At 37.1% G+C, this 72089-nt stretch overlaps 1 protein-coding gene across 1 annotated transcript; it reads left to right on the top strand.

Annotated features, from left to right (window-relative positions):
- Positions 1-20089: 20089 nt before the first annotated feature.
- On the top strand, positions 20090-71648 carry si:ch211-216b21.2 (heparan sulfate glucosamine 3-O-sulfotransferase 3A1). The gene is made up of 2 exons (XM_059532726.1): positions 20090-21015; positions 70379-71648. Exons 1-2 carry the CDS (start codon positions 20441-20443, stop codon positions 70998-71000), a joined length of 1197 nt encoding a protein of 398 aa, XP_059388709.1. The 5' UTR covers positions 20090-20440; the 3' UTR covers positions 71001-71648.
- The last annotated feature ends 441 nt before the right edge of the window (positions 71649-72089 follow it).

The following is a 72089-nucleotide window of genomic DNA, read 5'->3' as shown; positions in this document are numbered from 1 at the left end:
CTACTATTCAAAAGTTAGGGTTTGGTTAAACAGTAATCTTGTGAAATATTGTGGCAAACTAAAATAACCTTTTTCTATTTTAATATATTTTAAAGGTCCCATTCTTCGTGATCCCATGTTTCAAACTTTAGTTAGTGTGTAATGTTGTTGTTAGAGTATAAATAATATAAATAATAATTATAAAGCTCAAAGTTCAATGCCAAGCGAGATATTTTATTTAACAGAATTCGCCTACATCGAACGACTAGTTTGGACTACATCCCTAGTTCCTGCAGTAATGATGTCACTAAAACAGTTTTTTGACTAACCTCCCCCCACATCAATACACAAAAAAGGGGGCGTGGTCTTGTTGCGCTCAGACGGAGAAGAGGAAGAGCTGTGTTTGTGTTTGTCGCCATGTCGTCAAAACGCTGTTATTTTCATCTCGGAGTCCAATCACCTTTGTTTGGGCTTCCCAGGGACGCTGTACTTGGAGATTAATGGTTACAATTTATGTTTAACTCGGTTCCCGAAAATTATAATCCACATAAAAACTATGAGCAGCATGTTTTGCTGAGGACAGCTTCCTCAATCTCAATCAGTTTAATGCCGAATTTGCACAAAGATTATTCTTGAAAGATGGAGCAGTTCCCTCTTTGTCTGGAGAAGGCGTTGTTTATGGACCACAACCGGTAAGGGTATTTTATTCTTTAAGTTGGTGCGTTTAACAGTTTCTGTAACTTATTACACAAAGGGCAACGCTGTTTAGCTTTGTTAAATAGATGTTAGGGCTCAACACAGGAACCGCTGGCACAATCAGAACTTGTTACATATTTCTGAAGGAGGGACTTTATAGAACAAGGAAGACATCAGCCCGACAGTGAAAACAGCGGTATACAGATAAGTAAATTGTGTGAAAAATACTGTGTTTTTTTACACGCGAAACATGAACACATGTTATATTGCACACTGTAAACACAATCAAAGCTTCAAAAAAAAAAAAAAAACACGAAAAACGGGACCTTTAAAACATCATTTATTCTTGCAGTGCCAAAGCTGAATTTTAAGCAGCCATTACTCTAGTCTTTAGCATCATGTGATTCTTCAGAAATCATTCTAATATGATAACTTGGTGCTCAAGAAAAATTCATCATTACCAGTTATAAAAAAGCTGTTAATTACTGAAAAAAGAAAAGAAAAAAAAACTTTTTGTTCAAAATAAAATGATTCTGATACAAGAATAATTATAAATAAATAATAAAGACTCAAGTACCATAAGTAAATTAAAAAGTGCAAACTATGGAAAGGTTATTTCTGCCAGAGAATAATAAATAAAATAAAAAATAAAAATATAAAAATATAAATAATAACTGTGACTTTATTTCAGAATTAAAACTTTTGTTTCTCTCAAAATTTCTATCAATTTATATCAAGCAATTCATTTTGTGAGATAAAAAGTTGCAAATTACTTTTATCTTATATACCAATTACTTTATTTTATATACCAAAGAATCATTCCATCTGAAATCTCTACCAACTGGATGTTTACACAATGTGCAGTTCAAGAGTTAAAATCATGTATTGTAATAAATGCAAATTTACAAAAAATACGACAAAAAATAATGTTCTGTAATGTTAGTAGTATGTAGTAGTTGGTAAGTAGTAATCATGTCGTATGTAGGACAGAAATCAAAAGCATAATTCTCATGGAAACAGTGCAGTGCAATCATTGGTGTTATACAACATACTTTTTATAGTATTCATCCAGAAGGGAATTATCAGTGATATTTAAAATGACCTCTACAACTACTGATGTTGCTTATAAAGTTTCTAGATGCAGCTGAAAGCACATAGACTAAACGGAGATTTAGAGTTCTAGTCTCCATGGACGAAAGCCATGCAGCCACTTGCTAGCCATCACAGCTTTGTGATTTAGGAACCTCATGGGTGGCATCCTTGGCTGCCCTGTAAACGCCCTCATCAGTCCTGCCTCTGTTCTCAGTCCTGTTGCTTTTATAAGCTGTCCTGATATTGGTTCACAGCCTTCAGGGATACTAAATTCTGCTGAGGTGCTAAGCAAAAGGAGGGGGGAAGGAAAAGAGAATGAAGGGGAAAAGGCTCTACTGCCCCACTGATTTACAGCTCGACTTTAATTGGGTTGTAAAATCAAATCCAGTGTTGTTTCAGGAATGCCAAAATGTGATTCCTGTGCTGTTTACAGGAGGAGCCAGACAGTCAAGGACATGGAAAGCGAGAGAAAGAGATGAAAAGAAATGAAAAAAAAGTAAATTAAAAGTTTTGCTGATATTAAAATGCTCTCTCACTACTGTATCATTACCAAACTAGCCAATATTGTTTCCTTTCTCAAGCCAAAATATTTTGTGCAAGACCTTATGTGCAGGGTAATTTACTTCGGTTACAATCATGATCATAAATGTTTGGTCCAACAGAATAATAATAGCAAGGGGAAAAAAAGTTATTTTATCAACCAGATTCATCTGAGCAATTACCAAATTACCTAATTTTAAAAACAATCTAATCTAAACGCACTTACGAAGCTCACTGCAACATTTTGCACATCGAAAGGAATAAAGTCCATAACATTTGCGGTGAACTACCGAATGCTCATTATGCCTGTAGAAAATCACATTCTCCATAAATGCTGCTCTCTCAGCAATAAATTACATCTGTGTCTGAGATACTGCAGCATTATCTCACTCATTATTCTGGAACGGTGGGTTAGGTTGAATTATTAAAGGCAGTTTATCTAATTGGATGCAGGGCTATGAGGGTAATCCCATCTACAGAGCGATATACGTATACTGTAAATGCATACTGCACTCAAATGAACCTCACTTGTAATTATGGGTATGTTCTCCATCTCATTTCAGCTCACTCTGTATCTCTGTATCTGAAAAAAGAGAGAGAGAAAAAAGAGAAAATGGAGAAGATCAAGAGATTGTAAGTGGAGTACATTTCAGACCAGTACTCCTACAAATAAAGCTTCTTTAATAGCTCTTAGAAATCCCTTAGGTTCAGCAAAGAATCCACTTCTTATTGCTTATATTCTTCCGTGTGCTAGCATTCACTAGTTGGCTATATGGCTCTTGGAGTAGAATAAACTGCAATATTTTGAATTTATTTGTTATATTATAGGTATTTTAAATTAAGCATTTTATGCTCACTGTGATGCACCGAGAGCTGTGGGAACCGGTCTCGAGTCCCACGGAGGAGCTCCGGAAGGATAAAAGGAGGAGTGTCACCAGTGTTAGACGAGAGAGGACCAGGCCTGAGTTTTATTTTGTGTTTTGGTTTTGTTTAAATGTTCGTCGGTTCCCGCCTCCTTTTTCTTGACCTACGAACGTTGTTTCACTCATTAATAATTTGAAATAAATATAAATATATATATATATATATATATATATATATATATATATATATATATATATATATATATATATATATATATATATATATATATATTATTCCTGTGATGGAAAAGTTGTTAGTTCACCCAAAAATTTTAATTCTGTCATTAATTACTCACCCTCATGTCATGCCAAACTCATAAAACCTTCATTCATCTTCAGAACACAAATTATTATATTTTTTAAGAAATCCAAGAATTTTTTTCAACCTGTCCTCCAACCAATATGCTCGTATAGGTCGTTTGTCCAAATCCCTGAAATAGGACCCATCAGAGCGTATACTAAAATTGCGACCCTATCGGCAAAAGGTCATTTTCATATTAATGTTTTGTACTCTTTTATTTGCACTCTGATTTGCGTTTCGTGTAGCTCAGTTGGTAGATTATTGCGTTATACCTTGATATGTAATCATGCTATCATGGGTTCGATCCCAGGGAACGGATGTGCATGAAAATGTATATGCTCAATAAATCATAATTTAGCATGATTTCTGTGAGGGTTAGGTTTAGGGGTGGTCATTCGAACGAATAAGCCACCTAGTAAAATATGTAGGAAATACTGTGAGATCGGTGTAAAAAGCCCACACATTCCATTTAAATAAACGTGCGTTTTGATTGCTAATGACGTTATACATCATTTCATGACGTCAGGCGCAACGCGATACTGTCATTATTTTTACGCCCGCTAGAGGGCGCTTAACTTAAAAACTTAAATATAGGATGTAATAAGGTGCTTGCACAAACGATCTACATAGTCGTTTTTTGTTGGAGGACAGGCTCATTTTTTTTTTACCCTACATAGACATTAAGGGAACTATCATGGTCAAGGCATAGAAACAAAGTACAGATATTGATTGAATAGTCTATGTGACATCAGGGGTTCCATCGTAATTTTATGAGGCTACAAGAATACTTTTTGTGTGCAAAGAAAACTAAAATAATGACTTTACTCAGGAATTTCTTCTCTTCTGGGTCAGTCCGCTGCCGTTCAAGAGAGTACCACAACACAAGGTGCAGCACATGCGTGTTCTGAATCAGCAGTGGCACATGAATAGAGCCGGACTGAACTGGAAGAGAAAAAAATAATTAAATAATGTCGTCATTTTTGTTTTCTTTGCACACAAAAAGTATTCTTGTTGAATCTCTGATGTATCAAAAATATCTTAATTTGTGTTTTGCAGATGAACGAGCGTCTTGAGGATTTGAAAGAACATGAGGGTGAGTAATTAATGACAGAATTTAGATTTTTGGGTGAACTATCCCTTAAGGCTATATTTGTATGCTAATTTGGTGCTCAAGAAACATTTCTTATTATCTATTGAAACATTTGCCCTTTTTATGTTATTTATATTCTTTATGTTTTTGTGAAAACTGTAATTTTTTTTGGTTTCTTTGATGACTAGAAAGTTTAATAAAAAATAAGTCATTTGAAACAGTAATGTAACTATGTAAAAGTCATTAGAGTTGTTTTTGATCAATTCAGTGAATCCTTGCTAAATAGAACAATTACTTAAAAAATAAATAAATAAATAAATAAAAATACTTGTTTTTCATTTTTGAAGGTTTTTTGAATGGAATATACATTATATAGGTAATATTCCAGCCTATCTAACTGGAAATTAGCATCCATATGCCTCATAATGAATTCATAATAATTGAGTTCTAGTGTGAGCTAAATGACTGCAAGTCGATCTGTGTTAACCTATCATTAATCTATTAAATTGAAATCCTAACTACTGTGACAATTCACATCACTTATGCATTAATACATACAGAAAATAAGTGGGTGAACATATATGTAATGGCATCTTTAACACAACAGGAAGGCTTAATTTAGTGTGCGGCTCTCTTTCCTTTTTCCATCACAACAGAGGATAACTCCTACTAAGATGAAGAAGCGGAGAGAAGGAAAGAAGAATAGAAGAAAAAAAGAGTGCCAGTGTGGCTAATTAGCCATGCAAATCCTCAAGCTGGCGGATTGAGTTTATGAAATGAAATTGCTCCTTTGGATCTGCGGTGCATATGTTAATCTCTAAGCATTTGCCTGGTTGAAGGTAGTTTGTCGTTCTGAACAGAGGGTTCAAGAGGTTTCATATTGCCGTCTCTGTCCTTCTGACTGAGCCACTGCTGAACATTTATCCTCCTAAGACAGGCCTTTCGTCCTCCTCCATATTCATCAGCCATTTATAAATTATTCTCATCTCCTCTATGACGACCAGATATGCCAGTGTGTGCCAAAGATTGCTGTGCTGAATTGCACCATGCATGATAAATAAGCCAGTTTATGGAAAGCTAAATAAGAAACTGTGCTGAAAATATTTGGGATATACAATATGCTGAATATATTGGATTTTTAATTATGTATGCTCATTTATTTTTACATTTAGATTAGTTTTTGCTTTCATTACAAATAATCACCAATATCAACGACTGCTGGTGTCTCCACCAGGCTACAAACTGTCTCAACTAGCAAGATTTTAGCTTAACCAAAGTAAACCAGGTTAATCAAAAAGACCATGGCAATCAACCAGGTTTACCGGCTGGGTTTTGCTTAATTAAGTACGCAGAGCAACCACCCAATGAAGCATTACACTAATCTAAACTTGAGGTCATGACGATTCTGAATTTTACAATGAGAGCATAGGTCATCAATTACATTTTTTAAGATGGAAAAATGCAGTTTTAAAAATGCTAGAAACATGGTTTTCAAAGGATAGACTGCTATCAAATAGCACACCTAGGTTCCAAACTGATTGCTGTAGCAGTGATCAGTTATTATGTGGAGGTTTTTGGTCCAATAAATAAAACCAGGAAATAACTAGTCATCCAGTTTTTGATTGACATATTTCATCAGGCCACAAAGAAATATAGAGCTGAGGATCATTAGAATAAAAATGAAAGCTAACACCATGTTTCCTGATGATCCTCTTAAGGGTAACATGTAAAAGTGAAAAGCAGCGGCCCAAGGACTGAGCCTAACCATGGTGGCTATCGTTCACTAGCTAAACCAGCAAAAACCAGGCTGGAGTATGGAAATTCATTATACAGACCTTTTCAGCAGGACATGTACTGCAAAAAAAAAAAAAAACATGTTATTTGGTCACCAACATTATTCTAAAAACAAAAGGCTCCCATACTGTACATACAAGATTGCCATGTGACACTAAGCTCCAACTGCTGTCCAAAAACAGCATCAGGACACTGTGAAATCACTCTGTAAGTTTCATGAGATCAGAAGATGAATGCGTGCAGTGATTTCCAGTTCAGTCCCTCCTTCATCCAGACGAATGTCCATTTTTTTCTTTGCCACTAATCCTTTTCACTTTTCCATTTTAACTCCTTGACAGCTTTTCAGACAAACCACATACTGTAGTGGAAGGACACCCTTAAAATGTTAAGCACTAATTGAAACACCATGTTGTTGCCCCTCATAAGGCCTCCAGATGTAACCAGAGAGTTGCTTGCATCCCGACTGGCCAGATCAAAAGGTCAGAGATACGTGTACTAATTCAAATGTAAGAGATTAGCTGGCTTGAACATGATGTAGGAATGTAATTTACAACACAAGAATGGATCAGTATGTAGACAGTCATCTCTGTTCTTCTTGGCCACTGTCTGGTTCAGAAGGATTTCATATAATTCACCTAAGGTCTTGGAGACATCAACCAAAGGCTCCACATGTCCTGGCCAAAGTTTCTTATTCCTAAAAGCAAATTTAGATGGATTAAAGCTTATTAGAGCTCTAAATATCTTATATGTAGTCAACTGACAAGATGTTTGGTGGGCCTACTTAAGGACTTGACAAAATGTACACCAATGCTTTTTGGTCACAATCTGGCATTATGTAATGGCAAACATGCACATCATTAGATAAAATGAATGCATGAAATGTCCATGAATTGTTATCCCATGTAAATACTGGGATAATGGGCTGATGAGCTAATGTTTATCCACTTAGGACCTTGGTTTAAGTTTTGTAAGTTTCCAACTGAAAAATATAATAATTGTAGTGCACAAAAAAAGGTTTCTAACACTTCAATGAACGAAATAGAAATGCCTTACAGTCTCTGAAGACAGATAATGCATCCCTATCACTGACAGTGATGGGGGAAAGCTGGACCCAACACAAAGCAGCTTTGATGGAAAAGCTTTTACGATTGTTTAGAGAGAGCTGACATCTTCGGAGCATTTCTGTGCCACAAGAGGTGGAGTGGTTTTTGCCTGAGTGCAATGCTTTTTGTGCATAAAGATTCTGCAGGGAGACTGGAGATAAGGATGGGCACAAAAACTTACCATTTTCTTCACAGGGCTTTACTAAAGTATACATTCAGGACACACAAGTACATCAGTGAGGACTTTCCATTGACTTTTTTTTTGCTTTTATAGTGAGCTACGTTTTTTTCCTATCCCCTACCCGCACCAAAAACTCTCAAAGAAACCTTTTTGCATTTTAAGATTTTCATTAAGACATTATGTTTACTATGCCATTTTCATCAAAATCATCTGTTGGTCTTTACCATGTAGGTGTTTGCAGGTTTTATCTTTCTGGGTGCATTTGGCCTCCACAATGTAGACAAAACCCAACCCACATAAGGAGCACACACCAACACAACTGAGTTCACAAGACGTCCAAATCTAAAACATACAATGTTCCAGCCCTTCTTACAAACACTAGGATAAAAGAGAACAAACAAGCTTAGTTCAAACACAAATACATCAATCTATGACCTCATTCATTCAAGTCATATCAACAGACACGTTGCAAATGTAAACATAGGTGTGGGTGTATTAAATAGGATGTCAAGAAATGTTCTAATGTTCAATGCATAGCCTAGTGGAAATCACCCAAAATGGCTGTTTAAGGCTAATTTAAGCCCTTCTCTCTGCAGCCTGCTTAACAATCGTAAGAAGCCCTTTACAGTAACCACATATGTCTTTAATATGCATGGTGATCATAACTTTCCCAAACCCACAGAACAAAGTGTCCCTGTCACTGTTTGTGCTTTAGTTGGCATTGTTAGGTATGGGTCTTTTAATTTCCTTTCATATCATGATTTATGCTCTGTTAAATTCACAATTCAGCATGGTTTTTGCTTTTCATTATTTCAAATGCCACGTTTCTCACATTTGCCAAAGGTTTCTTTAAAGAGTTATAAGACCAAAAACAAGTGCTGTACTGCAGATCAGGCAAGAAACACATGCCACTGGAGGGTTCTGCAAACCAAAAAGGTTTGGCTGTGGAACAAACAAGTTTTATTAGGAAAACTAAAAAAAAAAAAAAAAAAAAAATTACTGCCTTGTCACAGGGAACTAAATATGATGCTTTTGTGAACTGTTCTTTTACTTATTTTACTGTTTACACAGGTCGATACAACCGGCAGCAAGTAGAGTGTCAAGAAAAGTGCAAACCAAACAAAGTGTGAATGAGCCATTCCAACATAAACTCAACCCCATAAAAAAAGCATATGATATACTCAGACCTTAAAGGTGGCCCTGCAGACACTCCGGCCAATCCACAATCTAATCATCACTTACTTTATGGACAAGTCAAGCACGTTGCAGGTGACGGGCCCTAAGCCATCCTCGCCCCAGCCAGACCCCCAATATAACACCTCTTCTGTTCCACCATTTCAGAGCCAGGCATTGTGGCTGCCCGTATATCTCCAGACAAGGCATTAAATAAAGCTCAGGGCCTGTGACAGCTGGGATGTGGGTGTGATACAGAAGACTAGCTGGGCCATAACATTGTTGAATATGGCTGGACTGGTTATCGGAAAGTTTTGACACATAGTGTGAAAGAGTTTGCACGCTATGTACACTACTGTTTAAAGGTTTTGGGACGGTAATATTTCTTATGCTCACGAATGCTGCCTTTTTCTGACCAAAAATTAATTTCTTTTATTTCTGGCAAAGCTGAATGTTCAGAATCCGTTATCCCAGTCTTCAGTGTCACATTATCCTCCAGAAATTATGATATTATGATTTGGTGCTTAAGAAACTATTATCAAACTATTATTAATGTTGAAAACAGTTGTACTGCTTTATGTTTTTGTGGAAACTGTATTTTTTTCATGATTCAAATAATAGCATTTATTTTAAATATATTTTGTAACAATATAAATGTCTTCACTGTTGCTTCTGATCACTGTTGCTTTACTGCATCCTAGCTGAATTAAAGCATACATTTCTTTAAATAAATATTCTTACAGGCCCCAAACTTTTGAACTGTAGTGTATGTAAAAAAAAAATACATGGTTCATTTAATAGGTCATCGGGTTCATACAGTGGACATACGTTTATGTTTGTCTAACCACATGATGTCTGGTATTTATGGAATGCTCTCCATCGTGACTGCATTGTCAGTAAACAGGTATTTTACTTGGATACAGGGTGTTAAAACACACCCCTAGACACAAACACACATTCTTATCATGAGCCATGTAATGTCTGGTCTGAGCCATAACTGATCATGTGATCAATATGAATGATGCTTAACAATCAACTCTTAAAATGACAGACAACATCCATTATGCTAAGACAACATATCTCAGTCTGTAGGCAAGAGGATCAAACTCAATATCCCTGGTGAAAATTACTGGAGACACTATGTGTTAGCGTCCTGTCCACCTACTTAGCTCTAATTATAACTCTTTACAGTATAGCTTAAATTTACAGCTTTAGATGTGTGTTGTTTAATGAGAGAATGGGTGACTATAGTGGATAAGTTTCTTAGCTAATTATGCTAGTTGAATTCATCCCTGGTGTCAGGGAGTTTGAAGTTAACTCTGCATACTGACAGTTTAGATCTGTGCCAGTTTAGATCTATAGCCAAGATATTGTGGAGCTTAGAAAGAGAATTCACTGTTGGAACCTGGCATACATGTAGTGGTGTGTGGCGGAAAGTTTGGTTGCATGAAGCTAATGTTGTTCTAGTCCAACTGGAGCCTTTATAGACCAGCCTGACTGCCTCCAAATGGCAGGGGGTCTCTGACCCCGTCATGGCAACTATTAAAGCTGATCGACACAAGGACTCCCAAACACAATCTCGTCCAATGTGCTACAGCTGTTTGACATTGCTGTCAAAACTGGTAAGGTAAAAGCTGCCACATTTGGTGACTCTACAGGCACAAATTCAACAAAAATAATAGTATTAAAACAGATTACAAATGCCTTTTGCCTTAAATTGATAACATTTGTCAACGAAAGGCATTCTTGATGTAGTCTGAAAATCAGCAGAGCAATACTTATCAGTAGGCAGCCATACCAACCAGAACATGTAACCCTGGGTTCAGCAGGCAGGGACATTAATCAACTCGAACAAATAGGTCATCTCCTGCTATGCTGAGGGCTTTGAGCCAGCACACCTCTACACGTCTCATCTAAACACACTGTGACATGAGCTGCAGAGATTTCCAGGTGTTTACCACCCATGACATCACTGTTTAAACCACAAAAGGAACTTTGTGATGGCTGGAGAGAAAAGAAAGCAGGAAAAAAAGAACTTTGTCAAGAAAGATGGCAAAGACTAAGTAATTAAGAGATTGAGTAAATACGTCTACAGACAAAGAAGGGGGCAAGGCTTGTCTTAAAAATATGGGAACTTTGTCATGGTATTAATTAACCAATTTTAATTCAAGCATACTGTTTACAAAAATATATCACTGCTCAACGTGATCTCATGAGAATACGTATGTATTTTTACGTTAAATGTGGTTCTACCATACATACATTTCCTTACGTTTTCATGAACATAAAACGTACGGAACTTACGTAACTTACATAATGTTTTCTCCTATCCAATGACTGACAATACAACCATAGATACACAAAAGCACAGCATAAAACATCACATCCATTTTATTTGTTTGCTGTACTCCATATCTTTAGAATCCAGATGTTTGCAAGGAACATATCCAAATTCAGCTCTTTATCAATCGATCTTCATCTTCATTCTCAGCAACAGCGACCGTCACAGTCAAAGGCCGCGCTCGTTATGATTCGAATTTGAAAATAGCGCCAGTGCGCCACCCTCGAGAAACGTTGGTTCGAAATCTGATATCGGAATCTCATTGGTTCTAACCTAATTCGTCACAGATTGCGACATGCCATGTTTCAGTTGATAGACATTTGAAAGCCAGCGCGCCTACACGGAGAGAAGACAGATACATAATTTCACGGATTAATAAATTAAATTCTGCTCTGTACCCTATAAAAACTTACCTCCAGAAAGGACTGCGACTGGAACTCATTATCATTTGAACTACTTTTGGTACCACTTTTGATATTTTCGCAAAAAATAAAAGATTAACGTTACATTTGCTTGTCTGTTATTTGTTTATTTATAACAGTAACGTTATGTAGTTTTAAGAAATGGTTATGGGTAGGTTTAGGTGTAGGATTAAGGTTAGTGGCTCAAAATAACGTTTTAATGTTATATTTTTGCTAAAATTGTGTTTTATTATGTTTTATTCTTTTAACATTCTTTATAAAATGGGTAGGTTAAGGTTCGGGTGGGGTTTAGGGATCTTACATTTATAAAAATAATTATAAAAAGGGAAAATATACATAAATATAAAAAAAAAAATAATCAGATAGGCTACGCATTGAAAAGCAGCTTCATGAGCAAATTTCTATGGATAACTGACTGGTCAGAGAACACGTTCTATCTGTACGTATTTGAGGTTGTTTTTACGTAAATTTAGATACGTATCGAACCTGTAATTACGTCCAGATAATACGTAAACGACACTGTAAATACGTAAAGGCACATACGTATTGGACAGTTTTAATTTACATCTAAATATGAACGTTTTGATTATGAGATCAGGCTGCACTGCTAGATATTAACTATGCATTAACAATGAGGATGGAAAAAGTAGTAGTTTTTACCATGTTAAATATTGATGCATTTAAATTGATATACTCTATAATTCAAAAGTTTTGGGTCAGTAAGTTTAAAAAAAAAATACAAATTTTGAGAAAGAATCCATTAAGAATGTATCAAATGATTTCTATTTTAAATAAATATTCTGTTCTTTTAAACTTTATATTCATCAATAAAAATAAAAAGTAACAAACACAAATTTCAAACAGCACAAAAGATTTAAACATTGGTAAGATTTTTTGTTTGTTTGTTTTTTCTTGAGCACCACATAAGCTTATAAGAATGATTTCTGCAGGATCATGTGACACTGAAGACTGGAGTAATGGCTGCCAAAAATTCAGCTTTGCCATCACATTAATACATTACATTTTATAATATATTCAAATCACATCTGGTTTTGTATTTTGCACTCTTATTAAATAAAATGTTATTTTCATTGACTAAAATTAGATGCCTGTAGAATAAAAGTAAAATTGATGAATATAGAAGAGAAGGAAGGAGAAAGAACACAATCAGCCAACAAAGTGTTATGTGAACATGCAAGAAACAATGAAATTGCTCCCCAAAGCCACCCTGTGAATATACCCAAACTTTCCCAAAATCCAGTGCTTATTAAAGCAGAAGGCTTATTAAAATGTCACTGACCCTTAAACTGCATATTTATGCTGTGTTAACTGAGCTCATGCCAGAGAACTGCACACAGACTTATTGTCACTGAGCCTGGTTGAGTCAGACAGACTGTGGCAGTCAGAGATAAGCTTTATTGCACAATGTGTGCACAGGGTCCATTTGATTGATGCTTCTCCATTATTATTACACCAGTGCAAGGTAATACATTCTTGGGTGTCATAAAAGCCAGGGTCTAAATTAGTTGTGTCAAATTGTGGTGGGGGCCCCGTCTTCCCTATCGCGCCATCGAAATGAGGTGGCACTGACACGGCGATGATGGGGGGAACGAGGGCAGCGTCAAACAGTGCTCAAAACACAGCTCACAGGATTTTTCTCATTAAATACTAGATATTTTTCCTCTCTTTCTATCTGTCTGTCTTTGTAGATCGGTGAATGTTTGCTGCCCGTGCTGTCAAAAAAAGACAGCGAAAGCAATTTGGAATGGGGGGTTCGACAGAAAAAAGCTCACTACTGCTAATCTCTAAAGACAACCAAGTATTCAACAAGAGGCTCACACTGGTGCTCAAGCTATCCTCCCTTCAAATTCCCAAGCAAACAAATGTGTAAATCATCCTGGATAATTAGTGTGTTCAAAGGGAAGGAGTCCATTCCCTGTCCCAGCTCTCCCTTTCTATGCTCATTAGAAAAGATGCGGGAGGATGTGCCGGCTGGCCAGAGTCCTATTTTATCACCTGTTCGTCCCAGGGGTGGTAACACGAGCAGTCAGGTTACAGTACAGTTCAGTACAAGAGAGGGAGGCTCTTTCAACGGAAGCACAGAGAAAAAGGAATGCTTGCCATTTGAATCTTAAGGGAGGACAGGAGGGAAATAGAGGTGTGTGTATAGTTGTGTGTCGGAGTGAAAGACAGTGAGAGAAACAGATATACGAAAGTGTGGGACAGGTTTGGCTTTATTCCATATATTGTCATATTGATGTGTATGTCTGCTTGGTATGAGGAGGTTTTGGATATACATGGGGCCTGAAAAAGGCGCCATACATAATTATATGTCCAGATGCTCCATTAATTTAATTCTCTGATCCCGTGATTTGGACACTTTGGATGGCTCACCTACTGTATGTATTACACAGGAAAGACTGTAAGAGAGAAGAAGAAAGAGAAACACTACTAGTCAAAGCACTAGTCTGCACAGCATTAAACAATTAAACACACATGTTAAAGTTTTAACAGTCTTACGATGTATATATTGATATGATTAGGGCTTCTTCAACTTCAGTTCCATAGAAAATGGCAAGCTTAGTCATGTTCTTTTTCTATGAATTGTTTCCTTACGATACAAAAGTGCATAAAATTGTTGAATTTGTTTTATAACCAATTATAACCAATTGACAATAGCAACACATCTGAACTGTTTAGAGAAAAACAAACACTGCTTGATCTGTAAACACCTGTTAAAATCACTATATATTAATAAAGAAAAACACATACAAACATGAACAATCAGAGAACAAGAACAAAAAATTACCAAAAACAGAAACATCTGTTAAAAAATACAATAATAATAATAATAATAATAATAATAATAATAATAATAATGAAGCTTTAAATGTATATTTTCTTTCTGGCTAGAATTAAATAAACCAAATATTTATCTCTGCATACCTAAAGCATAATATTATGTAAATATTTTAACCCTGCCTAGCTGTTTTTAAAGGCCTATACATTGAATACACTGGTTAATAACTTAAGATTTGTTTTAATGAAGTAACGAACTATTTGTCTCCCATTACTATTTTTAAACACAGATATCTTATCAGTCAGACCACACTCAAACACACAACCTATACCTCCTTTCTTGTGTAATGTGTGCCTTCAAATGCTTTATCAACCACCCAGACCCCACCCAGAGTCACTAAGTAGAGTCTGACGCCTTTGAGTCTTTGCCAGACTGTAATTTCTCGCTTAAAAACAATGCTCAATGAGACCAACAGGTCAGCACAATTTTGCAGAGTATTAATTACACCGCTGCGTTAAAGCAAACCAAACAGAAAAAAAAAACGTCTCCATCAGCGCCTCCCTTAACATACCACTTTAGAGACTAATAGAGCTATTCAGGCACTTGTGAAAACCTTTAAACGTGCTGGAGGCGTCTGATGTTGCACTCAAGTGTATTTTTAAATGGAGTCGCTCCTTTTGCAGTTGGGAACTTTTCTTCAGTTACACTTTTTACTATAGGGGTTCTAATTAGGATACTTTACAGTCTTTTTAGTAAAAAGTTAGTCTTTTTAGAAAAATGAAAACTTCTAATACAATAAATGAGACAGACAAGCATAACCAACCATTTTAATTCAGTTTGGTTGCCCTTAAGAGACATTGAGCTTTCCGTTGAAAGGCAAGCAAGACAAAAGCCAAAAGAGCAGCAACAAGCACCATGTTGCTTACTCGTTCAACCTTTCCCCAGATGCAAAATCACTCTAATTTGTCATCACTCTTTGATTACGCAGTGTGGCTAATAAGGTAGGCTATCTGTCACGCTCTGGCAAATATTAACAAGTCATGGATGGCAAAAATGTAATTATACAGTTTGGACCTTGTAAAAAATGCTAACTGTTTAAATGAGAGCTCTGCTTATGTCCTGGTTAATAGCATTAGGCTAGAAGCTGACATTAACAAATAGTCTTCATTACATATTTTCCGTGTGACTGGGTCAGATCTTCCTGCATGTAAATATCAGTGGGAGAGGAAATTAAGGATGAAAAATGCTACAGTATTTGATTGCAAATGATAACTGATTATCTATCAAAAACTAGCATAAAAATATCCTTGTGCTCTCACTAAGGTAAAAATAAATAAATAAATATTTTATTACCTTCTGTATTTTAGTTTGATTGCTAGGAATCTGGTTTTCAGGCTTGATTAGAAAGCAGTATGAGCTCCATTTTTCTCCTTTTTGAGTTTTCCCACACTTTTCTTACCCTCTTTTTTGACATGTATGACATCTATTTGAGGTACTGTTACATCCAGCTGTCTTGACTGTCAAAGACTCATGCAAAAAGTCGAAGGCAGGGTTTCCACACTCTATCAAATTAAGGAAGATGAACTGTTTTTGGAATGGATGAAGGTAATGTGTACTCAGGTGGCTAAACTGAACGCCAACATTCTCTACAAAAGTTTAAGCACTAACTCAGAAATTTCAACATGATGGGATAAACTGGGTGCAAAACCAAAACTAATTTTATCATCTATCCCTTGAGTGCCTCAGATGGAACCTTGGACAGTCATACTGTAGAAGAGAAAAATGAATAAAAACCATTGTTACACACAATGCTCCCCACCTCATCAATAACCTCTTGTACACTTGGAAACAGGTACGAGTGCACATCACAAGAGGTTCCACCTACGCAGAAGCTTTCAGTGGCTTTCTCCAGCTCTTCTCTTTGGTGTTGTGGACAAGGCAAGAGAAGGGAGATCTCTCTAGCTTTTGCTTCAAGCTTTGCAGACCCTTTGAGAAAAATCAAAGAACCTGTCAATCAGGAGATTTTAGAATGGAGTGTTCCATCATTTGCGGTATTTTCATTTAACATTTACATTCCAACATACATTCCAACACAGAGAAGAATGACATCTGGCTCGGCTCAAAATAATTTGTGAGGAATGTAGTAAATCCAAGAGTTGGAATTCACTTTAAATTGCCACGCGATAAGCTTTTAAGAAAAATAATAATAATGATAATAATAAAAATAACAAAACTATATACAGCAAGCAATTAAAATTGAAGAATTCAAGTTGATTTGTATAGCGCTTTTTTAAAATACAAATCATTACAAAGCAAGAACAAGAAGAAATTCATATAATAATAATATAATAAAACAATCTCACTGACAACTACTATTTTTTTATCTTTTATTTAAATATATATTTTTATATTCCATCTAAACATGACTTTAAATTCATGAAGGTGAGTCACACGTTTGTATTGCTTTTTAATGAACGGTTACTCTTTGACCTTTAATGAGCTGCAAGAGTTTGTTTAGGTTTCTACACTTCTGATATCACATATGCTTCTGGTCCCACAGCAGAGTATAACAGGGAGGTCGGGAACACGGCTGACTTTTGTTTATGTAAGAAAGCAATCCATCTAATGACTGAGTCATCTTCTCAAAGGGCCTCTGGTAGAGGAGAGCTGAGATGAGAATCACACGGGGAGGTTGCGAGACTCATCTCCAAAGCCAGGCCCATTAGTGTGATCAATGTGAAAGAGAGAGAGAGAAAGAGACAGTCTGACCAGAGCATTGTATTAGAGTGATATACACAGGAAATTTAACAAGTTTCAGTATCATATCTATCGGCTGGAATCTCTATTTTGTGGACTGGATTTGTGGAAGTCATGTATCACGTTTCCAAAAGTCCATTTGAAGCGTTTAAGTATCTTCTCATATTTTTAATCTATATTATTTGTGTTATACATGCAATAGTCATTCTCTATGGATGACCTCCATGCAGCTCTTGTCTCTCTGACTTAGCACTGCCTCTCAAACCTTCTCCAAGTTGGGTTAAGTCTTGCTGCCTCTTAGAGGTAGGAATGTGTGACACACTAAATCACACACACAGTTGTCACATTTGCACTTAATTAGAAATTCAAAATCTGATTAATAAACGCTGTCACACTTTTTCTCTAAATCTATTTTACATTGAGGGTCTATTGTTGGCACTCACAAAGGTATAAAATTTGATGTAAATAAGCCTTGGGTGGTTCTTTGCAATCAATCTTGATCTAAACATTTAAGCAGCATTTCAATTCTGACTCTTAATTCGACTAAGAGCATGATTTATTTGCATTTCCGCGGTCGTGAATGAACATTCTTCCTCTTCAATACCGGAAAAACACTTTGCTTGCACGGCTGAACCACAGATGTGTTCATGTATCTAAATACATTTCCTAACCATTTGCTTAGACTTTGGATGTATAAATCCTCCCACCCAATCCTGTATTAAATGACAAGTAAAAGTTATATTCAAATATATCATATAGATAGATTTTTATGCTTTATATGTCCAACTATCTATCTGGACATCATGAAATCAGAGTTTTACTGGACAGTTACCTCACATGCCCTTCTGTTTCAGTGATTGAACTGCATTACCTGCCCTGTATTTTTCTGATAGCACTGGCTGTAAAGATGTCTCTCTCATGCTGAGATGTCCCAAATCCACACATAAAGCTGTCCAGAGAAAGCTACAGCAAGCTTTTCACTGCAGCAAACCATGGGGGCTCAGGATTCACATTTCCGATACATAGTCTTCTTGTCTTGAGGTTACGCTTTGCTTTGCTGACCATAAACACATTGAGATCCTATTAACAAAAACAAGGAAAAGAATGATAAAAGCTGTTCATCTAATAAAAAACAACTGCATTTTGATTTCAAAATGGATATATCTGAACTCTCTAAACAAATGACAGTGGATACTTGCAATTATTTGTTGTAGATTCTTGAGCCTGTTTTATATTTCAGTACACTGTAAGTATCCTGAGTAAATATAACAGAGATAAAAGAGGGTTATCTATTATTTGGATATATGCTCTTACATTTTTGATTCAAACCAAATGCACAGTATAATTACGCTCTGAGATTTCCTCTTCAGTGTTACTCAAGAGAACAAAAAAACCACATACTTCTACAAAAGTTGCAGTAACAAAACTGCAAGGACAAACCCAAAAATACATAAACACTGGCACGATATTGTGCAATGAAGTTCTCTCAGCCTGCGTTTTAAATTTCATTGGACTGGCCTTTCCACTCAGAAACAGCGTTTCCGCACATTCCTTTATCATGAAACTGATAATGGTGGTGCAAAAACATTTGACCCAGGGGCCATCACAGGGGGACGGCCCGGCTATGGTTGTTGCCTCTCCTTTCTCCCGGGATGGACAAAAAGGCCAGGGTGTGATTTGTTAAATGCGAGTCAGCCCTTGCATTGTGTCCTCATCATGGGGACATCTGGCACAAGCAAGCCGGTGTTTTGACTGAGGTCTCCATCTCTATTCTGAAGCAGTGGGCTGCACAGCATTGAAACACTCCTTTGGCTTTCTCATGGTAATGATGCAAACTACAGGAGCAGATGTGAAACATTTGGTTCTGTTCTTGTTCACTTGTAACGAAATAATGTGCTGCTTTTACTTTCATTTCACCACACTGTGTTCTTCTCCTTATTAAAAACGAAAGAGAATACGGTAACAACGGGGGGAAAAATGACAGTCGTCCTTGGTGGCCTGAAGTGCGCTGAGGTCCGAGTGTAATCGGAGGTGGAAGAATGATGCATTAAGGGAAAAGCAAAAGAACAGCCAAATTTTCTGTCAGTGATGTATATGTAAGGACATAAAAGATAAATAGTGGTGAAAACTGTGAGGGAATGAACACCAGCTTCTTTCTCACTCTCTTATCCATCCGAAAACAAATGATGAAGTGCACACACAGTGCAAAATGTAGATTTGGAGATAATGCTTATAGATTTAGTCATGCAGTAATGCATGTCTGAAATAATCTTATTAAACCATTACCGTGACTGTGTAAACACACACTTGCACAAGAGATCAAACAACGTATCAGTTTCATACTAAATTTTTCCTCAGTGGCTTATCATATGTTTAGAATTAGCTTAAAATTCTATATAATATTTCCAAACAAAACGGCCAAGCATTTTGGCCTGACTTAAGTAAGGGATTCACTGTAAAATAATGCTTACTATCTTAATAATAATATTATAGGGTTGACTGGAGAGCCATTTGAGTCTTAGCAGTGGATTTACTTTTTTCATTTATTTTGTGAATATGGTGATAATTATGAACCTACATACCATGTCTTGATTTCTCTAAAACCACCTTGCGTAAACTACAAACCTGCATTTGTTCGGTTGTGGCCACGGGCGTTCAATGTGACATTTGCTTTGAACACGAGCGTGACCGTTCCTCGGCCGAACTGACAGGTGGGCGGAGTCTGCTCAGCCCATCCTGCATCCTACCGGTTACTGGCATGCAAATTACATGCGCTAGGGAAAGGTTTGTGGAACATGATTGGACCGCGAAATGTCAGTCACTTCAGGTGACGTCATTCTGAAGTTAGATGCAAGGCACACACGTGTGAGCTACTAGTGCTATGAACTATCAGAATTTCACAAATCATTTGAAGCAAACGCTGGATTAAAAAAAATGAAAAACTAAAATTTTAAATTCTAATAATCTATATATTTGGATTGAAAACAAACTAAAGAAATAATTCAAATGGACTCCTCCAACATAGTAATTTAAAATTCGCAGAAAAATAATTCTCAGACTAGTAACTGTTTACATAACGACAAGGAGCTTTACATATGCGCAAGGATTTTTGGAGAGCGGCGCGTGCGAACACTAATCCACCTTTGATGCTCTCAAGCTCCAAACTCTGCCTTATTTTTTGATGGCAAGACGGAATAATGCCAGTATAGCATGGCTGTCTCTCCAACTCATGCCACCCGTGGACCGACATGGCATTTAGCCGCGTCTTTCTGGACCCTCCGTCCAAGAGCATCTTTAAGACCTTCGCGGTCATGTTGCTGTCTATAGTCACGTCTTTATACTTTCTCCACTGTCTCACGGAGCGATGCGGGACCTGTATACCCACAGAGAGAAGAGAAGCGGGTCCGGTGGAGGGATTTTATGCCTCGAAACTCGAAAAAGATTTTGAGTCGCTGAGGAGAAAGAGACTTTTTCAGAAATGGACCATGATGAGGCACCACAGCTTGATCCACCAGCTCGAAAGTGTCCGTGAAGAGGGTTTATCTGTTATTGATGCTGACAGACACGTTTTGCAGGCTCACGTAAAGATGTCAAACTCTCGGGATGTAGATTTGGAGACGGGAGAATCGTATTTTGATACAGGTAAACTAAGTGCGTTAGGTGAGGGCAGTAAGAAGCTGCCTCAGGCGATTATCATCGGCGTGAAGAAAGGGGGGACGCGCGCGCTGCTGGAGTTTCTGCGCGTGCATCCAGATATTCGCGCGGTCGGAGCCGAGCCGCACTTCTTCGACCGTAACTATGACAACGGAATGGACTGGTACAGGTAAGTTACATTTCATTATGATGATGTGCCTAATTTACACAAAAGCTTAAAAGACATTCGTCATTATTATTAGATATTTAATAAATAAATACTTTCGCTGGTGACCTTGGAGAAGAAATATATATAAAACACATAATCTATTATATCTTACCAGAGACAATTTATAAAAGGACTTTGATCTTACATATGAAGTAATGTAATAATGTATTGTAGCCTATAAATTAATATTATTAATAATAATTTATTTGTACTTGTATTATTATTTAATTTTGCTGTATGGAAGGTCAACAAGTAAAAAAAAAAAAAAAAAGAACAGTACACACAAACCAGATCTAAATGTTAGCCTACTCTTTAAAATATATATCTGATAAGATTAATAATAAAAAGAAAAAGAAAAAAATATTTGTGGAATTTACAGTTTTGTTCATTTAAACAAATGTACATTATATAAATAAAAACATGCAAAAAAAAATGCAAATAAACCATCCCTTTTGATTGAATAATACTGTACTATTAGCAGATCCCATGTTCTCATATTAAATAAAATTCTCATTTGGAAAGTATCTCTTGAACTTTTTGGTATTTTGAACTGCAGAAAATTAAAGGGTGAACACAAGCTAAAAAGTATCCTCACAATATTACATAATGCACATAAGGTCAGTCATTTTTTAATTAAATATAATTAAGAAAATTTTTTAAGTGCAAGAAGCTATTTTTTACTAGAAGATTAAGAAAAAAATCCTCTAGCAGGAAGATATGTAGTATTGCCATCAAACTTTTTTTTTTACTACTTCTTACAATTTTTTAAGATTTGATTAACTTTTTACCTAAGGAATGAAGATTTAATGATAAAATCTATGACACTGAGTCTATGGAAGTGTGAGACACACACACACACTAAAGAATATAAGAAAAACAGTCTTTAGTGTATTTTTGTTGTGCTTTTATGTGTATATTTTCTGCATCTATATGGTGTGTGTGTGTGTGTGTGTGTGTGGTTCATTCACACATCTTCAGGCTGCTGTTAAGAGTTTAACAGCACCTTGTCTTTTGCTGCTCAGGGTAATGGGGCATATCAGACATCACAGCTCTGTTATTAAGAGGGATTATGGCCATAATGAAAGGTTACCTGTCTGTCTCCGCAGGCATATTTCACCACCAGATTTATTTAACATACCGGGTCATGCAAAAGTGCAAAAGCAAACTTGTCCTGATGCTATCTGCCCCTCTCTTCTCTTCTGATAGATTTCCAGACTTTCTTTTGTTGAAAATATAGATAGAAAGAAACAAATAAATACAGAAATCCTTTAAAAACACTTACTCCCTTTATCATTGTGCAGTCTCTCTTTTCAGCATCACTCTTTCACACCATCCTATTCATGCTTTGTGCTTCGTTATATCCATGAGGATCCCATCCATCCAAAAGAGTTGCCAGGATTCTTGGGAATGTGACACAAGGCTCGAAAAACAGGCCTGGTAGTTGTAAACCCCCCCATCGTTAAGAAAGGAACGGCCCTTAATTTAAAATGGCTCAAAAAAACAATAACTGCAACATTAAAATGATTTGCTTGAATAACAGCATGTGCCAGATTACTCATCAATTTACAGTATGTCTGCATGTACTGTGTACTTTTTTTAAACACTGAAGTAAATGTGTTTAAAAGTGTGGCCCATCAGGAAAAAATGAACAAAAAGTGAGTGGAATAACTAAGCTAGCAGAAAATATGAAGAAGCGTGATTTACTAAAGCTAAAACACAACTGTGTTTCAACTTTCTACAAGACAGGAAAAAATAAAGAAATAAACTTAGCTGCCAATGTTTTTCTCTCACTCTCTTTTCTCAAACGAGCTGAAAGACATTTCCTGAAAATATGCACAAGGCGTGACAGTTTGATGGATCTGTGCAAATGTCTTAAAAATAAAGAAAACAAACATAAAATTACTTTTGCGGCATAAATTCTCACCCTTTGTGAAACCCTCTGGGAATAATTGCGTTCTCCCGGCCGCTGAAGTTATGAATGGGCTCTGTTTTTTTTTCCCTCCTTGCACTAATCACTGTGTCCAATTTGGTGGAATTATGTGACTCTTTTCAGGCTAGGCTGTGAATGTTTAAACACAGAGACTTCCATCTGCAGGGATGAAGGTCCTTTGTGTGTCGTAATGGCTGATACGGAGACTGTGAAGGAGTCACACAACTTTGCTTCTCTGTGGGAATGTGAGACATGTGTGTGTGTTTTGTCAATTAAGTTGCTCGTGTCCAGTTGGTCGTATTGGTGGCTCAAAATGTCTGAAGAAAAACCTGAAAATCAAAATGTGCTATGCATTTTCTATACTGTTTTCAGAAGTTTGTCAAAGAAATAAATGAAAAAGTAATTTTAATGATACCAGACTGCATCTGTGCTACTACAAATGTCAGTGTTGTGGTTTCTTGTCAAAACATTACTCACCCATCTGCAGTCAACATCGCAACAGTGAAATCAGACACACAGCCAGAACATCTGTGAGAGGTAAAACACGGAGTATAAGATTATATAATATTATGAAAAGCAGGCTTTTTCTTTGGGCTACCAAAGTTCACCGGCTTACTGTCAGCTAAAACAAAACGTTTCTCGGTCTTGTGCTGAGAAAATGCCACTTAAACCCCAATGCTTTTGTTATGGAAATCTGTTCTGCGAGTCCAAAAAGAGATCATTTAAAAGGCTTGATGTAATGGGAGGTCTTTGCTTAAATGTAAGCATGTTACAATCAAGGCTTCTAAAATGACCCTTCCTAAAACCTGTTGTGTCCAGGGGTGTGTGTGTAATTGATTAAATGGCTAGTTGTGCTACACATCAGAATTGGACCATCATCTGTCATAAAATCATGAGGCCTTTACCATTGGTCTCCAATACCTGACTTATCCAGTAGATACTGTATTCCATAATTCCCAGTTGTGGAAGAGGAGACACTTTAAAGAGTGTGTGTGTAATATAGTAAACTTTCCAGTCACATTTTACCTTAGTCTACCGTTCAAAAGTTTTAGGTTGGTAAGATTTTTTTCCAAGGCTGCATTTATTTGACCAAATATACTGTACAGTAAAACAGAAATAGTGTGAAATATATTATTAACATTTAAATTAAGTTTTCTATTTGAATATATTTTAATAAGTAATGTATTCATGTGATGGCACAACTGAATTTTTATAAATGTTGAAAACATTGTGCTATTTATTTGTATTTTTTGGTGGAAACTGGACTCTTTTTCTGAAACAAAGTAACATAAGGGTAACACAATGTAAAAGTCTTTTGATAAATTCAATGCATCCTTTCTAAATAAATCGATTAACTTTTTAAATTATTATTATTATTTGAACGGTTGTACATTTATTAAGATTTACAATGTATTGACAACTAATGCAGGGCCCAAAACCATATGAACAATTACACCACATTCAAAGTGTGGAACAAACACTGTAACATCACCAAATAAAGTTGCGATACAACATCTTTGAAATATTATTTTGTTTTTGGTATTGCACTAATAGTCATACAAACTTAATTAGTTTTGTTCATAAATTATTTGGGCCACTTTACTTGTGGTAAATTTTTCTACTTCCTTTTAATTATAGCATTGTTTCAAATACAACGGAATTAAGTAATTACACATCTGGAGAGCCTGTGCGCTTATGTTTCTTTGCACTCTTCCCCTTGGTAGCCCCTGCGGTGAGGGCTTCTCTCAAGTGGATTCAAGGAACGCATATCAAAGCATAGCCACTCAAACTACATTAAAACCTCTTTAAAATTCAAGCTGGAAAATGTGGAAAAATCCTAGTCCACGCATCTGAAGAAATTTTTTAAGGACTCCTAATTTTTCTCCTTAAACTATCCTAAGCTGAAGTTTGCATTGTGCAAATAAACTAGTTTGCAATAGCTCCAAATGTCTCTGAACATTAATAGTATTCAAAGCAACAGACTTTGACTTGTAAAGATGGTTTGTGATTAAGTGGGAAGTAGGCTCTAAAACTCACCTCTGTTTGGAGCTATAGACACATCTCTCAATACAGGTGTTGTGGAGAAGGTTTTGGAGGACCTGTGAAGAGGCTGGCTGGCCATTTGGCAGAGGGTAGTGTGAACTTTGTTGGAATAAGGGGAATGTTCTTGAGCGATGCATGGCACGGACCCCGTTTCTTGTAGACAGAACATGGTGTTCGCTTCACACTGGCAGACGCAGCCTGTGGTTTATAGTGCAGTGGCAAAGTTCCTGGGAAAATAAAACCCCTGTGTTAGTGGAAATACGGACAGATTCACATGAGTACAGTAAAAACTGACAGTCAGCAACATCTACATTTGCGTTCAACACACTATTTAACATTTGGGCTGGTGGAATATTTCAAAGAGTCGTCTGAGCCTATCATGATCGCATTAGCATTCAGATGTATGTAAAACTTTATTTAAAAAAATAAAGGTTCCTTTAAAAACCTTTAACATCCATGGCACCTTCCTATAAAAGGTTATTTATAATGGGAAATGGATCTTCAGATTATTAAAGTGTATTAAATAAAAAAGTTCATAAAAAAACTGTAATAATAATAATAATAATAATTAGTAATTCATAATATAGGTCAAATACCAGTATGCTACTACTAATATATATATATATATATATATATATATATATATATATATATATATATATATATATATATATATATATATAAAATAATTAAATCAACATTCATCATTGGCGAGGAATTGTCAAAGCTCCACAAGTAAATGATAATTAAATCATGAATTAACTGCATTCATTCTATATCCGATAAACACAAACAGAAGATTCACAAACATATTTAAGCTGACCAAAAGTTGTATGCATGTAAAAACGTAAGTGAAAAAATACACACAATCAAAACTGCTAGTGTGCTAGTTTTGCATCTTATATAAATACCAACAAGATCAAAAATGTTTTTTTGCTGAACTTAAGGTGCAAGAAAAACACAATGGAGCTTTGTTATTAGAACACTATTATTAGGAGTCTCATGCAGTCGCTCACCTGCTTGCACACACCTGCATGTGCTTTATTAGACTATTATAAAGTTTTCTACCTGAGCCAGCCTTGGGGCAGGTTGTACTGTAATGTTGTACTGCTAGGATGACATAAGCCAGCTGGGACATGAGATCACACTGAACAAAGAGACCCCTTTGGCTGTGTAGAGGCCTTTGATCTGGTTTGGCTAGGGGCTCCACTGTGACATGTTCGCTCAAGTTACCACAAATAGACTGAGAAACGCTATCATCTCTCTCTGCAATTCTTACTCAGTTCTTCAGACAGTTAAACAGCATAATTACAATATTCCAAACACTTTTCGATAACTGCAGGTATGCTGATCACATTTCGCTCAAAGCATTTCCTTGATAACTACACTGTTACCAGTGTAAAATTTTACATGTAATCATACTCCTTGACTAAAATGGACTAAAAGTGGACTTTGTTTATTTTGTAGAGCAAGTTGCCAACGACTAAAGCTCAAGCCAAGTTAGAGCCTTGTGATTTACAATGAGACACTGAGAGTATAAATGTGCTTGTTTGCGTGTGTGTACAGACGTGGGTCACTGGAAGGTTCAGACCTTTTATGTAGGTCATGTTTGGAGGTGAGAGGGGTCAGTAACTGGAGGGTGAAAATTAACATCGGGGTACAACTGTGTGAGGGAACTCGAGAGGTCTCTTAACTCTTGTTGAGGGAATGTGTGAGCATGCAATCTGATATACACAGATAGACTATGGCTGGTTACGACCAACTACCTCATGATGAAACAGACATGTGATAAATGTTGTGATGAATAATATTGTCATAATTGAGTTGGGATTAAAACTGTACCAAGCAGGAGAAAACTCCTTTCAGATTTGGTTCACTTTTGTATGCTAATTTCAATATGAACAATTATGCCATTATTCTTCATGAACTGAACTGTAGGAAAACATTTAAATAATAATAATAATAATTTTTCAAATTAAAAACTAAACTTTATAAAAACAACTATATTTACATGAGATTTTAAATTTTAGATTTTGAGTTTCTTCTCACAGACATAAGCATATTGAAAAGAATTATGTTAAATATGTTTGCATGCCAAGTGAAATCTTGGTAATGGGCAAAAATAAGTAGATTTTTATTTTTTATATCATAAAAGTTTTCCCTAATTAAAGAGAAAAATTAAGAGTTTTAATTCAAAGGTGTTGCCTGTTAAGCATAAGGTTGTTCATATACACACACTTGACAAATATTATACCTTATATAGTTTTGTCATTACTTGAACTCTAGAAAATTATATACATGTAAAAATAAACAAATAAATAAAGCCTAAAATAAGACTTTTCATACTTTCATACTTAATAAGGCAATATATTAGGAAATAAAAATACATGATAAATAAATAGAAATCAAACTATTACTTAACTTGTGATTTTTTTTTCCTCACAACACACCTTTGATCCCTTTATGCATTATTTTATCTACATTGTTGTACATACACACATATATAATATACTATAATAGAATAGAATAGAATAGAATAGAATAGAATAGAATAGAATAGAATGGACTGGACATCTGTCCAGGGTGTTTTTCCCATCTATGATCCAATAGACAACAAGCAGTTTAGGAAATGGATGGATATAATATAATATAATATAATATAACATAACATAACATAACATAACATAACATAACATAACATAACATAACATAACATAATATAACATAACATAACATAACATAACATAACATAACATAACATAACATAACATACTTACAACACACTTACAACAAGTCTCTTATGACTTTCTCTACAGAACACACATTGTGTTAACCCCCTCAAACATACACACGCAAACACTCTTAAGCAGCTGATCCCCAGAGCCGTTTGGGGGGCCAGGGCACAGTGCTGGCTGTCAACAGCTGCCTGAAAGGCATTCTGGGAATCCAGCCCCCAGTGGGCACTGAAGAGAGTGAGCAGGTGTAGACTGCTCCCCAGACACCTTCATACACACACCCACCCACCCACCCACCAACCTGATGCCATTATCTGCTACAGCTCCCTCACAACCTGAACACAGCTCAGCAGGACAAACATTTGCATCGCTCAACACTAAGGTGAGCACAAGCAGGTTTGGATGAAATGGAATAGATTATTTGCAGGTCACAGAGAGCAATTCTAAAGGGCAAGAGATGTTGGCCATGAGAGTGACCCATGTGCAGACACAGATGGGAATGCAAGGGATCGGTTACTCACAAGTCGGGTGTCACCATTTGTTTATGTTGTTCGATTTGTGCAAGCTTTGATCATGCAAAAACAGCTAGGGACTGTTTTTAACTACAGAGTTGGTGTCTAGGTAGTCACAGCCTCAGACGTCACACCCAATGGAGACATGGAAACAAAAAGGTGGAAACACTTCAGGAGTTTCAAAGTCGTTATTGGATTGGTTGAATTATACAGGATTTCCAATTATACAGTAGCGTGTGTGTCACGCTTTTTTCAGTATATTTTACAAAATTATTCTTGCAAACACAGCTGCCAAAATTATGATGTAACTGTATTTTCTTACAATGTACGAAGTAATAAAAGTTTGGAATAGCATGAGGCTGAGTAAATGACAATAGAATTTTAAATCTGGGTTAAATCATCTCTTTAAATGTTTATATCTGCAACGATTCAGACTTACAAAGTGACTGCTTTCAGTTAGTCATTTTAGATGACATGAGAAACAGTTACTCATGTGATCTACCTTCTAAAACAGTTGGATAACTGGAAAACCTGTAGCCAACTAACAACCAAAAGTATCGCATGGTCACATGACAACCTTCTACAATTTAATCTGATTCTTTAACACATGTGAATTACTGTGTATCCATACACAAGCTACAGGAGACAAGAAGTCTTGATAGCATACGTTAACAGCAGCTGCGTTTGCTTAATCTTGTTTTGCCAATAAAGACGTCTCTTGAATATTTTCATCTAAGTGGAGGCGTTTTATTGCCACAAAATCATGAAACCTCCACAGATAAACACAGCAATTTATTCAACGAGCTCTTAAGGCCATGTCTGTGAATGTAAATTTTTGTTTATTTGCTCTGGGCATTGTGGAACTACACTGGTTGATGTTTTTGTATATTTTAAATCAAACTAACCCAGAGCGGTTCTCAATGTATCAACCGAAGCAGCTCAAAATTTCAGCGCTCGCAGCAATTTAGTGTCATTTCACCTTCCTGTACACAAATTCCTCGCTCTTTCTCTAGAAAAACCTTGAAAGTTGTAGCAAAGTGTTATCCTGTCAGAAAGAAGTTGAAATAGTATACCAAGCACTTGGCAGTAGAAGTGCATGTGGGTTTATGTCCGTGCAGAGCCTGCAGGAACAATGCAAAAGGAGTCTGACAATATAAAGGAGCCGCTGATGTCTGTGAACTAGACCCAGCAGCGCAGAACAAAACTACCCGCAAAAAAAAACTACATCGGATCAATCCTGCAAAAGACTGCATGCAAGCTACAACGAGCCAAAAGACGGTACCGACAACTGACACAAAGAGAGCGCGAGAGGGGTGTTATGGGTAAATGATGCATGGCAAGAGCACATACGTGTTACGGGCCTCAATGGGGCGGAATGGTGGAATAAACCCTCTCTGTCGCATGATGGATTTCACTTTTCCAGTGCACAGGCAACAGCTTTATCATAGGAAAGGGAGACATCAATTTTCCACCCTAAGAGAGACAGAGAGAGACAAAGCGTAGTTCCTTTTCCATTCTGAAATAACTGTTAAAATGGTTTAAATGAGCAAAAATCAACACTTTCCCAGCATGATGATATTAATATTTGTTGATTTTGATTGCTTCCATTGTCCTCATTTGTAAGTCACTTTAGCATCTGCTAAATGACTAAATGTAAAATGTAAATGTAATAAGTAACATTTATTATTTATCAACTTGAAATGCAAACCCATTATAAGCTCTTATTCCATTCATGAATCCAGCACAAATTCCTCTTTTAAAATGCATAAGGCTTTTCTTGCGTTTTTGGCATACTTTGTTCACAATTGAAATATTATAAGAGCTCTTTTAAATTATATGTTTCCACTAGTGTTGATGTGGTTCCTATTGTTAGGTCTTTAACGCTGTGGGTGTCCTGAGAGCTGCTGTGTGTAATGTGTGTGTTATCTTTCCATGTGACCCGTGCCAGCAGTACAAACCATGCCAGTCCTGTGGTGTCCCTACGCCACTGTGAATCAGACAGAAAACAAGACAGAGAGAGTGGGGAAAGAAAAAAATATTTGTGTGTGTGTGTCTGCCCAGTTTAACCCATTCTCCCTTCTTGTGCACTTTTGCCAGACCTGCATGCTCTGAAATAAAAATAGAGAAACCAAACAATCAAATGAAAACATATAGAAGAAGTCTATTCGCAACTAATTTAAGACATTGATGGTGCATTCATATAATATCATAATTACTGTAATAAGGACTTTCCAAACTGTAAAAAACCTTTAATTCTTTGTCTCAGCATTACATTATTCTAATTGACAGTTCATCATATAAATCAATTAAAATGCTGCTTTAAAAGATGAAGAAAGATATGTAGTAACCTCAGCATGTATTATATTTTTATAGCTGATGTTACCTAATGTGCTTTCTTATTTCTCAATATTGAATAGTGAATATATTTAATGTACTATTTTTTTTTTATTTCCATTTATGCACACAGCAGACGCTTTTATTCAAAGTGACTGACAAAAGAGACACACACAGTAAGTCGTTTATCACAGAGGCAACAATATTCATAGTACACAATGACAGATTTATCAGAAAGACAGATTAGGAAATGGCATAATAGAGATAAAATAAACGAAAAATATAGCTACAAGCAGTAATTACTGGGCTAAGCAATACAGAAGCAAGCATCAGACCAACTGCAGCAATGAGTAAATAAAACCATTTTAATGTGATTTTAGTCAAAATGGCTGTGACATCAGTCTCATTACAATAAGCTAACAAGCAAAAAATAGTAGCATTTTTTAAAATTTCATTATAATTACCCCCAAAACTTTTGAATACTGTCAGGACATGGTGCCGAAGACACATATCAAGTTTCGTAATGACACATACAAATGCATACGTAAAATATAGCATTTTGTCAAAATTCAAAATGGCGAACACACAAAATGGCTGAAATGGGAAAATTGGGTATGGTTCGACTTGGCATCATGCACTCCATTTTTCATATTTCCTGACCACTAGCCTCGGGTCATGCTTGTTATAACAGACACCAAGTTTGGTCTCAATATGCCAAACCATTGCAGCGATATATCCTCACATACATTTTCAATAAAACTTGTTTTGTTAAGAGCTCAGACCACTGCAAAAATCGACCCATGTTTTTACGCTGCAAACATGTAGAGCTTTAAATGTGAGCTGGTGGATCGATAAGAAGACAACACATTATAAAAATCCAAACATAGGGGTGTTCAATATGTATGGTCTGTGATAATATCATAATTGTTTTTTTGATAATGTGCGATTTGATATTATGAGTATATCGTATATAGTGTGCATGCGCATTTAGAGTGCGTTCTTTCACTGCATTAATAATTAAAAAATGCATAAAAAATATATTTATAACATTTCATATAATTAATATCACACTAGGAGTGCCATTTTAGTTCCAAAAGTCAGCATGATTACAAATGTGATATTGATTTTATACAACAGTTTAATAAACAAGTTAGTATTAAAGGGATAGTTCACCCAAAAATCATAATTATGTTATTAATAACTCACCCTCATGTCGTTCCAAACCAGTAAGACCTCCATTTATCTTCGGAACACAGTTTAAAATATTTTAGATTTAGTCCGAGAGCTCTCAGTCCTTCCATTGAAACTGTGTGTACTGTCTACTGTCCATGTCCAGAAAGGTAAGAAAAACATCTTCAAAGTAGTCCATGTGACATCAGAGGGTCAGTTAGAATTTTTTGAAGCATCGAAAATACATTTTGGTCCAAAAATAGCAAAAACTACGACTTTATTCAGCATTGTCTTCTCTTCCGTGTCTGTTGTGAGAGAGTTCAAAACAAAGCAGTTTGTCATATCCCGTTCGCGAACAAATCATTCGATGTAACCGGATCTTTTTGAACCAGTTCACCAAATCGAACTGAATCGTTTTAAATGGTTCGCGTCTCCAATACGCATTAATCCACAAATGACTTAAGCTGTTAACTTTTTTAATGTGGCTGACACTCCCTCTGAGTTCAAACAAACCAATATCCAGGAGTAATTCATTTACTCAAACAGTACACTGACTGAACTGCTGTGAAGAGAGAACTGAAGATGAACACCGAGCCGAGCCAGATAATGAAGAATAGACTGACTCGTTCACGAGTCAAGAAACGTTTCTGTCAGACGTGTCCGATTCGAGAACCGAGGAGCTGATGATAACTGCGCATGTGTGATTTAGTGTGAAGCAGACCGACACACAGAGCATCTGAACTGAAGTGATTCTTTTGGTGATTGATTCTGAACTGATTCTGTGCTAATGTTATGAGCCCAGGTAAACCGAAGGCTTGAATCAAGTGCAATCATCGCCAATGACGCCATTACGTCGAGCGCAAAAGAACCGGTGAGCCGTTTTCTTCAACCAGTTTATTGAATCGCACTGTCCGAAAGTACTACTGGTGATCCAAAAACCAATGCAACCGGTCCTTGACTCGTGAACGAGTCATTATCTGGCTCGGCTCGGTGTTCATCTTCAGTTCAGTCAGTGTACTGTTTGAGTAAATGAATTACTCCGGGATATTGGTTTGTTTGAACTAAGAAGGAGTGTCAGCCACATTAAAAACGTTAACAGCTTAAGTCAATGACTCACTTATAAACAGTGATGGCTGCCACCTACTGGTAGTTTTATTTTCACATTTAAGGTACCTTTTCATTTTTAAAATAATTTCAGTCATCAGCTTTCAATGTTTTATGTTTAAAATATCAAAACATTATTTATGCATTTGTAACTGCATGTTAAAGTATTCCATATCCCTCATAGCTGCATTAAACCGTATTCTAAATGCCACTTCATTTCACTTCAGCAGGCCGCCTCCGCCATGGGTAGTTCTATGACGGCCATGGTGGTAACAGAGAGACTGTGGGTCTGTGGGTGAACCTGGCAGACATCGGGAGGGAAGAAAGGGGGTTTCTTCTCGATGCTCCGGTCTCGCCTTCTGAGCTTTTCGGTACCTCCGTCGAGATGGTGGTCGAAAAGTTCAAGGAGTCAAGGGCGCGCTCAGCTGCCTTTAAATCCTTCATTCCACGAAGGTCCAGGTCCGAGCCCGAAGAACAAAGGGGTCCTGGCCCATCTCGATCTGAGGATCGAAGGCGGGCACAGAAGGCTAGTGCCTAAGGGCAGGGGCAAGAGGAATCGCGGGTCACGAAGAGGTAAGCAGGGTCTGAGGGATGTGATTCAGACGAGGCAGCGTCCTCATCCGGATCGGAGCGATACCTAGGAGTTACTCACTTCCTTTGGATGTTTTTAACTTCTGTTCTTATTCTCCCCTGCCTAATTCCCCCTGTAGTCACCAGCTCTCCACCTGATCGAGGTTAGGTGGAAAGTTTCTCAAACGTGGAAAGCCTGGCCGCTTGGCGCATCCGGGGAGGTGGTAGTTACGGAAGTCTTCTGTATGTACTGCCTCAGGTGATGCTCCCCTCGCTTGAGGGTTGGAGCCTGCCTCTCCCGTGCGATCCAGCGCCTCTGCGATGCTTAGGAACCTTTCTGTACAAACGCTAAGCCTGTGTACTTTCTCAAAACCACATGGTGGTCAGTGTGCACGTGAACACTTTGCGCACTGTCTGAAATCCACATAAGTGGTAAGTGTGCACGCAAGACTCTGCGCACTTTCTGAAATCCACGTAAGTGGTAAGTGTGCACGCAAGATTTTGCCCACTTTCTGAAATCCTGTACGGTAGGGGTTACGCGCTCCGTTTCGTTCCCTTTCTTAAGATGATTAGCCCTGGGTTCCATGGGCTTCATTCAACCAGTGTGTGTTTGTTATACACCTCAAGCATCGCTTCCCTCAACATGAGAGGTTGTGTGGACGAACTGTGGTTATCAGCTAGTAGGCCTCACCAGGCCTCCCTGGAGTTGAGTTCCAAATTACTTTCAGTTTCCACTTAAGGTGGTTATCTGGTAACAGGTAATAGGCCTCTCTAGGCCTCTCTGTAGGTGAACTCCCACATATTGTGGTTATCAGGTAGTAGGCTTCACCAGGCCTCTCTGAAGCTGAGCTCCCACATACTGTGGTTTTCAGGTAGTAGGCCTCACCAGGCCTCCCTGGAGGTTTAGCTCCCACATACTGTGCGTTTCCACTAAATAGCATGGTTTTTCAGGTAGTAGGTCCCTCCAGGCCTCTCTGTAAGCGAGCTCCCATGTTTTGTGGTTGTCAGGTAGTAGGCCTCACCAGGCCTCCCTGGAGTTGAGTTCCAGATTACTTTCAGTTTCCACTTAAGGTGGTTATCTGGTAACAGGTAGTAGGCCTCTCTAGGCCTCTCTGTAGGTGAACTCCCATGTTTTGTGGTTGTCAGGTAGTAGGCCTCACCAGGCCTCCCTGGAGTTGAGTTCTAGATTACTTTCAGTTTCCACTTAAGGTGGTTATCTGGTAACAAGTAGTAGGCCTCTCTAGGCCTCTCTGTAGGTGAACTCCCACATATAGTGGTAGTTTAGCAGCGCTCCCCTTTTCCAAAGGAAAAGGGTCGCCTATGAGCATGCCACTCTGAGCTCGGAGCCCTCCTCTCATAGGAGACTGAATTCTCGGTTTTTTCAACAGAGCGCTCCAGTACTACATACTGTTTTTGAGACGCACTGTGAGAGCAGCCAAGGCCCTACAGGTAAGTTGGGTATGTAGCTTAGGCCTTTGGCCATAAGGGATAATGTCATAGACAGCCGTCGAACCATCCCAGGGGCGACTCCCGGTGAAATGGTAGAGTTGGTACTTAGTGTTTGCCATGATTCTGGCCTGCACTCCCCTCAGCATGGCGGTGTGGGTATACTGTTCCCCATAGTGTCCCCTCAGAGGATGCAGTTCGAAGTTCCCTTGACAGGGAACGTCTCAGGTTACGAATGTAACCATGGTTCCCTGAGAGGGAACGAGACACTGCGTCCTCTAGCTCCCTGCCATGCTTCGGACGCAAGCTTCACAAAGAAGATAAGTGACGGGTCCTACGGGCGCGTATTTATAGTCGCGCTGGTAGTGACGTCAGAGGCTGTCGCCGGCCAACACGTTGGCGTTTTTCAAAGTTTGCTTCAGACACAGGTCACGACGAGGTGTTCCCCATAGTGTCCCCTCAGAGAACGCAGTGTCTCGTTCCCTCTCAGGGAACCATGGTTACATTCGTAACCTGAGACGTTCGCGTGGAAGAAATACCAGTTAATAAAGTTATTTTTTTTAAAACAATATTCTTTGCCTATAATTTGCCTAATAACAATAATAATAATAAAGTGCAGCGTTTTCTTTACTCAAAAAGAAAAGGAAAAAACAGAGATCTAATGCTTAGTCACAGCAGCATCTTCTCTAGATTTTGGGCAAATGTAAGCTACTAAAAAAAAAAAAAAAATCTATCAACAGTCTAAAGACATTAAAGTATTTTTAAGATATTTAAAAATGTTTGCTGCATTGTTATTAAAAAAAACTAAACAAAAAAAAAAAACAATTGTATAAGATTGCGTTTTGTTAGCCCTATTACTTTCCAAAATAATGAAGGCTAAAATGCCTGTAGTCTAAACCAAAATGTTTACAAACATTATAAAAACAGTTGTTAGTTTCTCTCCAAAACAAATCCTCTAAAGTTTAGGCTATGAAGACGTCAATCCAAAAACAAATTAATCTAAGGTGAAGCTGATGCCTACCTCTCTCAAATGTTTCCATGTTCCCGACGTATCTGGATGCTAAAATTTTATTTATTATATAGTGTTTGTACATTCAATTATTATTATTTAAAATAATCTTGTCGGTAAACAGTTAATAATCGGTTAAGGAGCATTGGTTAGGAAAAATAACCGAAATTAACATCCCTAGTCAGTAACATCACAGTTATATATACATATACACGTAGCATATTTTAACCATGCAGCAAACCTGAAAATGAATAAATGACTTTTTAAACCATTAAACTAATTATTAATCGGTCAAAATTAGCTGATACAGTTTGCTGCATTCAAGCACACTCAGAAACCGGTGGCTGTGAATGATTCAGCAGAGCCTTGTACGAGCTTTTGCCATCGCTGAATCATTCTCAGACGTTTCCAAATGTCGAAATTGGGTTGCGCATCTATCTGTGCATGATGGTGTCCAATGCTTCCGCCAAGCGGAGCTTCTTAAAGTTGGGAGTAATCAAAGGAGAGCTGCGGTCCTCAGTTGGGCAGGAAAGGCTAAGCATGCTGGAGTGTCGAATGCACATGCACCAACACAGAGAAAAAAAATAGGCCCTTTTTGTGCTGCAGCATCAGGCCCAATTTGGTCCTAATCCGGCCCTGAAGGTGGTGCATTACCATTACGACTTAGCTATGATGAGTTCACAGCTGAGCGGACATTTCACTCGTTGGCTTCAGCGTCACATTTGCATATGCCGTACTGCTGGAATTCGTGATTGGTTAACAGCAAATTTCAAATATTAAATGGAACGATAAAATAATATAATTATCCGGTTAATGGCCATTTTCGATTCTGTTCGGAACTATAAAATTTGATTTAGTTTCTGTTTCTGTTTCTGGTTCTGTTCCTATAAAAATTTTGTTCTTTTCCGGTTTTCATTTTCGTTCCTTGAACCGGTTCAGAGCCCTGCTTTTGACTCAATCAATCTCCAAATCCATTTTCTTAAAAATGGTTTAAAGGCTAAAATTTTAAGTTTATCATTTTATAAAATGTAAAACTTGTAAATTATGCTTTTTACAGTAATTTTACAATTTTATATGGTATAGATATTGCCCTACCCTGCTCATATGGTATTAATTTAATTTGTTTAGGTTTTAAAAAAAGTTTTAAAAAGTCTTAAATTAGAGCTTAAAAATCCTGCAGAAACCCTGCACAACATCGTCAAATGTTTACAAATACAATGCCGCATCGCCAACACCAAGAGATCAAAATAGCATGCTGAACTCATCCCGTGGTAACTAGGATTTACACAAGCTTCAGTATGGATCCAGAACACCTGAGAAGAGATGATGCCAACCCCTCAGAAGACCTCAGATGATGCTAACCCTGAAACAACATACAGAACTAACAAATATTGCTACTTACTATGCAATCACATAATAATTGCAGTTAATAGTGTTCATCGTCTGGTTGACTATGTCTTGTATAATTTTTTTTGAAAATTCTTGTCATATGCACATAAACTGACAGTCACCACTTATAAGCTACTACTAAATATTGTAGACTTAATTTTCTGTAAAATTGCTTTGCAATGATTTGTATCATAAAAAGCGCTATACAAATAAACTTGAATTCAGTCCTCTCTCAGTAGAGTAGTCAGGAGTAAATTGATGTGATCGCTCAGCTTTGAAGCAAAAAACTGAGCATGCATTGCACCTGCTGCCTAGTTATACTCTCGCTGCGATCAGCGGCAGCTGGATGCAGTCATCGCATGCCAATGTACATTGGCTCATTTAGTGTAGACTCAAAGTGGATTGGTCTCTCTAAGTGACATCCCAATTCGTTGGTCACCAACCTAAAAGGGAACTAGCAATTCTAAAGGCAATCTCCAAGTTGCCATACTTACGATAATTCTAACAACTCTAGAAAACCGTATTAATTGAGTAGTAGATAATACTATCAATTAATACAAATTTGCTATGTCCATAAGACAAGCCTTGTCATAATTCTGCTGTATTTCCCAATCACATGCAACACAATCAACACTATGTGCACATATTGATTTTATTCTTAGCCAGTGATGTGTTTGTGTTCACGGCAGATTGTTTTGACTGTAAAAATGAATTTGGGAAATGTATCATGGCATTTTCTGTCTAATCAAGTGTTAGAGAAACATGCAAGAAGACCCATGTACACCACAGCCCCAGTAACAGACACTTGAGAGTTGGCAGTCTCAGCCAAACTGGGCTGATCTCCCACACAAACATGCAAAACAGAGAAAAAGAGAGACGTCTGTGGTAAAGAAAGACATTATACCTTACATGCGAATACTAGACGCTCTGTATTAATCCTTATTCTTGCGGTGAAATCTCTCAGGTGGCCACAGTCTCTGTAAACATACAAGCACTGTTAAGTACCGTACAGAATGCAATAAACCATGTTTAGGTGTTTAAGGTGTTAGTCTGAATATCATAATCCCAACCACAATATCCGTAGATTTATGACACAAAATTATCAGGTTGGGATGTTCCAACATTCTTTCTGTTGTTCTTGAATATTCCACATACATTTCAAAAGATGATCCCTGTTGTGATTTAAAGAGTCTCATAATTCCCCACACACTTTTCACTGGACTGATCCAATAGATGTTCTTTTGCAAATAATTCACCATCTAAACATAAAACTTGAGCCGTCTATGTTCTTAGCATATGTTTGTTGAATTCATTCATCCTCTTTATGAATACATTCAGCCAGATGCAAGTTTGCCCTTACTAGTTGTTACGGCAAGCAGACGAATCAGTCATCAGGAGAGAGTGACCTGCTCTGGCACCGGAGCGCTGACGAATGAAGCCCACTGGCAGAGCTTGGCTCTTTTGCATAAAGATAGAGTGTAGGCCTCTGAACGGCCTGTGATGGATACTGTAACCACAGACTCCTCTGACGAGGTCCAGTAATTTAATGAGTCCCAAACTGAACACTTCTAATTGCTAATGGAACCAGCCCTGAGTTGCCATTAAACAGTCTGGAGGAACTTTGACAGAATGCAGTGTCTAAGTGATGGAGGAGAGGCACATCTTTGCTTGTTTTGCTTTCTTGTTCATGAAAAATTAAGCATTTATGGGGCAGCGATTAGGTTGGCAATAAAGTGAAAAAAGGTGCTGTATTTGTTGAGAAACAGAGCTAGCAGGACGATACCAAGGAGAAGGATTAAATTAAATTAATGCATTTAGCAGACACTTTTATCCAAAGCGACTTACATTGCATTCAAGCTAACAATTTTATCCTAACATATGTTCCCTGGGATTCAAACCACCAACCTTCTGCTTGCTAACACAATGCGTTACTACTTGAGCTACAGGAACACTATTAAACACTAAGACTGATTTCTGCTTACTTTAGTTACAGGGCTACCATTTCTTAGTCACGGATTTTTAGAAATAATTTTCCAGAGATCATACTTACAAAATCATAAACAGTTAGAAAAATATATATAGAGTATAGACATTTCCATGATTTTCCAGTCATTTATCAGGAATAATTTATCAATTTTATATATATATATATATATATATACAGTACAGACCAAAAGTTTGGAAACATTACTATTTTTAATGTTTTTGAAAGAAGTTTCTTCTGCTCATCAAGCCTGCATTTATTTGATCAAAAATACAGAAAAAACAGTAATATTGTGAAATATTATTACAACTTAAAATAATAGTTTTCTATTTGAATATACTTTTAAAAAATAATTTATTCCTGTGATGCAAAGCTGAATTTTCAGCATCATTACTCCAGCCTTCAGTGTCATATGTAACATCCAGTCTATCACATGATCATTTACAAATCATTCTAATATTCTGATTTATTATGAGTGTTGGAAACAGTTCTGCTGTCTAATATATTTGATGAATAAAAGGTTAAAAAGAACTGCATTTATTCAAAATAAAAAATAAAATTTCTAATAATATATATTCTAATAATATCTTTTCTTTACTATCACTTTTTATCAATTTAACACATCCTTGCTGAATAAAAGTATTGATTTTATTTAAAAAGAAGAAAGAAAACAAAAATTACTGACCCCAAATTACTGACCAGTAGTTTATATTGTTAATACAAAATATTTATATTTTAAAAACATAGCTTTTTTTTTCTTTTTATTCATCAAAGTATCCTAAAAAAGTATCACATGTTCTGAAAAAATATTAAGCAGCAGAACTGTTTCCAACTTTGATAATGAATCATCATATTAGAATGATTTCTAAAGGATCATGTGATAATGATCCTAAAAATTCAGCTTTGCATCACAGAAATAAATGATGATTTAAAGTATAATACATTTAAAAACAATTATTTTAAATTGTAATAATATATCACAATATTACATTTTTTTCTGTATTTTTGATCAAATAAATGCAGGCTTGATGAGTAGAAGAAACTTCTTTTTAAAAACATTAAAAATAGTAATGTTTCCAAACTTTTGGTCTGTACTGTGTATATATATATAATTATTGCATTCACAGAGTAATTTCTAGCCTGAGATAACTTTTCTAGATAACTTTTAAGATATAATTAATTTCCATGAGTTTTCCAGTCACACTTTTGGAATTTCTGATATTTCCTGGTTTTCCAAGTATATAATTTCTATTGCAATATTTTCTTGGAGTGTCTTAATGTTTTCACGAGTGTTTCTGCAGTGTGGACAGAAATATTACTTGCATATTTAGTAACAATTTTAATAACTATTTTCTATTTTAATATATTTTAAAATGTAATTTATTCCTGGGATGGCAAAGCTAAATTTTCAGCAGTCATTATGCTAGTCTTCACTGCCACAAAATCCTGCAGAAATCATTCTAATATGCTGATTTAGTGCTCAAGAAAGTCTAATTTATTTTCCTTATTGAATGAAAGTTTCTTTTAACAAAAAAAAAAAAAACACAAATATATATATATAGTATATATATATATATATATATATATATATATATATATATATATATATATATTTATATATATATATAAAGTGTCACAAGTGCCATATGCAATTTTCATCTAAAAATAGGCTCCTATGATTAGGTTGAGTCATTTTACTTTAATGGCAATGTGCAGGTCCTTTTCCAGGCTATTAAAGTGAAATAACTGAACATAAATATTGGAGCCTGATAAAAATCCTAATTTTAGATGAAAATTTCAGATGGCACTTAGAGGCTTTTGCATCTGAACTCTTCATATATATATATAATTGTAAAAATAAAAATCACTGGCCAGTAACTTTTTGAACTACTAGCTGCATTAGATTTAAATTAATTCATTTCAAATTTATCATTTGTTCAGTGGAGTCAAACAAAAGTCAAACGGAAACCACTAACTTGTAGGACCTCACCTACAAGCCATGAACATTTAATAACACTCAGACTAGTATAGTACTGTATATCTATGTCATTCTATTGAGAGTGAGTGTGACAGCATATTTCAAGAGATTGGACACATGAGACAGGAAGAGAGTCTTTTTAATGGCATCCTCCTGAAACAGGACACCCTGAGAACTGCGATGCCTCTGAGGTCCTTTAAATCTCTCATTCCTTCATCCTCTTGAGAGACACACCCTTCAGCTACTGTCCCAAGTAATGATGTTTCCACTGTATCTGGTTAATTAAAGTAGTTAGTACTTGAAAAAGATCTCGCTGTTTGAATGTTGACTCCAATTCACTGTTCAAGTGGTCTCAAAATAGGGTGACCATATGCGCCATTCATACGGGACACGTCCTGGCCAGGATTTTAATATTGCCTAAAACAACCAGAGCAGTTTGACCAATAACATGCAGGTATTGTGTGTAATAGACCAATCGTGGGGCTGCGTGTGAGAACGTGAGATCTAGAGGGAACGATCAAAGCGATGCAAATATGCGCACGTGTTTGTTCGTTCGATTGACTTGACGCGTCGCTGCGCACAAATCCCCCAAAAAAACAACAACAAAGTGCACCACAATGCTTCAAGTCAAACGAACGAACAAACACGTGAAAGCGATTCGAACGCATAAGGAGCTGTCTGCTCTGCTTTTTATAGCTCTCATGAATGTTACACAACGATCAACCTGCACAGTGCAAATAGCCAAAACCTGGATATTTTAGGCATTATTAAAATCCTGGCTGGGACGTGTCCCGTATGAACGGCGCATATTGCCACCCTATCCCAAAATGTATTTGGACATTTTAGTTACTAAAAAGTACAAATGTCATTAACAAGAAAAAATAAATACTTCAGAAGTAGGTTAGGAATCATAAGTCAAAAAAAATGATCTGTAAGCCACTTGTTGTAAATCATCATGCTCTACTGCAGTGTTAAAAATGATCAGTTCGAGAGGCAGGGTTCTCTTCTTATCCACATTAGTTTATCAAATTCACAGAACTCAAGTTATATTTAGCTATAATCTACTGGAAGTATACGTTACTCCTTATTTTATCTCTAAGGAGGAAGTTTCAAATCCTCCTTTTGTTCAGAGCAAGAGACCATTGGGAAAACAGCTTGGAAGAGCGCAGTACAGTAGGAGATTTATGTCCACTTTTTAAAAAATCTCTTCATATCACTTCCTGTTTCCTCTCGCTGTTTACTGTACCCAGGCGGACCATTGTGGGAAATTTATTTTCATTTGCTTATCACCTTAATTGAGGTCTCCCAGAGTTTCCGCAACAACCATAATTCCATTACACAAACTATTTTGAGACATTTTATTAACTCAAGCCCTCCCACCTTTATTAGGCTTCAAGCCCTCCCACCAAACCTAATGTCACTCTGAGCAGCACACAAACAATCCCACACATCAATGCTCTGAGGTCTGGCCAGGTCAGATTATAGCATTAACAACCTCTGCCACTCAGAGACGGAAGAGCAGCAGACTCAGAAGTCCTGTCTAGATACTGGTGCTTCCAATCCCAACAACGATCACTAGAAAACCTCTGATCCTGACCCTTATTTTTCTAATTTATCAGATATATGTTTTATACATGGCAGGCAATAAAATGAGTGGGGAAAAATCTCATAGACTGAAATCCAGACGTGAGATGTGAGTTGTGATGTGAGTTCTTCTGATCTATCCCAGAAAGCAACCACCCAGAATACCCTTGCAACGCCCTAGAAGCCATCCAGAATACCTTCACACCACATACATCACACTATCATCGTGGCGGTGAGTTTTGCACAGATAAGAAAATCTGTAATACAGAATATTTCCTACCTGCTTCATTTCTTTTAACATCTGGAGAAATTTAAACCTCTCCTGGGTGTGTGAAGGAAGAAGGCTGTTCCAAGGGCATTGTTCGAAAATCTCAAAATGTGCTTAGCCTACTACACAACCGTGAGACATGAAATGATGTATTGTTAATACTGCAGTGTATTTCATTAGAGAGATAAGTGAAATATGTGCTGGGCTGGCTGTATTTTTCTCTGCTGATCTCAGAGACGACACATCTGTTTTCATCAGAGATTCAGTTATTCTGCTATAATAATCATTGGAATCTTTTTAATCTAATTCTTCTTAATAATTTGGATGGCATAGCTGAGCAATGCATTTCATTTTAAACAGGGACTGGAGAAATATAATATCACAGAGGATTAACTATGATTCTTTGATGGAAATGTGCCATTTGAAATTCTTATACGTATATATAAAATGTCAAATCAAATTTTTTTTTTTTTTTGTGGTCTGCAGTTTTTATAGATATATGCAAAACCCATTGTGTTACTTTGCTATATTGATTATAAGTTACATGTTGGGTAGGATACAGTATTTATAATTTGTAAGTTATGAAATATTAGTATGTAGTATTACAACTAAAATTCTTAAAAATGCTTTTGTTATGCAAAATAAATTTTAAAAAATTATTTATATATATATTATTTTATTTATTTATTTATTATTAGATCAAAAATAACAATACAAAAAATATTTTAAGAAATTAGAAATGCCTTGGCAACTAAAATAAAAAATGAAATGCATAAATAAAAGAAAACAAAACCACAATATTACTAAAACTTAAACTAAAACTGAAAATAAAAAATAAAAGCTAATCCAACATGAATAAAAACTACAACAGTATATAAATAACACCAAAATAACACTATAGAAAATGCTTAAATGTACTAATTTTTACGTTATTCCAAACCCATTACCCACAGGACATTTTTCTGTGAAACGAAAAAAATTAAAATAAATAAATTAATATATACATACATATATATATATATATATATATATATATATATATATATATATATATATATATATATATATATATATATATATATATATATATATTACCTTACAAAGAGAGTGTAAATGGCTTTCTCATGAGATGGGGTCGCATGTATTCAAATATGGCACTCTGAATCAGGCTACACATAGGCAATTTAAATATGTGGAAATGTGTTGATGTGGAGAATGTGTAAATGTAAATTTCTGGGTGCTCATTTACCTGTAAAGATGCTTTCACACACTGACACAAATACTCATGCGAGCTGCTTTAAACTACAGCACTGGTAGTGTTGCTTTTGCATAATTGACAATTTTTTATTTATTTTTTATCGTTATTTTCTCCAACACACACAAAATGATTTTAATCTACTCTGCTGCTTCAAACTGTGCATAAATGACCAATTGCCTCCTCTGCAAATTTCATACGTCGTACTGCTCGTGATTGCTAATGTTTATGCAAATCAAATGGCATTATATATCAGGTGTTAAATCACTGAGAATATGAATGCAGCTAATACGCATTTTATTCTCTATATTTTGGAAAATGTTTTTTTTCTTGAGTGATGCTCATACAGTGAGCCCATCCTCATTATAATCCATTTTGATCTCTAATCGTTCTTTTCACGCCCTGTTTTTATTAATAGACTCTGTTTGGTATGTGTGGGGCATTTGTCTTTCAAGCATGGCCTCCTCACTCAATCTCTCTCTCTCGACTCCCCAAAAATTCACACATTATCTTCCTTCAGCACTCTCCCATTATGCTAATGCATTTTGAGGAGTGATTGCATCAGTATGAAAAAAATAGAGTAAAATCTCTCTGATTGATTAGATGAGTTATCATATCAGGATGGCCCACCCCAACACCCCCGTATGCCATTATGGACGACACACAGACAACTGTTCATTTATAATCACTGCCAAGAAGAGTGTGCAGCTTATAGAGTCGAAAGTAAGAGTTATTTTTTGGAATAAGCACATTAGTTATACGACAGATAACTTTGATTGTGAATAAATACACCACAGAAAGAAGCATCAGCAAGCATTTAAATATAAGTTTGCGTTAAATTTACGAGTCTTTTGTTTAACAGGACATGCTCAATGACCATTATGCTCGCCAACATTTAAAACTTTAATACTTCCATTGTTTTTCTTATTTGCAAAACTGTCTTATTTTCCAAATAGCCACTCTATCAAAAACCAATCTTTCCATTTTGTTCCAAGACAAAAGTTCTCAATAGGTCTTTTGTTGAAGCCTTACAACAGCATCCTTCTGTAATCCATTCCTCATCTTCTCCTCTTCATTTAAATAACAGTGCCATACAGAATTGTTGACAGCTTTTCACAACACCCTCCTATCAGCAAGTGAACAATTTCTACTCAGTGGCATGGGTTTACCTTCACTGTAGGAAAAAGGAAGAGGTATTTCTAAATGTTTCTATTCTCCAAGGACAGATATTTCTTTTAATCTGGGTTCACCACATACTTTTCGGTTCTGTTGAATCTGGGTTCGATCCCAGTCCAACCACAGCTCAGTTCAGACACCGTTACAAACCACAAAGGCTTTCTTCATCGTCCTGCTCATCTCTTTCCCTCTTTTTCAATCTTCCTGCATATTAAACATACTAACACAACTGCCACAGATAGCTTTTGCTCTTTCATTTTATTGTCACGGTCACCTGTACCACATGATTCAGTCGCTGTTGGATTTGAACGAGGTGCACGCAGCTCCATTTCTTCCTTGGGCTATTGACTTAATGGCTAATGCAAAAAAAAAGGCCTCCAAAATGGAAATGGCACATTAACCCATCCCTTTTTTCCCATTTTCTAGCCCTCCTGCCTTTCTTCGAACTCCTCGTTCGGATAAATTACCGTGCTAACACATTATTACGAGGCACATTACTTGTTCTGCCAAATATATAAGAGGAAAGGGAGATGAAATCCCATCAAATATTTAAAGCAACAGACTTCTAATTGACCTCATGATGGCTAACACACTGATGGTTGTTTGTTTCTGAAAATGCTATACTGAACAAGATATATATGAACAAGGAATAGAAAGTATATGTAACTGTATATGGTGTAAGTGCTTGCAAGGTGTTAATGTTAAAGTGACGTGACATACAGCCAAGTATGGGGACCCATACTCGGAATTCATGCTCTGCTTTTAACCCATCCAAAGTGCACACACACAGCAGTGAACACACACACACACACCATGAACACACACACAGAGCAGTGGGCAGCCATTTATGCTGCGGCGCCCGGGGAACAGTTGGGGGGTTTGGTGCCTTGCTCAAGGGCACCTCAGTTGTGGTATTGAGGTTGGAGAAAGCACTGTACATGAACTCCCCCCACCTACAATTCCTGTCGGGCCGAGACTCAAACTCACAACCCTTGGATTGCGAGTCCAACTCTCTAACCATTAGGCCATGGTTTTCCCCAGGTATATTTCAGGTAAGATAGGTTTAATCAAATCATCAAATTATATTATCAAATTGTTCATTTTCTGTGAGCTTAATGTTAGAATCAACGTGACCCGACACCATCTTTGTAGATGCTTAAATAGATATATGAAAGAAAAAAGTAATCCTTATTCAGTATGCAAATGCCTGCAAGAAAGAAGACCAATTGTTATTCAGTATGCAAATATTGCCCATGGCACAGGTTAAACATTATGACATTTGGTTAAAATGCACTTGAGAACTAATGACATTATGAACCAATGAATATCATTGACGCCAACTGGCACCATAGACGACTTTTGCATGCTAAATGTGTACTTTTCAAATAAATAAATGTATTGAAATACAAATATGTATTTATATATTTATTATATGCAGCATCTACAAAGTCTGTATGTTTGTGGTGCATTAATTTCAGACGTTTAATATGGTCCAAAACAAACCCCTAAGCAGAATGTTTAAGAAATATCAGTCTAGCTCTGCCTTGCTAGCACTGTAATGAGTTTATATGAAGCACGGGATAAAGTGGCATTTTTAAACATGCTAATCTGTGCTGAGAAGTCTGTATGATGGCAGGGAAGAGCTGTGAGCGGACTGCTGCTGTGTCTCTTGCAGCTTGGCACCATGACAGGCAGAGCAGGATGGGAGTCTTTTGTGTTAGCAGAGCTCAAAGTATAAGAGTCTTACAGAAAGAGAGAAAGAGAACTGATGAGGAACAGAGACTGAGTGAAGAACGACTCAAGTATAATCACATGGAAAGAGCTTGGGAAGAGGAGAGAGAGAGAGTGACAGTGAAGTGCAAGTTAGGCTGATTAAAGGGGTCCTATTATGCTTTTTCACTTTTTGAATTTTAGTTAGTGTGTATTGTGTATGCAACCCTAAACCTATTCTTACAGTAGGATAAATACAGTGTTGGTAGCATAATCTGGTAGGTAACATTATTTGTCAGAACACTGGCTCAACAACGTGATGTCTATCAGCCATCAGCAATGGACGATACCATAGTCTATCGGCCCAAGCCTAGTTACCACTCTAATATGTCTTGCAATATCCGTGCATGCAAAAGTTCTTGTTCAATATTCTCGGGTTCTGAAACCGGCTCAAAGTGATATGGCAATATTGACACCATCCTTAACTATACTGGAGCAGACAGAACTTGCTTCTTTGGCAAGGGGCGGGGCTGTACTGAAACACTGTCTAAGCTGTTCGCCAATCACAATGCACTGGGGCAGCTAACCAATCACATCACATTTCATTTTTCGGGAGGTGGGCCTTCATCGTTTCTGGAACTTATCAAGCCAAGTCAAAAGTATTGTAATAATGTAATAATAATGATGTGAAAAATAATGCATTTTTCGAACCACCAAGCATTTGAGCATGTTCTAGTACACCCCCAAAACAAAATCAAGACTGTAAAAGAGCATATATATAAACAAGGAAGAAATAAAGATTATAATTTACAGTAAGAGTAAGTTTAAGACAACCAGAGAGGGACTTAGAGAGAGAACAGACTCTGTGTAATCAGCTTTGCTCCTCACTCTTCCATAAAGTGCTTGATGGTTCATCCCTAAGCCTTTTTTTTCTTTATCATTTTCCATTTTCCCTACTTTCATCCCTTCCTAAACCACACAACTCGGCCTCTGCCTCTTTTTAGCTTGTAGTTATTGGCCTAAATAGGTCAATAAAAGTGGTGCAGACACCAAAACGTCTGTATTCTGATATAAAAAGGAATTAAACCTCTGGCTCCTGTAGAAAAACCATGACCAGGTCGACCCTGCACAGCTTCAGATTGTTTAAACAGATTTCTTCTGTATGCTTTTTTATGTCCAAAATGAGCTAGACGATAATCATATATCACAGCTACAATGAAACAAATGGCTTTGAATCAGTTTTCACTCAAAAACTGTTGGTAAATTACACAAATACATTTTGCAGTTTTGTGGCAGTAGGAGTGAAATAGTATTTTCTTTTGTCATACTTCAATTCGCAATCAGATATTACATTGTGAGAACAGACTACATATACTAATAAAATTATTATAAAATATTATTTTTAAAGGAACATTTACAAGACAAATTACCAGAAAAACAGAATTTGGACAAAACTTTCATAGGGCATGTTTTTGCATTGGTTTTATGAGATTGTCTTATATTAGATCATAGAACATATAATATTTGTGTTCTTCATTGTCCCTGTCCTGATTTAAGGACAGCCAAACAGGTTTTGTTGCCTTAAGAGCAGAACAATGGCTGCCTTCATACAGCTGCTGTTTGACAGGATCTCGTATTGTCGGAGGACCAGGTGCCGGGAATCGAGTTGGGATTTCCCTTTTGCACGCCACTGGTAGTGTGTGAGTGTGCACCCATGTGCCATGTGCTGGCCCTGTTTGCATTCACTCAAGTGTAACCCCACATTATTAGTTATTAAGTCATACTTACATCAGCTTTTATTACTTTGGTTTCTCCAAAGCAGCAAACACGAGTGATCCGGGAGTGAACTTAGATGTAAATGGTGACATCAGTCTATTTCGACAGATTAAAAAATCCAGATGATAAATGAGCCTTGTGCACTGATATCACAGCCACAGGGCATTGGTTTCAGAACCGCTGGTCCATACTAGACAAGCAATGAGAGCACAATGTCTAATTTATAGCCCTGTTACCAGAGCCACACACAAAAGAGAAGAGTTTGAGCACAGAGCAGCTTGTTCATGTCATCTTCACCTGGTTTGATTTATAGTGGCTCTGATGATTTTCTCTCTTTGGGAGAATGCTGCTCCATGTCCACTGGTCTACCTCTCAGAATGGGGACTAGAAATGGCAAAATAACCTTTTTGCAAGTTTCGTTCTTGGTGTTCGGGATACAAATGAGCAGAGGTGGAAAGAGTACAAAAATATTCTACTCAAGTAAAAGTACCATTACATTAATGAAATTTTACTTAAGTACAAGTAAAAGTACCAGTCTAAAAATCTACTCAAGTAAAAGTAAAAAGTAGCTAATTTAAAATTTACTCAGAGTAAAAATTACTTAGTTACATTTTAACAGTGGGAGGGAGTCAAAAATGGGACAGGCCAAGGGTGTCAAACTCAGTTCCTGGAGGGCCACAGTCCTGCACAGTTTAGATTTAACCCTAATTAAACACACCTGATCCAGCTAATCTAATCATTTAGGTTTATTTGAAAACTACATGATATGTGTGCTGGAGCAGGGTTAGAACTAAACTCTGCAGGGCTATGACCCTCCAGGAACTGAGTTTGACACCCCTGGGATAGGTCTATTAATCTCACACTAGTTGTTTTTAATTAAAGGAATCAATTATTTAGAATAATAAAACATTTGGGCTGTTACCAGGCAAATCAGTATCAACAAACTCATCTTTTAATGCAGAGGAAATGCAGAAGATTCATTGGAAGTGGCATTTAGATGTATTACACTGTTTAGTGCAGGACAAGAATGCATTTAACCTGCAGTTAGAAATGCATGAATAATGTTTTGATATACAAGACATAAAATGTTGAATACTCATTTGAAATGATAAGAAATTAATTATTTAAAAAAATCAAAAGATACTTTAAATGTGATATTAAAATGGCCAGTATGTGTCAGCAAGTCACTGTTAATAAGTGAGTCATTGCGATTGAACCGAATCATTTAAACGGTTGATTCATTCAGGAACGAAACACTGTCACGTTGCTCAGAGACGCAAAACTGTGCTTTGGTGGCTGTGTTTGGAATTATTTTCTGTTGTAGAAATAGAGCTAAAAAAAGGCAATATGGTGTCTAAAACGCAAGTCTCTTAATTAACTTGTTTACTGAACTGTTATATATATATGTATGTATGTATGTATATATTCATGATGATTTTTGGAGGAAAAGACGGCATTCTTTGTGTGATTTTGATTTAATGTATGAAATTATATAAATATGTGAATTTTCTACCCCTATATCTTCAATTTTGTGATCATTCTAAATGCATTTTAGGAGACTGAATCACACAGTGAAAGAACGCACTATAAGCGCGCACATCATTAAAACAAAAAACATGATATTATCACAGATGATATATATAGCAAACTCCTCGCCACTGTCTTTTTGGCTAATTTGTGCAAAACCTCTTGCTAAAATGTCAAAGCTTCATTTTAACCACCAATGCAACGATGCAATTATTTAGCTTACCTCTACATTCTTGCGAAGGGTTGATGTCTTGTCGAGATTTTATAAGCTGCTAGTTTGGTCTTCCTAGGCAAGTACAGCTTACACTGCATAATAGAGCATACACATGGCCAGGGGTTCACTTCATTTCCTTCGGGTTCAACTTCAGAATAAGACGGGGTTTTGTTTTCAGCGGTGTCTGCACCACTAACGCCTGTTTTGACCGTCTGCATCTTTCTTGTGATTTTAGCGCCAGTTTGCCCTCCTGCCCATTATTTACTGACGTAGTTTCCAGGCAGCGATTTTTTTTTTTTTTTTACTCAGTAATTAATGTTTTAAAATGTAGCGAAGTACAATACTTTAAACAAAATATACTTAAGTAAAAGTAAAATTACAGATTTAAAAAATTACTTTAAAAAGTATTAGTACACAAAAAAGCTACTCAATTACAGTAACGCGAGTAAATGTAATTCGTTACTTTCCACCTCTGCAAATGAGGAACCGTGAAGCAGGAGATTTTGGTTACAATAGTCTTTGATTTAAACTAATTTTGTACATGGCTTGTCTTTCCTAATAGTCGACTATATAGATTAAAGAAATAGTTCTAAAAAAAAAAAATTGTCATCTTTTACTCGCCCAAATTGTCATTCAAAACCTATATGATTTTCTTTCTTCTGTGGAACATAAAAGGAAGAAAGAAAGTTAAAAGAACAAAATAATAATCTATAAAGAAGGTTTTTCCATGCAGTTGCAATGGGGTCCAAATCGTTCAAGCTTCAAAAAGAACTCAAAATCACAACTAAAATATACTCTGAGTATCTGGAAGCCATACGATAGCTGTTACCCATAAAAATGATAACATTAACTTGGATTTTGTGGTTTTCTTTTCTTTATTCCACTTGTGTAGAACTCACAATATACACATTTAGGTGTGTGCGCGGTCAAACTGTAAATACAAACAATTCACATTTAGTATCCAGTAATGGTTTCACTTCTCACATAAGTTTCTACAACATAACATCAGACGATGATAAACATTAAAGTATAAATCAAAGATATTCCCTACAACGCAAAAATCACGTGTGGTATAGCTATTAGCATTAAACAATGTGTGTGATAAACATATTAGATCTGTTTAATGAATAAATGCAACATATATTGCTTAAATATGACAATAGGCAATATTATCTTATATCAAACCAAACATAATAGCTTAAACACATTTGGCGTTTAGGCGCTAATCGCAAATAGCGATCTACATAATGATTTTAATACACTTATAACAACAAAAAGTTACTCACCACGCTGGGAATATATAGTTTAGATTAAGGGTTTTATCTGTAGTTGTTAGAACATTAGAAAGTCTGCATATGAGCATCAACAGGGCTTTCGCACTCAGATCGGTTCAGTTCAGTTTTTTTTCTTTCACTTGCGCTGCTTCCTAGGTGATCACATGAGCCCACAGAATCCACGTCCTTAAAGGGGCAGCACCCTACATCCCGGCCCCCAATGACCCAAACAGGTCATTTAAACAAAGTAAGGGTGATGTTACAATTAAACTTAATCAACTAAGAAGACTGGCTTCCAGGAGGCAGATCTTGTCCGCGGGACGGATGAAGACACCTGCCTGTGTTTTCACTTCCACAGTACGCACAAGTCCGTCTGCACCTGGATAGACTTGAGTAAGCAGACCTAAAGGCCAGTGATTGCGTGGTGTGTTCTCATGCAGAATAATCACAAGATCTCCTACTTGAAGATTTCTCTTTGGTTGCAGCCATTTTTGGCGTTGTTGCAGTGCAGGCAAGTATTCCTTCAGCCATCTGCACCAAAAGACATCTGCCAGATATTGCACCTGGCGCCATCTGCGTCGGTAAAGGTCTTGTTTTACGAAGGCTCCCGGAGGTAGAGTTGGGCCTGAACGAAGCAACAACAGATGATTTGGTGTAAGTGGTAGAGGATCTGATGGGTCGTCTGATAGTTTAGTGATTGGTCTACCATTGACAATAGACTCAACGCAGCAAAACAGTGTTGCCAAACCTTCGTCATCTGGTGCCTGCTGCGACAGGACAGTGTTTAGAATGGAACGAACGGTACGAATTTGCCTCTCCCAAACACCACCCATGTGGGAGGCGGCAGGTGGATTGAAGATCCACTTTACATTGTGCTGTAGCAAGTAATCTGAAATCCTTTGTTGATTCCACTCACTGATGGCTTTCCGCAACTCTCGTAATCCACCGACGAAATTAGTCCCGTTATCCGATCGTATTTCCGTGGGTGGGCCTCTCCTGGAGATAAATCGCTGTAAGGCGTTGATAAACGAGTCAGTATCGAGGGTATGCGCAACTTCCAAGTGGATTGCTCTCGTAGTGAGACATGTAAACAAACATCCGTATCTCTTGAGCTCACTGCGTGCCTTCTTAACCAAGAATGGCCCGAAGTAGTCTGTGCCCACACGCGTGAATGGAGGCTCACCTGGAGTCACTCTAGAATCAGGTAAGTCCGCCATTTGTTGAGTTTGTGGCTTAGCTTTTAACTTGCGACACTGTAGACATGATTTTAGAGTTCGGTTAATGACAGTCCGTCCCTTTAGAATCCAGAAACGTTGACGAATTTCTGCAAGTACTCGCTCTGGACCTGCATGACCCAGGCGAAGATGATAGTGACTGATAATCAGATGGGTGACGTGATGATTGTTAGGCAGGATCACTTGATGTTTTGCCTCAAAGGGAATTGGGGCATTTGTTAGTCTGCCTCCCACACGAAGGAGTTGGCTGTTTTCATCCTCAAAGGGTTTAAGCTTGAGAAGAGAACTGGGTTTTGCTTGAGAAGATCCGAAGGATGCAGTTTGTATGTAATTGAGAATGGCTGATTCTGCTTGTTGGAGCTCACTTACAGTAAGAGGGTCGGATAGATGCACTCTTGTTTTCTTGCGCAACAAAGCCTTGACACGCAACAGGATAGCAGTAGCCCTTTTCAATCGATGCCAACTGGAGTATCGTTCCAGTAGTCTGTCCACTGCATTTTTCATCACTTGGTTTGGTTTTATGCTAGCTGCATAGACCTCTTTGGCTCTTTTAATTTCTGCTTCATCTGGCAAATCATTTATGATCGGTTGAGCAGGCCAATGCTCCTCCTCAAGTTGGAGAAAGTGCGGACCAGAAACCCATCGTTCACTTGACAAAATCTCTCCCATGGTCATTCCTCGAGAGACATCATCCGCAGAGTTAGAAGCAGAGTCAATGTGTCTCCACTGGCATGGTTCTGAACGCTCATGTATTTTTGAAATACGGTTGGCGACGAATGTCTGGAAACGACAATGCTTGTTGTTGATGTACTGAAGTACGATGGTACTATCTGTCCAAAAGAAGGTCCTTTCAATTGGAATCTCCAAGTGGCGCTTGATATGCTGGTCCAGCTCCGAAGCAACTACAGCTGCAAGTAGCTCCAGACGCGGTATGCTAATTGGCTTGATTGGTGCAAGTCTGGACTTTGACATCACCAGCCTGCAGGTGTCACCAATCCTGATGTATGAAACAGCGCCGTAAGCCAGTTCCGAAGCATCGGAAAAGTGATGGAGCTGGGTCGCTAACAAGCAACTAGCGGATGTTGGTCTAAGACATCTTGGAATTTTCAGCGCAGACAATAGAGGCAAGTCATTTAGCCATCGGTGCCACTGTGCTGCTAAGTCTACCGGCACCTCCTCATCCCAGTCGACTTTCATGCGGCACAACTCTTGAAAGATTGCCTTTGCTTTGAGAACGAATGGACTTGCAAATCCTAAAGGATCATAGATGGAACTGGTAGTGCTCAATACTCCTCTCTTTGTTGCAGGCTTGTCCACAGCTTTGACATCGAATGTGAAGCAATCTCTTTCAACATCCCAAAGGACACCCAGTGTTCGTTCAAATGGCAAATCCTCCTGGTCAAGGTGAACCATCATACGGTAATGCTTAGGTGGTTTGTCCGGGTCATTGTCCTCCCACCACAGGAAGCGAAGCACATCTCTTTCATCAGATGGCACTCGGACTTGATAAAACATGCTCTCAATGTCCGCATTCAGAGCAACAGGTTCTTGCCTAAACTTGAGAAGAACTCCTAGTAGCTTATTGGTAAGGTCTGGGCCTTGGTAAATATGATCATTCAATGAAGTACCTTGGTACCGTGCTGCACAATCATAGACAATACGAACCTTCTCCGGCTTGCGCGGATGTAGCACCGGATGATGTGGTAGGTACCACACACAACCATCGTCTCTGTTAATGTCAGTGACTTCTTCTGCATATCCTTTCAGCAAAGAGTCTCTGATACCTTGTGTATACTTGTAATGCAAAATCGGGTCCTTCTTTAACCTCTTTCCTAGAAGGTCTAATCGATGTTTGGCTATTCCGTAGTTATTGGGCAGTCGTGGTGGATGTTCTTTGAAAGGGATTGGTAGAGTATAATGACCTTCCTCTTTGACTGCTTGCTTGTTCCATAGATCAACAACTTGCTCATCGACTACTGACAGTGAGTTATTGTTCATGTGTACTGGATCATCCAGTTTCCAAAATCTTTCAACAGCTTGTTGTAGAGTGTGGTCAGCTTGAATGAAATTGGCAGAAACAGAGGTTGAACCATCAGCTACTGGCCCATGAAGTGTCCACCCCAGGCCAGTTAGAATCGCATAGGGTTCGCCTGATTCACCGCAGCGTGTTTCACGAGGAGCAAGTATGTCTGGTTGGTCTAGACCTATCAGCAGGTGAACCTCATCAGCTAGATCAACGTCAGGTAAACTGATTTCATCAGCAATTTCCTTCAGGTGCGGCCATTGGAACACCTCATGCTGTGTGACAAAGTTGTCTAGACTTATGTTCAGGTGATCCCGACAGAGCACTCCTTTTCATCAGGTAAGATTTCCTTTGTTGAGCATCTTCAACTCGTAGGTCCACCGCTAAGGTGACCACGTTGAGATTTTTGGTCTCCATGGTGTTCAGTTTAATGTTCATTTTGCGTGACTCCAGTTTAAGAGCGTGAACTAACTTCTTAGAAGCAAATGTCCCATTAGAGCCACTGTCAAGCAAAGCAAAGACATTCATAGAAAATCTGTTGTGTCTGTCTGAAACCACTACTGGCACGATGGGAAGTGCAATCTTCTTTCGACTGGCTTCAATGCACTTTCTAGTGGCATGTGCTTGAATGGCTTGAGGCGGGTCAGCAGTTGGCTCACCTCCAGTAGCTTGATTAGTAGATTGGCCGTTGTCGTTATTGTTAGAAGCTACAATGGCGGAGTGCAGCCAACTGTTGTGTTTTTTCCCACATCCAGGCACCTTGCATACCCAAGTGCGAGTACAGACTGTGCTGCGATGACCTTTCATGAAACAGTTCAGACAGAGTTGCTTTTGTTGAACAAAGGCCAAACGCTCTTGAACAGACAGAGCTCTAAAGGCTTGACACTGGTTCAGAAAGTGTCCGTCAGTGCACTTTGGACACTTAAATCTTGATGTTGGTTTTGGTGTGGATGATGTGGTGCATTCATTAGTAACTGACACTGTTGCAAATGTCTGCTTTTTCTTATTGAAAGTTGACTTAGTACTTGGTTTAGAACTTGCTGGAGAATTTCGACTGGCAGAGCTAAGGAGATTCCCAAAGATAGGATCTGCTCTCTTATCAGCTTCTGATTGAACAAGACTGACTATGTCATCTAACTTTGGCAAGCGACCAGACTTGATTATCTCATAGTTTATTGTGAGCCATCTTTTCTTTATGTCTTTAGGTAGCTTTTCCACAATTTGTAGCAAAGTGCGTCCACCATTCAGCTCTTCCTCACACTTCATTGCCTTCAAAGTGTCTCGGCAGCTGCACAGAATGTCTGCGAAGCTTTGCAACTGCTTGTTGTCTTTAATATCTTTGTGATTAAGCACCTTGTCAACCCATGCTTGTGATATCGCGTATGGATTGCCAAAACGTCTCTTCAGAATAGCCATGGCTTCAGCATAGCCCAGGCTAGAGTTGGGGTTGGGGTTGTACAAGCAATGTGAGATAGCATCTCTAGCTTGGCCGACAGTATACTGATGCAGTCGAGTGAGTTTCTCTTGATCTGGCACTGTCTCTTTATCAATCACAGAGGAGAACAATCTCATGAACTGCCAGTACTTTAAGGGTTCTCCATCGAACTTGATGATGTCAACTGGTGGTAGATGCATGGAATCGATGTGTGACTGATATTGTTGCCTTGATAGGTCTAGTAGTTGGCATAGAGAATTCTCATTCACTGCTGAAAGTGAGGAACGGAAGTTAATGAATGGGTTACCTGAGACAGGAGTGGAAAAGTCTTTATTTATTGTTGTTAACTCAGCCTTTCGACGATTTTCCTCCATCTCAGCATCTTTGAGTTTCAGTAAGCCTTTCAGTCCATCCATTTCCAATTCTGCATGCTGAAGTTGTAATTTAAACTCTGCACGTAGGCGTTCTTCCTGTCGAGCGATGAACATGGAAAACTCTTCCTTTTCTTTCTGTCTTAGATTTTGTAGCCCTTGAAGCTGGGTAGACAGCTGGTCTACAGAAGACATTGGAGATTTAGCAGCTTCATCAAACCTCCGCTCTTCCTCTTGGAAGTCAAGTCCATCTGAGGATTCTATGTTTGGATCCCCCATTGATGGCTTAAAGTCCTCAAACCAGCTCAAGACTGAGTGCTGCAAGTCTTGAACATCACGCAGGACCGATGTTAAATAGCCCTTAGAAGCATCAAGGTCATCATCATCTTCTAATGTTTTATGGTACATGTCATGAATTTCATTAAACCGCATAACAGCCTCATCCAAAGCAGCAAGTTTCATCTCCACTTCTTTGGGCTGGTTACCGTTCATAGAAGTTGTAATCTGTGTCATCAAGCGTGTCACTGTAGCCTTTGCACATCCACGTTGACGCTTGAGACATTTTTGTTGTTGATCAGGAGTTACACTTGTTTCTGAATCTTGGTCCATGTTGTCATTAATCTTCTTAACTCCTCGTGTTTGACTTTAATGTTACCCATAAAAATGATAACATTAACTTGGATTTTGTGGTTTTCTTTTCTTTATTCCACTTGTGTAGAACTCACAATATACACATTTAGGTGTGTGCGCGGTCAAACTGTAAATACAAACAATTCACATTTAGTATCCAGTAATGGTTTCACTTCTCACATAAGTTTCTACAACATAACATCAGACGATGATAAACATTAAAGTATAAATCAAAGATATTCCCTACAACGCAAAAATCACGTGTGGTATAGCTATTAGCATTAAACAATGTGTGTGATAAACATATTAGATCTGTTTAATGAATAAATGCAACATATATTGCTTAAATATGACAATAGGCAATATTATCTTATATCAAACCAAACATAATAGCTTAAACACATTTGGCGTTTAGGCGCTAATCGCAAATAGCGATCTACATAATGATTTTAATACACTTATAACAACAAAAAGTTACTCACCACGCTGGGAATATATAGTTTAGATTAAGGGTTTTATCTGTAGTTGTTAGAACATTAGAAAGTCTGCATATGAGCATCAACAGGGCTTTCGCACTCAGATCGGTTCAGTTCAGTTTTTTTTCTTTCACTTGCGCTGCTTCCTAGGTGATCACATGAGCCCACAGAATCCACGTCCTTAAAGGGGCAGCACCCTACAATAGCTTTGTGTAAAAAACAGGCCAAAATTGTAGGAAAACATTTAAATGTAAAATACATGAACAAATCACTAAGTCAGATTTTTTCAATTAAGCAGTTCACAAAAATAGCATTCATTCCTGAAATTGACTGATCCAGTTCTTGGGTTCAAATCACTGACTCAATTATCTGTTCACGGTGGTTACCAGCTCAATGGAAGTCAATATCATTAGTGAATAATGAAATACATTTAGGTCTGTACTTCATAGAAAACTACTGTATGGCTTCAGAATGTTAAAATATTATTTTAAGTATTGATTGTTGTTTACAGCAGCAGAAGTTTGTGCAAGCTCTTTCTCATACCTCATAATTTTTCCCTAAAACACCAAGAATGGACCTTGCAAAAAGAGGTAATTTTGGCTACAATCTGAGATTTCCAAGAATTTAAAATTAATAAGCAATGAAGTAACATTTTTAAAAGGTATTGAACCAGAGTTGGAACTCTAATAAAGGAAGAGTATGATGCTTTACATACTGTATCTACAGACAAAGGGGTCAAAACCCACCAGCAATGATATTAGAGCCCTCCTGAAGAACACAGATGGGGTAAAATACTAAGCAAAACATCACAGTATTGCCTAGAGCACAACTTGAACTAGCAGTCAGCGCAGGTCTCTCACCCACAGCGTTGCAACTAACAGGAAGAATTCTGACATGTGGAGCGAATCCTCTGAGCCTCTGTTATAATAGAGAACATATGCAGGCATACTAGAGGTCTGAAAGTCATTGAGAAGAAGCAAGTACCTGCAGATTTCACTGTAGGAGTGCCAGACTAATGATACAGTGAGCATCACCACAGCATGGCTGCCATATGTGTTGGGTTTTGATCACCTCAGCTGTAGAAGATACAGAAGAACATAATGTGGTCACAGCATGTGTGTTTCTGGTTCAGCACGATTTTAGTGCAGAGTAGAATAAAAAAAAGCATGTATGTGGGAATTTATGAATATGTTTTTTGCTAATTAATTCAACATTTAGTCCTGATAACAGCACTCTGTTCACAGTAAAACAGGTAATATTCTATAGTATGTACTGTATGTAAAACTGTCATTTCAAAACAGTGATTAGAACCGATGCTAATATCGCTAACAAAAACTAAATGAAAACCCTACAAATAAAAGCTAATATGTGTAAAATGTAATTAAAATAAAACTTATTTTCATGAATCCAAAAAGTAACAAAAAACGTAAATTAATGTTGGATGTTGGATGAAGTTTTCAAATTTAAACAAATTTTTATCATTAAACTGAATGAAAATACCACAAGATTGTTTGGAACCAGTGATAATATTGTTAATAAAAAAATAAATACAAATAAAAAGTAATATAACTGGGGGGGGGGGGTGGAATGAATTACAAGACTACAAAAAAACAAAAACTATCAAAACTCAAAATCTAATACTATAATACAAATGAAAAATGCTTAAACTAAAAACCCCAGAGTGTAAATCAAAACTACACTACACTGAAAGGACAAACTGAAAAAAAAAATAAAAACTGAATTCAATAATAACCCTGTATGAAACTGAATTAGAATACCTATTTTGGCCGATTACAGTGCACAAGTTGAGGTTAACATTTATTGAGCGGCATGCACAAACAATCACTCAATCGAAGCAGTGAACTTAAGAAGCCTTCTGTTTTGAGCCTGAACAGACAATCTTTATAGATTTTTCCAGAGGTCGACATAATACAACAAATCTTGTACAACATGGAACTGACCTTTCAGTCCAAGATATTTTGTTCCAGCAAAATAATCCAGGGACCTTTAATGTCGGGAACTACCAAATGAGCTTGTGTCCAAGTCACTGAGCAAAAAAACAAAAACATTTCCACTTTTTGAGACATTTGTTCCGTAATTATATTTAGATATAGCTATAACAAATCCTATTTTCACTCTATCTCTCTGTATACATACACACCTGGACCTCATTAATAAAGTTAAAAATCCAATATATTACTTTAGTAAGTACTGCAAAATCAAGCAGTCCATTGCTGCTGATGGAGTGATTGTTGTTTTGCGGAGGTCAAGTTTCTTTGTTATTTTTTTCCTTATGTGGTTCTTACTGAGGGATTTTTAATAGGTCTGGAGTAACAGACGTCTAATCGTCTCCAGCTTCCTCCTGAGGGATCGTATCCACGCCTGGCAGAAAGAATGAACCTGGCACAAAATCATTGCCTCTTTACGGAGGGCTTAAATGGAAGAGGATATACTAAAGAACAAGCTGTTTAAAGCTAACTAATCTCTGCACAGCTCAGCAATCAAACACACAGCCATTTTTTTTTCATAAACTACTCAGTGCTGACTCTTAATAAACATATGGTGTCCTGCAAGTGAAACTGAGATTAAATAAAACACTTTCACTTGTACCTCATAGATGCAGGTCTACTAAAAAACCTGTTCCAGTCACATTTCTATATTTCCAGACACATTTCCAAAGTAGTTGTGATGCAGCACCGCTTGAGTTTTAAGCTGATCTGCAGGTAATACAAAGCCTCAGAAATAAGCTTGGCATTAAGTTGTGTCTTATCACTCTCAAGCCCTAGAATTTGCTGAAAAATAAGAGAAAGAATGTGTAAGACAGGGAGAAAAAGATAAGTGTCTGTGGCTGACTGCAACTCTGAAACCAGTGGGTCAGAAATACATTAAAAAGTAATCCAGATTCCATGTTGAAGTGTAGTTCAAACTTACACTAAAACTTTTAGCATCAGCCTACAACACACACATACACATACACTGTATGCAGATCCCCGGTCACCACAGCCACACTTGGATACACGTATGCAAAGATTAATTTTGCATTTCATTTGGCATATTGACCAGGGATGTAGAATCCATTGCAATACTAAGTCCACGTAGCATAGTAGGACATTGTAGTATACATAGTTGTAAATAAAACAGATATTATTGGAGTAAGTTTTAACAAATCTTTCTACTTGCCATTCTTTGTAATGATTTGTTAAAAATTTCTGATTGAAATTGGTTTCAAATTTTTATATACTTTTACATTATATTTATATATTTAGGGCTGTCAAATCGAGTAATAACAGTTTGTATTTACATATTGTGTACACTGTTTATATTTATATGTAAATATACACATATACATAAAAAATATACATTATATATATACACACACACACATATGCATGTAAATATTTCGACCATATAGGTCGTTTGTGCAAGCATTTATTATGACCTATATTTACGTTTTAAAGTTAAGCACCCTCTAGCGGGCGTAAAAATAATGACAGTATCGCGTTGCGTCTGTCGTCATGAATTGACGTATAACGTCATTACCAATCAAAACGCACGTTTATTTAAATGCAATGTGTGGCGTTTTACACCGATCTCACAGTATTTCCTACATATTTTACTAGGTGGTTTATTCGTTCGAATGACCACACCTAAACCTAACCCTCACAGAAATCATGCTAAATTATGATTTATTGAGCATATACATTTTCGTGCACGTCCATTCCCTGGGATCGAACCCATGATAGCATGATTACATATCAAGGTATAACACAATAATCTACTAACTGAGCTACACGAAACACAAACCAGAGGGCAAATAAAAGAGTACAAAACATTAATATGAAAACGACCTTTTGCCGATAGGGGCGCAATTGTAGTATACGCTCTGATGGGTCGTATTTCAGGGATTTGGACAAACGACCTATACAAGCGTATTGGTTGGAGGACAGGTTGGCTAAAATTTGAGACATTACCGACAATCTTTAAAAAAAGACCAAATAAATTGAAAATAATAAAAACAACTGTAGTTCTACTACTACTACTACTACTACTACTACTACTACTACTATCTCTATTATTGTTGTTGTTGTTGTTATTATTATATTTTGCTTTTCTGATAAAATTTTGTGTCAACATTTCTTAATTTTTGAGAGTCCAATCACATAATGAATCAAAAAAGATATGTTAAAAATCACAGATGTAATTTCTTTGATCATTCCTGAAATGGAAGGATGAGTTAAGCGTACAGTGTTCCAAACAGTGCTGAATGTTGCTCATTTTGGAAAATGTAGAGTATTCTATGCATACCGTACAGAGTATGCATACTACAGTATATACTACAACAATATTAAACACACACATACACACACACGCGCGCTTCGACAGTTCTTCAGCGGCACACACTCACACTAATATGTGAACTGCTTCTCTACTAACCGTCTGTTTCTGCGACGGCAGCGGGGTGGGGGATCAGAACTATAAATCCACAAATGTCTTCAGCCACACTCAGCTCATTTCAAGCATTCACTTTTCAATCCACAGCCCAGTTTAGCTGCCAAGAGGATCAGAGGAGCAGTCAGGGTTTTCCCTCAAAGCAAATGCAACATTAAAGTTTCCCATTTGGTAACGGAAGGCCATAAGAAGGGGAAGAAGAGGTTCTGCATGTCTGTCTGTGTGTGTGTGTGTGTGTGTGTGTGTGTGTGTGTGTGTGTATTTTAACTGGTGGAATGTAAAAGCATGTTCATCATCTGATGGCAGAGAGTGTTTTCTCTCTGTCTTTCATTCCACCCCATCTTTCTCTACAGTCAGAGCGGGTGAATTATTCACAAGAAGGTTGCCACAGAGATACTGCTTATTTTTCCTCTCTTACACAATAAACTTGGGAGTTACTCGAGGCACAGAGAGACATGGACTGAGAGTGCAACAGAGGAAGTTGTGCTGTGCTTAAAATGCTGGTGATATATTTATAAGAACAGACTGTAAAGCTAACTCTATTAAATTTTTACAAAATTGTGCAAAGGCAGTTTCTATAGTAAGGGAGAAAAGAAAAACACCTGCATCACACCACAATAACAGCCTACCGCACTTCCTGTAGAAAGATTTATTTATTCAAAATGAGGTTGAATAAATAGCATTCAACATAGTATTTTTTGTAGACATACTAAGTAAATTTGCGCTTCCCCTTCATTCCTGTTATAGTGAAAGTGGAACGGCTCAGTGAAAACTTTTTTTTATCGGTGTACATTTTCCCTTGCACTGGCCCAGTTTGACTGTGGTTTGAATAAAGTACAGTGTGTGTGTGTGTGTGTGTGTGTGCGCACGTGTGTCAGGTCTGGAAACTTTGCATGAATGCCTAAATTAGATTTTATTGGATTATGGTAGGAGTTTAAATCACTGACTGAATTAATGCCATAAGGTACCAGTAAAAATCTTTGTGTGTGTACATTCTTGAATCTGTCATGAAATGAACTATTTGTTTAAAATTTCATCTCCCATATTTAGTCTCTATGAGAAATATGTCCCTGCAGTTTTGTCCAGTTTATTCGCTTTATGAAATGAAATACAGGAAACCTTTCTGCAGATTTCCTTGCAGCTATAAATCCTAGAGTTTGAATTCCAATGCTTTTTGCTAATTTTGCACTTTCCTAAACACAGATTGAATTACCTTATTTTCGGAGGGCCATGTTATTCTCCATTGTTTATTTATTATAATTTATAATTTTATGTATATATTTAAATAATTTATTTAATTAGTTTATTATTTTAAAAGGTGTAAATTAAAAAAAAATGTAAAAATGGCATGATTGTTTATAAAATATTTTATAATTTATTATTACTTATGCATTTTATTATTTGTCAATACTGTTTAACAACTTTAAATCATTGGTTAAATAATGCTTAATTTGCTATATATATATATATTTTTTTTTAATAATCTTTATTTAAAAATAAATATTTTGTATTATTACTATATTTTTAAATAAATAGTGACATGAACCCTGATTCAAAGTGGTCTCGAAGTGTAAGAGTATCACTCTTACAATAATAACCAGAAAAACAATACACAATTATGCAAATAGTAGAAAGCTATTTATCAAAAAAGTGGATTGAATGTAGAAGTGGATAGAGTGAATAAGATCATATGTGCAATCATATGTACAGTGCAGTAAGTGCTGTGACAAATTCCAGTTAGTCTAACACAGTAATGCAGTTTTATCATTTAGTAGTCATTATATACAAATATTTGACTGTAGAATGCTGTGACTGTGCTATGTTAATAATACAACGACTTCTGTCACTCTAATGCAATCTAAAATGCCTTTGCCGGGGCCTTTCTCAACAGCCAGAGCTTTCTTGATGGTTGAGTGGAAACAACACATATGATTTCCAGCACTCATCTGCTCTGCTGTCAATCAGCCGTGATTAGCCCTCGCACGACCGTCAGAGACTGCAACCTTGAGTCACTTCAGGACAGGTGAACCATCGCAGCTTCATAAAGCACTGGCTGACGGGGTCACAAAGTCAGACAGTTGTAGTTAATTCATGTTATTTCAAAACACACAGACTTACACATAGACTGTGACGGTCGTTGTAAATCACAGACACACTCTTTTGACCTCCAGTGGAGTTCAGCGCTGAGGAAAAGAGAAAGAGACTGTCTGGCCAAAGGCTAGAAATATTGAGCCAATTAGATGACAATTATCTGCTGTGGTTGCCAGCGTGGAGTTGTGGAAGATATTTATGGGTGTTTTACCTCTCTACGGGGAGACATGAATCTACGGCGCTGTGGCCCCTGTACCCTCGTGCTTTTTCGTGAATACCGCCCGTTTGACTCGCCGTGCCCCCTGTCTGTCCCTGTACGCCAAACTTGCGCTACAACAGGAAGACGTAAATCTGGTCTGATATGAAGAGAGACGCTTGGCGGCAGTTCATTTGCATTAAACACAAATGGAGCAGAATGCTTTAAGAAAAGGTTGAATGAATTTGTGTAATCTGCCATCGTGCCATTTCAAAAGATTTAAGCCTATATTTTTCATGCAGCTTTTAATATATGATTATAAAAATGTTGATTTTTAATTAGCTTGATATCAAGCTTGAATTTCACATCAAGATCCAATATATACATAATTTGCTTTGCTTAAAGAAAAAAGAAAAAAAGAAATCATCATTTAATCTCCCTCCCATTGTCCTACCTAGTATGGCTTTCTTTTTTCTGTGGGGCACAATATCCAGTGTTATTTCAGTATCATTGTGAGACTATTATACTTTTTATTAATATTTAAAATTAATTGTATTTTATATGTTAAGTTTTAATTTTAGTAAAAAAATAATTCGTTTGGAGTTGTTGTTTTTTATGTCTATATTATTTATATTATTTTATTTCAGTTTTAGTTTTAGCTATTTTAGTACACCAAGTAAAAATGTACATTAAAATGAGACTATTATAGTTTTTATTAATATTTAAAATTAAAATGTATTTTATATGTTCAGTTTTAATTTTAGTAAAAAAAAATTATAATTAGTTTGGAGTTGTATTTTTGGTCATTTTTAGTAGTTTTTGTTGTTGTTTTTTTATGCCTATATTACTAATATTATTTTTTTCTGTTTTAATTTGAGCTATTTTTAGTACACCAAGTTAAAGTACATTAAAACGAGAAGAAACAAAATATGGTTTTAATTTAAATAAACTATAATAACCCTCTCAAACTTAATATTTCTCTCCAATAAGCAAGTCATTTGAACAGATTATTGAGTCTGTTTTGAAACTTCAGTCTGAACGAATGATTACGTGATTATTATGTGAAGTAGATTAAGTAATTATTTGACAAGATTTGATTCAAACAATTAAATCATGAACTTCTATTAGGAACTAAGTCATAATATTTATATTATCCTTTATAATTGTAACAGCACTGAAAAGGACATTTTGACAAAAGGACTCAAAATGTGTTTTTGTGTTTTACAATAGAAAACCTTACTTCAAACCTTACACAGGTTTGAAGACAATTATGACAGATGTTTTTGGGCCAAACTGTCCCTTAAGTATGAAATTGAAACAAAGCATTTAGCAGTTATTCTTCAGTTGGATCACTACATGTCGGACCCGGCAATGAACCGGATGTGTTTAATGGCTGAGGCTTTCTGCCTGTATTAAATGGCTGAATGTGTGTACAGGGAGTCATATTCTTACAGTGTGAAGAAGACATCAAACGTTGCTCTGAAAGGACTGTAAATCATTTGTGCTCGGAGGCAAAGCTACTTCAAGTGTTACATCATTTGCGCCGCCAATAAACATCTGTTAGAAAAAGCCTCACTTTCCCTTGCCAGATAATGGAGAAAAATATTCCTTCTCTAGCACCCTCCCTTTTATACTGTCCCTCAGAGAACGGTAACGCTGTGAAAGCTGTCCATCATATGTTCTCTTTTCTCTTTCTCTCTGTCTTCCCAGATCTCCCTTGAATTCCCTCTCGGACTCTCGCTGGTATCATTTGAGAGTTACAAGCACACAAGAGTTTGTTTAACTTATAAACTCTCTACGGGCTCTAATGTCTGAGAAATGGCCTTGTGCTGTGACAGAAAGAAGATTTATTCTGACTGCTGGTCTGTCTCAAACAGTCGCATCCCAAAAGAAGATTCCAGTCTTTTTTGTACTCGTATTTAAAGAGTTAGTGGAGCCTAAAAGGAATATCTGATCATCATTTATTAATGTCGTTCCCAAACCTGAATTAATTTCTTTCTTTCTTGGAACACAAATGGAGAAGGATAGCAGTCTCAGGTGTTCTTTTTCATATAATGAAAAAATGAAACTGAAGCACTGTTGAGCTAGAGAAGAAAATAAATAAAATAAAATAGTCTCATTTTATGAAATATATTATATTTAACTTTAAAGAAAAACATCTGGATAGAATTTCCATACCAATTATTTTTTAACTAATTTGTGGGATTGTGGTAGCTGGACTTTCCTTTGGGCTCTTTGTAAAAACACAGCACAACTGTTTTGCCTTGACAACAAGATGATGCAACTTATTAAATATGTATGCCAAGTTTGGACCAAGCTCATGTCAATTTTATACAAAAGGCAATGTTATGCATTTTGGCATGGACGTAGATGTCCCTGATGGCCCTACAACCTCACAGGTGGAGCTCATATTGCCTTTGTTTTTTTTAATTGTATTGAATTCTTTAAAACGCTCCATGAATTATATATTTTGCACCTTTGTATTTTGGTATTACAATGTACTGTATCGTCATGGCATAGTTAGAAACATTTAGTAGTTAATTTATGTAGGTCAATGAACCTGTCAAACAGACTATGCACAAGCATGCTATAATTACCAATTGAACAAACAAATGTTGAAGTTGTCGAGAAGTTGTCAGGCCATGTATCAGTAAAAATGAATTTTCTCCTGTCAGCCTTTATGCTGTGCTCCTGGCGCATGCTCTTCAATAACACACAAATATGGCACACAAAAGAGTGCACTGTAGCCTCTATTATTTCATATTATAGTGAGAATGAAACTACGAGCATGAGTGTCAGATCTGCCTTACATTCAGCAGCGGCAGCTCTTAAAGTAATAGCAGCCAAAAAACCTAATTACCCAGCTGTTGTGATGTCTGTTAAACAAACCAAAAAGAGGGAATCAATAACTTTTGTAGCTTTAAGGATTAATTTGTATTTAGTTTAGAATTTAGTGATGATAACTTTATTCAACTTCTGTAAATGTACTATTTTCTGAAGCGCACAGGTAAATATGACATTTATTATAATGGGTTTATGTGAAGATTGTTTTAAAGGGATACTCCAAAGCTTTGTTCGTCTTCGGAACACAATTTAAGATATTTTGGATAAAAACCGGTAGGCTTGAGGCTGTCCTCTGTGTCTCTCCAAATCAGCGTAGCTGCATTTTGACAAATCTGAGCTGTACGCAGATGGTGTATGCTCTTCTGTATCAGCCACGCCACAAGGATACGTTTTTTTACCCGCATTTATGCTTTGGTTTGAAAGCAAACTACACATCAGCACAGCACAGAGCTCACGCCATCTGCGTACATATCAGATTTGCCAAAATGGCGCTACGCTGATTTGGAGAGAGCTTTCAAGTATACTGTAATGTTGAATGGCTATTCAATGGTCAAATATTAGCAATAAAAAACAATTTCCTAGACACATTAGAAGTATTGGTATCACCTTGGGTCTTTGTTGTTTTTTGTTGTGAAATTATTGCAATATAAAAGTATATTTAAAAACTTGAATGTTATGTGGGATTAACTGAGATTAACCGCTGCAAATTCAGACCTCACTAGATGAATTTATTTTTAACTATCAGCATTGTTGCATGAGCAAAACAATTTTACTTTTGGATTACTTTTGGTGGCTGATCCTGTTAAAAACATAGTAAAAGTCACTTAAAACATCAGCTAAATGGAAAACAAGTAATATGCAAAAAGTGTTGCTATGTGTTACATCACTAAAGTTTAATCTGCCTTCCAGAAACTTCTTCCGTCTGTGGGTGTGCTACAAACCTGACTCAATCAGAAACCTGTGGTGTTCACTTGAGCGAAACGGCCCAGCTGCAGAGCACATAAACACTAGCTGCCACATGCTGGAATGTCACTGGGCTCTTGTTTTTATCAGGATGCATGAATTTGTGCTGGCATGTGACATGAAATACAATTGGCAATGAAAAATAAGGGCAATTATCAGAGCGACCTGAAGGGCTATCTAAAGCTGCTGACCCTCAGCCCGCTAATGCCATTACGGCCCATAAACCGCCATTGGGGTTGAGGGAGGCCATTTTGTCAGGGCCTAAACCCTCAAGAGGAGGGAGATAAATAATTGAGGGCTGCATTCTGCACTTGGGCTGAATTTGAAGTGAACGGGCCTTATGAGGCTCTAAATGGTGGAGTGGAGTGCTGTAAATCATTAATCCACTGCTTTTATCCTCTTTGGTTCAGGTCAGTGTCCTGAAGGCACTAGAGAGCAGTGGGAAGATAGAGTGAGAGCGGCATGGACAAACAGATTAGACTCTTTTCTTCTTCTTCAAGATACGACACAGCTAGAATGCAAAGCACAAGAGAAAAATCACATGAAAAGTATTATAACTGCCCTTGCTGACTTGTAATGGAAACGAGATGAACAGCTATTTTTCCTAAGAGAAAGACTATCATAAAAGCCAGCATAAGCAGAAACTTATTTTGGTGTTTTTGTCATATGACACTGCATGTCTTTTTGCAGTTTTACTCAGTAACTCCGCTACAAAAGAAAAGAAACCTATATTAAAGCAGAGAGGGTCTAGGGTCATGTGATGTTTGGGTCAGTGCTTGATGGTCTAATGGAGTCTCGGTTGGCACTAAGAGCCTGTGAGAAAAGCATTCATTCTCTCAGAAATGAACAGAGGTCAACTATGAGAACAACTCTGAGTGTTGAAAGCTGCTTTGGATTGAGAACAAAAAGCTTTAGATAAAGTCTACCAGTTAAACAACTGACCAAAAAAGTAGCAAAATGACAAAAAAGGTGCATCATGACAATATACTATAAATATATTGTTTTGACTGTAATGCTTTGATCAAACAAATGCAGTTTTGGTGAGCATAACAAATTTCTGAAATTAATGATGCTGAAAATTCAGCATTGCCATCATGAATAAACTACATTTTAAATTTAAATTTACCGTATTTTCCGGACTATAAGTCTGGAATTTTTTCATAGTTTGGCTTGTCCTGTGACTTATAGTCATGTGCGACTTATTTATCAATATTAATTTGACATTAACCAAGAGAAATGAACCAAGAGAAAACATTACCGTCTACAGCCGCGAGAGGGCGCTCTATGCTGCTCAGTGCTCCTGTAGCCTACACTGAAAATATAGAGTGCCCTCTCGCGGCTGTAGACGGTAATGTTTTCTCTTGGTTCTTGGTTCTAAATAAATGCGACTTATAGTCCAGTGCGACTTATATATGTTTTTTTCCTCATCATGACATTTTTGAACTGATGCAACTTATACTCAGGTGCGACTTATAGTCCGGAAAATACGGTAAATACATTTGTGAGGATGAAGAGACTCATCAAACAAAAATCATAATTATTCCAAACTTTTAACAAGTGGTACATGTACTGTAACTGCTGCAATAATTAAATCAACTTATCTTTCTCTCTCTTTCTCCATAGGGACCTAATGCCTAAGACCCTTGATGGCCAGATCACCATGGAGAAAACACCAAGCTACTTTGTGACCCGTGAGGCTCCGGCCCGGATCTACGCCATGTCCCGCGACACCAAGCTGATTGTGGTTGTCCGGGACCCTGTCACTCGAGCCATCTCTGACTACACACAGACACTGTCCAAGAAGCCTGACATTCCTACTTTTGAGAGCCTGACGTTCAAAAACAGGACTACAGGGTTAATCGACACCTCGTGGAGCGCCATTCAGATTGGCATCTACGCCAAACACCTGGACAACTGGCTGCAGTTCTTCCCCATGAGCCAGATCCTGTTCGTGAGTGGAGAGCGGCTGATTAGTGACCCGGCTGGAGAGCTGGGCCGTGTGCAGGACTTCTTGGGGCTCAAGAGGATCATTACAGACAAACACTTCTACTTCAACCAGACCAAGGGCTTCCCTTGTCTCAAAAAGGCCGAGGGCAGCAGCAAGCCCCATTGCCTGGGTAAAACCAAAGGACGGACCCATCCAAACATTCACCCTGAGGTCGTGCAGAGACTTAGAGACTTCTACAGGCCTTTTAACATGAAGTTCTACCAGATGACTGGCAGAAAATTTGGTTGGGATGACTGACAGTAGACCCTGGATTTTGAAACAAGGAAAAAAATACCTTACTGTGACCTCACCAGCAACAAAACTATGATAACCCCAAAAGTGGTCCAATCTGGTTGTGGAAAACGATTGAAAAGTCCACATCCAACTCAAGTTAGGCACAGAACACTATGAACAAATGTCAAAAAACAGAGTAAATGTCCTCAAACTGCTATTACAGTTCCAGATTCTATTCAATTTCAGATTCAAAAATGACATTTTTAACTTTTATATCTTCATTAGGCAAAAGGTTGAGGATTATACATTGCCTTTGTTGATTAAAATAGTACTCCTTTGTTACCGAATCAGACTTTAGCCGTATTTCTCATTTAAACAGCCATTTATTGTAATGTAAGAGGACTTAGAAGAGACACCTGAAGGCTGAAGAGATCCACTCTTGAACTATGCATTTGGATGTTGAACTGTGAATTATCCACTGTGTCAGGACTTGGAGATCAGTTACGTTCATTTCCCATATTTAATGTAGAAAGACTAGCTGCTTATATAACTTTACAATTATTTGGAAGAAAAGAGCAAAAGAATAAAAATAATCATATTTTTTTTACATTTATTTATTTAAAATATGTACTCATATACAGTTTAACTATTTTGAATAATCTTCACTAAACACCTCCCTTCACTTTTTTTTGCACGTGGAGGTTGGGTGATTTCTTTTGTATTTTGAACCATATAACACAATGTCTTTTCTAAAACGTTTCATGCGGTCTGAAGTTTAAATGTGCACATTTAAATGTTTACCATCCTATTCACTGAGAGCAATGTTTTCTCAAAAATGTTTCTTATATTAATGGATCAAATACAATAATAGGATTGCCAAAGCAGTAAACATGCAGAACATGACGCAATTTCCCCAGAGGTTTGGGTTTTTGGTTTTACAGAACAAATGAATGAAAGTCCAATTTGTGATTTGACTGGATGGCAAGCTTTTAAGAGTCCATTTAAAGTTGTATCTCTATGATGTGTGTGTGAGAGAGAGTGAGTATGAGAAAGACACTGTTAAAAAGCAGCAGTGCCTCTAAAAGACATTCAGTCAGTGTTTCTCCATTTAAA

Source organism: Carassius carassius, chromosome 40 (assembly GCF_963082965.1).
Source record: "Carassius carassius chromosome 40, fCarCar2.1, whole genome shotgun sequence".
NCBI lineage: Eukaryota > Metazoa > Chordata > Actinopteri > Cypriniformes > Cyprinidae > Carassius > Carassius carassius.
This window is presented reverse-complemented; position numbering and strand designations above follow the sequence as displayed.

What these genes read in the sequence shown, in the direction of transcription:
- si:ch211-216b21.2 (XM_059532726.1), top strand. Translation starts at nt 20,441, where the DNA reads ATGGCATTTAGCCGCGTCTTTCTGGACCCTCCGTCCAAGAGCATCTTT. An exon ending in AACGGAATGGACTGGTACAG is followed by an intron (nt 21,016 to 70,378) that starts GTAAGTTACATT and finishes CTTTCTCCATAG; the next exon opens with GGACCTAATGCCTAAGACCC.